Genomic DNA, 72,089 nt, shown 5'->3' with positions numbered 1-72,089 from the left:
TGAAACACTTCAATCAGCTAAATTAATTAATATTTAACCCTCAGTAATACAGTAATACGGTACAGTTTGCAGGCACATGCTACATAAAAACAGAATTTGATTGATATTTTCCCAGGACAATTGGCAGCTTTAACTTAAATAACAATACATAAGAAGCTTGTGTACTTACTGTTCATAAGCCACTTCTCTCACGTGAATTTTTCTGTGGTAGAAAGGTATAATCTTATGCAGCTGTATTTTCTTTATGATGCAATAGCAATATTACGATCTTGGCAAAACCGAACATGCAACGCAATTGTTTTGTTTAGCATTGGGACAAATACGCAGCTTCAATTAAAATTTATTTTCTATTCACGTCACAGAATTTATAAATGACAGCACAGAAACTACCATGCAAATGAAACCACTCCATTAATGAGGTGTGGAATAAATAAATTAAATTTTTTTCAAATTAGTGTTCAAACTATTTCCTTGTAGGGATCAGCTGTTTTCACAAAATCTCACCCGAAGTTTATGCTGCGTAGTCCGACCTACAGTTTATGCACATGTGTGATTGTTTTAAATGTGGCGTTCTAGGTGTACTTTTAAAGTTTGCCATCCGACATCACAGTTTATCAAGCTTGGTTAAGCCCGGTGCCTGAGTCCCCATATCTGTATGGTTGTCTCTTGAAGCGCCTTAGCAAATATATAGCGCCTATATATATATATATATATATATATATATATATATATATATATATATATATATATATATATATATATATATATATATATATATATGCGCTATATACAGACAATGCGTGTGAGTTTCACATACAATGTGGGAGACTTGATAAACATATAGATGAACTTACTTTCTACCTTCACTACTACTGTCCTATCTTTTTCTCTTCTTTCTACTAACTTTCTGTTTCATGAAACAAAAGGACTACCCTCAAACAATGATCAGTTATAAATGTGTAGCTCTTTACTGGCTATGGATCAGCCTACTGCTGGTTCTCCTCGAGATCGGCACTCACATTAGATGTTAAATCATCTAATTCTGCAAATTGCTGCTCAACAACAGGAATAGCCTCACAGGATGAGGAATAGCATTTACTAACATTTCATTTGCACCACGATCACAATTTCCAAGTTGAAGTTGATGGTCGGGACGACTAAACAAATCAGTTATTTTAACACATTTTTGTACTTCAGCTTCTACAATCTTCTGCTTTTTTTCCTCTATTTTTCTCAGCTCCGACTTTTCGTTTATTTGATTTATCCATCTTTCCAGCAGGGAGTGCAGACCTACTAATTTTGTCGTCTCTGCTTTTTCTTTTTTTTTTTTTTTAATGTTAACCCATGATGACCTAACATTCTGCACTGATTGGTTCAGGATTAGGGAGAAGCCACACATGAGTGTGTGTGTATCGCAGTGTTTTTTACATAAAGTTGCTGAGAGGGAAGTTCCCTGAATTTGTACTTAATTACATTATTTTAGGTGAGTTCTTAATGTAGATTAAAAGTAATTTAAAGTCTTTTCTATTTGATTAATCTACATGTACGTGTCAAGAGCAGCAAAAAAGTGGAATTAAATGGTGAGGCAATGGTTTAAAGTCCTGCGCAGGTCCGATTTTTACGACCCTCTGATATCTCTACCATTATCCACGGACTGGTAGCTTTCTGTAGTGGTCTGCATATATTTTAACATTGTAACATGTCAACTATCGCTACTTACTTTACTATAAAATACCTGTCTATTCCTTTCATGCCACCACCTGTGCTTTCGCAGAGATGGTGTACCAGTTTTGTGGCTGTCGTACACAAAAACATAATGATAGGTTTTACAAGCAACGAATCCAGTCATATGTTCATTATTTTCATTATTTATGATTCCAAAATAATTCCACACTTCTGATTTACCTCTCGAACTACATGATATAAACCCTGCGCTACCTTTTGTTTCACCTCGTTCACAAACATTTTTAATATCACCAAGCAGATGTCATAAAAAGATCTTGCGACATATCAAACAGCGAAAAAGTTCACATTCCGACCCTAACCCGACCCGCTTTTGCGGGGTACCAGCGGACCCGACCCGATGCCGGACTCTAGCTTAAAATATAACGTGAACCTTGCTGCTATGAGTCAGGGGTCTTACCATTCAACTAACGATCCAGCTCGGCAGTATTTGTCTTTTATTGATCACATACTTCAGTTGCTAAGTGGGAAGTAATCAAAAACTGATGTTATTGTATTAAATTGTGACTTAGCTTGGTGGTTTTTAGTTCATTAAAAAAAGGCGAATAAAAAAAGCAAAAACAAATCTACACAAATATAAAAAATAAGGACTACAGTAAAACTTATTTGTTCATTGGTGTACTGACAATGATCTCAACAAGCAGCAACCATGCTGTATACTTCCAGTTTGAGATGGAGGGGTCAGTAAGGTGCCATTATCTCCAATGTATTTGCTGTTAACAAAAACAAAAAAATAGTTTGAGTCTTTAATATGCTGTATGGGTTCCCTTTCAATTCGAAGACGACCACCAACATACTTATGGGATATGCCTACCTTAGGTAGGTATTCACTGGAGCTCTTTATATCAGAGCTGCCGATAGGCCCCTTCCTGTGGTGACATCCTCGGTCCCGCCTACCGAGGGGTTTAAACAGTCAACCCACGGAAGCCATTTTCTCTTTTGCCTCTCACTGACGGTAAGGTAAGACCTCTGTTACTAAACTGAGCGTGTTTTGAAAGAGCTTCTCCGAGTCGACTGCAGTTTCCCTGCATTTGTGCTGAAAGCTGGCTTGCCGATTTTGTGGAATCAGTGGCTCTAAAATTTAGCTTTCTGCTCCTTTCTTCAACAGCCTGCCTCGCTTGTGTTGCAGGCTGTCTGTATTACTGTTTGTCGTATGTGTGCGACTGCCTGTGCAGTATTGATTTAAAGGAGTGTGTGTGTGTCTTTTCAAGCCTACACTCTTGGGAGAACACAGTTCCTCCGCCGAGGCTAGACTTTGCTGTACCCCCACCTTTGAGTGATTATACCGGCTGCCTTGCGTGCAGTTGGACGAAATATAAATAAATAAATATTTTGTGTACTGTTGTTGTTGCGTGTCCACCTGTGTGTCGACCATGTCGCACAACCCTGCTTTGCCTGTGTTGTGCTGTGTATTTCGGTACGTGTATCGCCTCAGTGCACATGGTGCTCGGTGCACTCGCCGCTCGGTGCACGCGGAACTCAGTGTACTCGGTGCACATGGTACTCGGTGCACTCAGTGAACTCTGTGCGCATATTGCCCACAGTGCTCGGTGCATGTGGTACTTAGTGCCTCTGTGCACACATAGCCTGGTGCACGCGTTGCCCTCGGTGCTGCGGTACCTAGGTGCACGTGGTGCTTAAGCACTCCCGTGCCTTGCACTCCGTGCAGGCGTGTTGTGCAGCGACTGAGGTGTATATACCAGGCGGTATTAGAGGAGTGATGGTAAGCATGTCTTGCTTCGCAATAGGCTGGCTAGGGCCACGGGGGCAGAAGCTCTGTCCCCTGCGGTCGAGCTGTCAGTGGCCTTTGGGGCCCCAGTCCCCCTGCTCCTCCAATTGTCCCAGAGCCCCTCGCAGGATATTCCTTGCGTACAGCCTCAGGTGTCAACCCCTCATAGCCACTCCCCATCTCCGCAAGTGAGGCTGGTTAAGCACTCAAGACAGGCGAGGGACATAATGGACCTCAAGGCACAGATGGCCCAGGTCCTAGAGCTCTTGACGAGGCAGCAAGCACCTGGGCCACAGTCCCAGCTCCGCCATCGCCTGCCCCAGTACCAGCCCCTGTCCCCCCCAGGGGAGCTCAGGGTGAGCGGGACGCGCCATCACTGATGGCAGAGGAGGACGTGCTATCGATAGCGGCTTCCTGGGGTGAGGGCTGAGATGGAGGAAGGAGAGGAGCCTGCGCTGTCTGCCGAGGTTGCCTCAGAAGCTAGTGTGCCCCCGCTTCCATGCTCTATGTCGGCACTGATGGGACATGCTGCAACCTTTTTGCAGGTCCCCTGGATTATTATTTATTTCTTAGCAGATGCCCTTATCCAGGGCGACTTACAATTGTTACAAGATATCACATTATTTTTTACATACAATTACATTAGTTTTTTATACACATTATTTTTACATACAATTACCCATTTATACAGTTGGGTTTTTACTTTAGCAATCTAGGTAAAGTACCTTGCTCAAGGGTACAGCAGCAGTGTCCCTAACCCACCACTACTCCACACTGCTGCCCTGGATGACAGCGGCTGAGCCACGCCGGTCCATGTTCCGGACGCAGGCCGTGGCTCCCTGCCCACAGCCCTTCCCAGCATTCCATGATTTCATGGAGTAGGTGCGCTCCTCTTGGGATCGGCTGGCCTCAGCGCCAAGCGTGCTGAAGGAAGCCATGCAGCTTGCTTCTTTGGAAGGGGTGGAGAAGCTGGGCCTGGCATGGTTTCCCCCAGTTGACTCCACTATTGCAGCCTTAGTCAAGGCTCCGCTGGTGGGGGGATTGCCCAAAGACCATGTGTGCCTGGAACCGCAATGCAGGATCACGGAGACACACCTAAAGAGGGCGTATGCAGTGGAGGCACAGGTGACCTGCCTTGCAAACACAACGGGTATACTGACTGCTCCCCGATATTAAACTAAGGCTGAGTGAGGGATCCTCGAAATATATGTTAAGTAACATCTTGGACAATTTTTTTTTTTTGGTCTTCTTTGAAATGATACAAAGTTCTGTCATTTATTTAAAGTCCAGTGGTCCTCCATGGAATATCTCATTAGATACAGATGTTCAATCATAAACTGTGAATGGTTATAGGCTATATTAATATGTTTTATGAAGACAGTTTAGAATATCTTTGGGTGATGCTAATGTAAAGGAGCAAAGGCTGGGAATGAGAGTCAGCATTCAAACTCATAGAGCTTTCAACCTCATCTCACTCGCCGACGGGACAGAATTGACAATGGTAGTTCATCACACAACACCGTCCGTTACAGCACTATCGTTGGCAATTATTTCCAATTGCAAAATCTCTAAGACAAACCTTTTCCCCCAGTATTATTACAAAAAGAGTATCATGGGATACTGTAGCTATCCATCTATACTACACATGTTTTCATGGGAGATAAATGGTACTTAAATGTGCAACACCTCAGACAGCAAGTAGCTGCAATTGCTTGCCGTCATAACTCATAACTCATGACCAGCGGGCGAGGGAGTCATGTTTAATAAAAGCTGTGTGGTTTCTTCCATGTGTGTGATTAGTTTTGCGGTGTGCTGTAATTTTTTTCAGGTCAGGCTACCCCACAGAAGATTCCCAATTTTTATTTTCACACTGGCATATCGACCAGGTGGGTCAATAGCCTGAACTAATGTTTTCAAATAGACCCAGGAGGGAGGGCTAAGAACATCCATCTTACAGTATTATCTCGCTAGTGCAATTTAAGAACATCCCGCTTCTTAATATCATGTAGCCTGACCATATATAAAGTGAGAAATAGCTTAAGTCTTATTTAGTTTTTGAGTTCTAATGTTCCACACTACCAAGTAAAGCTGAACCGGTTTCATTGAGTTATTGGGCTCACAAAGTTACTTATCAAAATAAAGTAGATGAATCTCTGAGTTAAAAGAAAATAAAAAAAAATCATCAAACTAAAAAAGGCTGATAAAAAAAACACTGATCCTTTTTTTTAACAAGTAATCTGTTTCATGTGATCATGCATACTCATAATTCTGTAGGAAATGAAAGCCTTGCAACAAAGTTTAAAACATTTTTTTTTTACACTAACAACATTTTGCAGCAGTACAGTTTACCCAACATAGTTATTTTTTTTAAGAGTTGTCCTATGCTACTTGTTTCTGTTTATTCATGTTTCGTAATCTTGTTTTTTTCTTTTCTTACTTACAGGGATTTCCAAGCACAAATGCAGTTTTCTAAGTCCATTTGCCTGACGGGCTCATTCCCCCTCATAAAATGTCAATAGGCACATAAAACCCAGCTCTCAATATCCTGTCAGCACGCAAGCTGCTGAGATTTGAGCTCACATCTGGAACTGTTTGGCAACTTCATATCAAAACTAACTACTGACTGATCTACTTCACAGTTAAATCAGGTGAACTTTCCCCAAAAAGGGTAAAAGCCCTTTATGGCTGAAACACAAATAACTTAATGCCATTTGAATAAATAGGTACATACTGCAGAAATAAAATATAAATAAAAGCAACAACACATTTGATTGTTGCTTATAGTAATACATTATAAATCTGTTTATTTTACAGAATGTTCACATTGCACACTGTGTCACCACTTGTAAATGCACTGTAATTAAAATGAAAACTCCAGTCCAATTCTTGTTCTAGAGCAGCAAGTGTGTTTTCACATAGAAAAAGTATTATTCCTAACAGCAGGTTCCCAGAAATAAATGTGACTTACATGTTTTCCTTTCAAGATCTTAGGTTTTCAACATGTCAATTTCAGTACATTTTGGTGTGTACTCTGATCACTGCGGGAAGAGCGATTAGAAAAGATAAATAAATAAATAAACAAGTGCTGAAAAGACCTTTGAAACATACTTTAAACTTGTAAGTGTAAAAATGTGTCAGGATGTTAACAATGAAAATAAAAATTACTAAATAACAAAAAGTAATTTAGACTGCTGTAGCAACACATGGGGACGTATAACGCTATATTTTTCAGGACCCCGCTACTTACTCTTTAAACTAATACAAAAACCTTATCCTTAAGTGTGATGCATACAAATATTAACCAACGTACAGTACTGCTGGTTCAAAGTCACTCTACACAGTACTTCAGGTTTGGCTGAAACCCCTCTTGGCTTTGGTGTATTAAAGTGAAAGCAAATCTAATCGGAGAAAATTAAAATGGTATTAAAAACATACACATCCACAAAGACAGACACACAGACCAAAATGAAACCATATTTGGAGTTTTATTATAATAAATGTGCTTAAAAGCAGCATTACCACATATACAGACAACGGACAGTGATTTCTCATAAAAATACAAGATCTATATTTATTAAAATCAGGTAAATGAAAAATAAAATTCACAGAAGTGAAAGAAAGAATAAGCAAAACATTTTTTTAACGACACATTTCTACAAACAGCGTATTTTTATCCTTTACAAATTCAATATTTGGCAACACTGCGACAGTACTTAAAACACAGCCTGGTGGCTCATGTGTCTAAAAGGCCATTAAACTTCAAAAGGAATGGCCTATAAAATAAATTACACTTATTATTACAAATGGAATGACTCAAGGACTGCAGTTCACAAGCAGCGTTGAATATTAGCAAAGCCATCTGACTTGAATATCGTGAACTAGGGGGAGTAAGAAGGGATACACTATTATGTAATCAACACAAGAATAAAACAACCAATAGTCCAAGATGGAGACCAAACCCATGCATGTCCAGCACTACATTCCCCGTCAGTACTCTTAAGATAAACCCGGCATCCAATGTAAATGAAAAATTGGAGATGAATGGGGGAAAAAAGAAATATAGTACTGTGGCTAAAATCTCTTTACCCTTAAAGTAATTGCAGCTAACAAAATAGTTCCATAAAATGTCTCTGCCATGCACATCCATTTGCTACACTGGTCTCAATTGTGCTGTTTTGAAATAAATCTGTTTACAACCTATGCTTGCACTTCATTGTTATTTCACCTGGAGAGTGAAACTGTCCCCACAGCTTCACTGGCTTCTTTCCTGTCAATAACCAATCAGCAGCTGCCACCTCCATTGACTGACCTGCTTCAGCCAGTAACATGCTTTGACCCAGAAGACACTGCTGAGGTGAAATGACCCACGAAGTGCAAGTGCAAAATGATAACCCCAGAATAAGGCATACAAACAGAGAGCTTTCTTTGATGTAAAGTAGTACCAGAGATCATATTTGAAATTAAAACACACATGTGCTTTTAAAATGTGTCTTTCAAAACTGCACATCTGAGACCAGTGTAGCAAATGGAAGTGCACTTTTTTTTTTTTGGGGGGGGGGGGGGGGGGGGGATACTGGGATTTTGTCTGGTTGTCAGATTTTGATATTTTTGTTTTAGATGTTCCTTGTAAAAGGGAAAGGGGAAATCTGTATTTTCTGCACATCTCTACTTTTAAGAATTAAGAAAAAATGCCATTTAACTGGATCTTAACCACAAGATTATAACATACGGCTTGCTCTGAAAGAATAGAACTACAGCACAGAAACACCAGTACCAACCTGATTTGGGCCCTTAAATGAAACTGATTATTTACTTTTCTTCCAGTCCCTAAACATTTTGTTCTGCAATATAAAATTACATTGTACGCCTTATTCCAGTCCTCTAGCTGCTGCTGCAGTACCATGAAAAGATGAGAGGTGGTCATTTTCTAAAGAAAATTAGACTGGAGTGGCCTGTTTTTGTTGTTTTCATGTTTTTTCATTCTGGTCCTGCGAGAGGCAGCCTATATATATATATATATATATATATATATATATATATATATATATATATATATATATATATATACAAACTCCAAAATAAAAAGCATGTTCGGGTTCGTCTTGCTTCAACAGTACCTTCAACAGAAATGGCATGCTGCACTGTCAAGGGAGACCTCATCTGATATCACACCTGGCACTTTTCTCAACACCTGTGCAAGGCAGATGTACCCAGTATAACATCAAAATCCGTTACCAGAAGCTAATTTTCCTTAAATTGGTCACTTATTTTATGAAAAATGTAATATTACCTGCATCCCATGATGAAAGCCTATATATTTCTATTATTTCTGACTTTATATTATTACATCTAGGATCACTCGATTACAATACAAAATAAAAGCTGCACTGCAACTAAATGCATGGTTTACTTAAAACTGACAATGTCCTGTGATTTCATAAAAGGGTAGTTGGTACAGTAGTTGCCTGCTTCGCAAAGGTAAGAGACGCTACCATATAGACAAGATCAACAACCAATGTAATGCCTGATACTCAGGACATTATTTATGCGATAGTGCCTGTCGATGAAGGCTCTACCATGTGGTAGTTAACCCTGACTGGAGTCATGCGTCCCAAGTCGAAGGCTTATAGTTTATCTGGACTGTGGCAGATATCTGAATGGAGCAATATTTCTGAATTGTTTCTGTCTATGTTTGTTGTTGTTGAAAGAGGCGGAGCTCCAGTTGCGCTGACAGGCTGTGATTGGCTGATTCGGCAGGACTGGTTGCTTTCATCAGTCCAAAGTATTGAGTGGCAGGTTTTAATGGACAATGACATTCATTTGTTAAAAGTTTACGGTAGTAAAAATGAGTAAGCGTTGTTTGGGAGCGTATCACTTCCAGGACACGTGTGCAAAAGAAAAGGCTTTTTTTCCCACAGTAAACTAATTTTGATATTGCATTGTTAAATTATTTTTTTATACCACGAAACATAACATACTTTGTCTTTGCACTTTATATGGACAAGTCTGTTTATTTTCAATATATATGGTATCACAATATTTGATGTCGGGGGGGGGGGGGGGGGGGGGGGGCAGTTTTAAAAACACATGCCCTGATTTATTAAAAACAAAATACATCTTATTGCCATATGGTAAACATTTACAGTACTGTGCAAAAGTTTTAGGCAGGTGTGAAAAAATGCTGTAAAGTAAGAATGCTTTCAAAAATAGACATGTTAATAGTTTATATTTATCAATTAACAAAATGCAAAGTGAGTGAACAGAAGAAAAATCTACATCAAATCAATATTTGGTGTGACCACCCTTTGCCTTCAAAACAGCATCAATTCTTCTAGGTACACTTGCACACAGTTTTTGAAGGAACTAGGCAGGTAGGTTGGCCCAAACATCTTGGAGAACTAACCACAGTTCTTCTGTGGATTTAGGCAGCCTCAGTTGCTTCTCTCACTTCATGTAATCCCAGACAGACTCGATGATGTTGAGATCAGGGCTCTGTGGGGGCCATACCATCACTTCCAGGACTCCTTGTTCTTCTTTACGCTGAAGATAGTACTTAATGACTTTCGCTGTATGTTTGGGGTCGTTGTCATGCTGCAGAATAAATTTGGGGCCAATCAGATGCCTCCCTGATGGTATTGCATGATGGATAAGTATCTGCCTGTACTTCTCAGCATTGAGGAGACCATTAATTCTGACCAAATCCCCAACTCCATTTGCAGAAATGCAGCCCCAAACTTGCAAGGAATCTCCACCATGCTTCCCTGTTGCCTGCAGACACTCATTCGTGTTCCGCTCTCCAGCCCTTCGGCGAACAAACTGCCTTCTGCTACAGCCAAATATTTCAAATTTTGACTCATCAGTCCAGAGCACGTGCTGCCGTTTTTCTGCACCCTAGTTCCTGTGTTTTCGTGCATAGTTGAGTCGCTTGGCCTTGTTTCCACGTCGGAGGTATGGCTTTTTGGCTGCAAGTCTTCCATGAAGGCCACTTCTGACCAGACTTCTCCGGACAGTAGATGGGTGTACCAGGGTCCCACTGTTTTCTGCCAATTCTGAGCTGATGGCACTGCTGGACATCTTCCGATTGCGAAGGGAAGTAAGCATTATGTGTCTTTCATCTGCTGCAGTAAGTTTCCATGGCCGACCACTGCGTCTACGGTCCTCAACGTTGCCCGTTTCTTTGTGCTTCTTCAAAAGAGCTTGGACAGCACATCTGGAAACCCCTGTCTGCCTTGAAATTTCTGCCTGGGAGAGACCTTGCTGATGCAGTATAACTACCTTGTGTCTTGTTGCTGTGCTCAGTCTTGCCATGGTGTATGACTTTTGACAGTAAACTGTCTTCATCAACCTCACCTTGTTAGCTGAGTTTGGCTGTTCCTCACCCAGTTTTATTCCTCCTACACAGCTGTTTCTGTTTCAGTTAATGATTGTGTTTCAACCTACATATTGAATTGATGATCATTAGAACCTGTTTGGTATAATTGTTTAATCATACACCTGACTATATGCCTACAAAATCCCTGACTTTGTGCAAGTGTACCTAGAAGAATTGATGCTGTTTTGAAGGCAAAGGGTGGTCACACCAAATATGGATTTGATGTAGATTTTTCTTCTGTTCACTCACTTTGCATTTTGTTAATTGATAAATATAAACTATTAACATGTCTATTTTTGAAAGCATTCTTACTTTACAGCATTTTTTCACACCTGCTTAAAACTTTTGCACAGTACTGTACCTTAACAGTTGAGATCCAAAAACCCTTAATAACAACTAGGTTGGCTTACTGCATGACTTTTCAGACTTGCATTTGGTTTTTCATGTAAGGTACACACGTTTTAAATGTGGTTTAAAGCTGCAGTGTCCCAAAATCATGAATTACAGTTCCTTGGTGATTGTTTACAAGTGTACATTGTTGCATAAATGTGGCCTCTCTGGAACCTGTTTATTTTAAAAGCAGACAGCACAATGTGTTTACATTCCTCAAAGGAGGTTTCAGTATCACAAAAGCGTCCTACTACCAGCAAACTAATTTAAAGATTGAAAGTGAATTTTTCAAGTATTACTAACCACTAGGTAACCTTGCTAAAATACTTTTATGGAATTAAGTCATACAAAAATGATATAAGTACATACAACAAACTAGGATGGGTTAACTGGTCTGCTGTACCGAGTAAAGTTATTAGCAGTCTGTCCTCTTGAGTTAGATTTCCACCATCTTTGGGGGAGTTAAGAGAAAGAGTTAAACACCATTTTTTAAATATGAATATTTTTGCAATATATCCTTCACTGTATGGTGTAATTAAATACTGTTGGCCACAGCATCAGTAAATCAAACCACTTTTAGAAACATCAGTGTACACTGATATTTCAAACAGCCCTTACAAAGCAGCTATAAAAAAATATTTATGAAATAAAATAAACTTGGATTCCAGAAAAAAATCGCCTTGGGTTATACAAAGAAACTAACACACGTGTGAGTAACGTTTCCACATTCTTAAGCATCCCAATCCCAATGCAGTGCACAATGTTTGAGAAAGAAACCCTGTCACCCCAAAAACATTCTCTTCACTTTCTTATCTACGGCAAGTACCAACACATTGTACACATCATCATAACAAAGTCTGCATCTATCTATTTGTCCTCAGATTTAACCCAGCATACAACCACATTTTGTGCCATTTTTGATTCAATGATTTGTATGCCAATGAAAGGAGACACTTTGCAAAATGTTAATCTTTTTATTTAGATATTGATGGTTGAGCCAGAGAGGTATCAACTCATTGCAGGTTTGTGTTGCAGAGTGCCCCCATGTGCCTGCTGGCACACTGACCCCCCCCCCCCCCCGTACGTATAGTGACCAAAATGCTCATATCACTTTAAGGCATTGAGCAGTTTATGATTTACTGCCATTTCACACAAGACCAGTTAAGTCAAATGTCTACAAGGCTGGCAGAGCCTGGATTCATTTGAGAATAAGATAAGCTTCCAGAAGTTTATATTTTAGTCAGCACGTACATTACTGCAAACCAATTTGACTTCTAAGAATCGAGTATTAGTGCAGGGAGAAATATTTGACTCCGCTTTAAAAATATTAACACATATTTGAGTAACATTTTGAATTGGCAGGAAAACAGTATAATTGGTATAATTCATACCACATTACATTGAAAGAAAAAACTAATTCAAGGGGTAAAATAACTAAAAACCAAGAGTTGCATCAAATTGTCTATTAAATGAAAAAATATCCTTTTTGAAGATCATTTGGGTAGACCATATTTTTGGATCAAAATGTCACATAATTATCATTACTGACCCAAATCTGAAAAAAAAAACATGAATCTTGACTACTGGAACAAGATGTTAACCTGCATGGCATTGAAAGGGGAAATGGTGAATCTGGAGGGCAGTTTAATAATGCATTTTACAGTACCAACCAAACAAAAAATTGCATTATTTTCTGAAACAAAAGACTTCACATATGAGTTTCATTTGAAATAAAAGAATTACATACATTGCTCTGTTTGTAGCTGGTCACTTTCGAATTCATATTCCACTTAAAGCAACATATTGAACTGGGCTGCCGTCAACGGTGACTGTATTCCAGAGCTACATTGTTCCACTACCAACCAGCCTTGGCATAATCATCATGGATCATCAATAATCATGAATCATTTTCAAACCAGGCAGCGAAGTACTGGTATTGCTTCGAATCACTATAAACAAGCAATCAAATCTGTGCAAATGGCTTTGCTACCAGTGGATCAGGGGATTAATTTAAAAACTTCCCAGCATTTTATAAATTACGTCAGGAATCTACTTAATTTCTATAAACCCACATACTCCTATCACACAACAGCATTTCTTGTAAAATGACAATACTACTACTCTCTAACCACTGAGATACATAGTTATAGATGAATATCACTTGTTAAGACCTACCCTTACCGTTTTCAAAACACAAATTACTTCTATCATGCACTGTACCCCTGGGAGCTTTGTCCGAGGAAGCTCATTGTTATTTGATAAATATCTCAGGAGATTGAAATTAATAATACATACAATCTTCTGTTTTGATTACAAGTTAAATAAACCCTTTTTGTTGTTTTTTCATAGATTCCATTGCTTTTACACCGTATAAGGTCAAACTAATTCAAGTAGACCAATGTTTGGCAAGTGACTTCAAGTGATTAAAACTGCATGCGTTATTTTTATATATTAATTAGGAAGGGGTTGGCCACACCTTCCTAACTGATATAATGAAAAGACCACATATAAGAAAATCAGTATATTGATTCAATTTTTTTAAGATTTACCTTATAATTTGATTGAGAATTTTGAAGTTATGCAGGAATTATATTGTATAACTGCTCGAGAAATTTGGCACAACACAAATGACAAAACACATAAAACAGCTGGCAGTTGAGGTTGAAACACTACTACACCAGTCTTACTGTGACTTGTATGTTCTTTATCTTTCCCACAGCTAAAATGTACAAGTAATAAAAGACAGTTCCTCGTCCTAAATAAAGCCACCCAAATCCGAAACTGCTCAACATAAAGAGGAAATGGGTTCAACAATGTTGTTTCCTGAATCAAAAGCGGTCATGCCTTGACTTCCTGAAGATGCTAATAACGACAGTGCATTAATGCACAGATGATCTGCATGCAGTCAGGCAGGATCACAGCATTAAAGCAAAGCATCTTTCTTTGCACTCGCTTTTTATTCTATGAACACACGTTTCTCTAGAATCCAATCTGACAGACATAGAGAGAAAACAATGCCAAGTAAAAATCTTATTGCACCAAAAACGGAACATTGGTTACAAGGTTGCATTGTTTTTAAGTAAAGATCTGTGCTTGCACCTAAAATGCTGGTATTGATATACTATTGTGTTCCCTTGTTTATAAATGACATTCTACCAATGTATACTGTAATGCAGTACATGTAACAATGTAAGCTTTAGCAACATCAATACTAACTTTTTTTTTGTCAAGGAATGGGAAGAAAATTCACATTAATCAGCATTTAGTTATCCCTAAAGCACAACACCTTAATTGAAACTGATTCTAAATATTTAGATACTGCAGCACCAATTACAAGGGAAACTGCATCTAGATATTGTATACTGCATCTCCAACTAAGCACAGGACATTTTTTTTTTTTTATTTCCGACATTTAGAGTGTGATGATGTTTTGCACTACTGTTCATTGTAGGCATTGCAGTTTTGCAATGATGCATGCAATGTTCTCCACCACTGCAAGACCTGAATGGAATGAAAGTTAAATCCTGATGCCTTCTTAAGCACATTCTGTTTTACTTTCTTAGGGTGGGTTCCTGTGCTAATATCTGCAGCCCAGTGCTTGTGAATGCTTAGCATTGGGCTGCGTAAACTACTGTTTTCAGTGAAGTCCCAACAGTCACTTCAGCCCCCACCCAGGTTATCGTGTGCACACATCGAGCCTTTCTTTCAAGCTGAGCCTCAGCCACAGGAGATAACAGTAAACCGCTTTGAGATGCAGGACATGTTATGCAAGACGATGCCAAGCAGAAACAGAAGAACACAGGCTACCAGTATCACAGTGCAGACCCCGGACCAAGTGGAACTTTTCACACCTCTCTGTCTCTCTGCCTCCTCTTCTTCACTGTCAGGGCCTGGCCCGTCCTGCAAGGGCTGCTGCTGGGGAACTGTCACCACAGTGACTCCCTTTTGCTGGCTGCCTGGCAACAAGTGGCAACCCAAGTCTCCAGGCAATAGAGCTCTTTCCGTGGCTATGGGGAGGGGCAGCATGTAGCAACCGTTGCTAGGCAGCCTGATGAAGACCGGGGTGTGTTCTGAGGCATGTGGGATGGCAATGACAGCGATAATATCTGGGTCATCTGGGAGCTGAGAGATAGAGAATCCTGCTGGCAGCTTGGTGACCCCTCGGCACCATGGGCATCTAATCTGCTTTTGACTGGTCCTCATCTGAGTGAGACACACAGAGCAGCATGTGTGCTGGCAGTCTAGGAGTTTTGGTCTGCGCCGATGGCTGAAATAGTTGAAGCAAATCTGACATTCCAAAATAGAGTCTTGGGAAAGGGTCTCCATTTTGTATTAAAAACAGGACAAACCAACCCGTACAAAATTCAACAGTGCTGTCAGCAGGTATGGTACTGCTTTCTCATGAATATCAGCTTTTCAGATGAAGCTTCCTTTCACAGAGGATTTTTTCAACAGCACATTAGAGAAACATCCATGTTACTTCTTTCTAAATCTGTAAAAGAATGAAAATCACAAATTAATCCCATATAAAAAAAAAAGCCCTTGGTTATTCATCATCAAAGAGATTCAAATCACAAGCACTTCATGGTTCAGGTATTAATGCATGCTTAATCTTTGATTTGTTTGTACAGTCATTCAAATTAAGGTCAGCTTATAAAACGCTGCTTTTAAGGTATCCTTGTAAGACACGGCTTACTGGCTTCTGTTAAAAACTGGTCTAAATGGTCATTTTTACACATTCATGAATGGCAGGATGTTTTTATTTTATTTATTTATTTATTTTAATTACCAATTTATACAGTATTCTTATTTTCATATCTCATTAATTTGAGAGTTATGACCTTGGCATCTCAGCAAGTCATTGGAACTAATAAAATAAATAAATCTAAAGCTGACATTTGGATCTGAACATTTAACTAAAGCGGTGGCTCAGGTGCTCCATTTAATTAATTGATGTGTCAGGAATGTGGAACAAAACTATTTATACAGTTCCATTTGGATTGGTAGAACTAGGTCTATGTTGTAAAATCCAAATGTAAAGGAAACTTTACTTTCTCCATTTTAAGTACTCTTATCCTCTACTGCCATTTTGTATGAAGACTATAAATGGCTACAGAATTCTGTATTCTGTCTCTCCAATTGACAGGCTTTCATTTCACAATGGAGTTCACTGGATGTTAGTTAAGCACACATAATGGGATTCTAATAAGGGCAAGCACCTAGTCTATTAAAAAACAACAAAAATAAGAATATAAAAGTGAAGTGCACTGAAGGAGCTACCAACAGAAAATACTGCATTTGCTGTGAAACAAAAAAAATCCACCACAATCTTAAAAGCATTAAGTAATTAATGTAAATCACAATCTTACTCTGTTGAATTTTGCTGTTGACACAGATTGAGCATTAATTCATTGTATCAGCCAGTTCACACATCCACACACTTTTTATAGTGACCTAGATTCTTAGCATTAGGACAGCCGAAGGTCAGCCTTTGTTAAAAAATAAATAAATAAAAAAGGAAAAAAAAAAAAGCACACACAACAAGGGCATCTCAGAATCCTTCTGAATACAGAGATTTTCTTTGATCGGACTACAGTATAATACTTCTTGGTTACATTTTCTCATACTCTCCCTCTCTCTCTCTGGGGGGGGGTCAACATTTTCACACAGGAGAGAGAAGACACATATAAGGCATGTCACATTATTTGAATGCACTGCTTATAACTAGGGGTCTACTTAAATTGCGGTAAATTTACATATTTTTCGTGGGTAGGTTATGGAATAAAATTAGGATTTTGCCTAAAAATAGTGGTACTTGCTTCTTTACTAAAACAGAGTGCTGTCATTTGTTAAAGGCAAGCATGCAACATCCCCCAGCAGTTGCTGCCTACATTCTCTGTCTGGTGTGGATTTGCCTATACACTGAGACTGCACCTCTGCATCCACTGAATTGGTTGGAAGTGTAAGGCAAAGCTTTGCCAAGTTGTACAGATGTGGAAATCGATTACAAACAGTCCCAAAACTCGGTTACCCAAGGGCATCTGGCATATTTTAAAAAAGGCAATGTATGCAGCACGTTCGTTGTCATGTTATTTGTCCCATCCAATAATTTATTTTATTAGTACCGAATCAAAACAAAGAAAACATGCCTATTCGGGTCTAAAATTCTAACTGCATTTCAAAAGTAAGCAGCAGGTTGCTGGAAGCGAGGTGGCTGTGCTAGATCGTACCTGCTGTAGTACTGATTACACTTGGCTACAAACGACAGGAATACTTTTTGTCTGCGCCGACTTTCCAGTTTTTTTTTTCTCCTGAAAGCTGTTTATTCTATGTTCTGTTCAGCATTCTCTGTAGTAGCCTTTCGTTTAATGCATGATTCTGAAGCTAAATAGCGATCAATCGTATTTTCGCCAAAGACACATTACAAGATGTGCAAAACAATTACCTCTATCTGCATGTACAGTTTCTTTGGGGAGTGTCTTGATACGATCATGAGCCGAAATATACTTTGCTTTTATTGCTTTGTCGTCCATTTCTGGTATCTAACCCCCAATGCTGAAAACTAGATTTCCTGATTTCCGCGAAGTCGCCATTCAGGTAGACCCCTAATTATAACTATGACAAGCAGTAGTGGTGAAAATGGCATCCCTTTCCCATCCTCCTCGGCTGCCCCACAGTCTTTTTTTTTTCCTAATGCTGGAATTCCACATTGTGTGAAAATTCCGTGAACATCTTTGGACTGCATTTTGAAGGATTATGTAATAAAAGCCCTTCAGTTAGGAATCATTTCAATAGAATTACCATGCATATACTGTATAGCTATTTCTAGTTCAGAAGCCAGTATTAACATTAAATAATTATGCTAAACCTTAAAGGCATTAGAAACCTCAGAATGTTCATCCACCAATCACTGTATAGCAAATGAATGATTGTAGACAATCTTTATGACACAAGTTCTACTTAGCACTAGAAAGTGCAGTTAAAGCATCCAACATCCAACATGCCTGAAACAGGGTTATTTGATTCCAGATCTCTCTCTTGGGGCTTATGCAGACCACAATCTTTGTTGGTTTATAGTACCTGATGCAGAAATGACCACTGATCAAAGCTCTGAAGATTACTGCATGAAATATTTGGTAACACAGAAAATGGATGAAAGTAAGATTTGAAATCATCAGTATTGCTGTAAATTGACTGAAGATTGTTTTCCCTATAATTTAATGACTGGCTATTAATATGTATGGACATTGTGAAAATATTTGTGTAGGCCAAAAAAGCAAGCCTTTACATTACAAAACGTGGTCTATTTTTCCTTTAAGAGTCATGGTGACTAACTGTATAATCCTACAGAAAATCCAGCCTGTGGTTGAGGCCACAGATGAAATTAGAGATAACTCCCTGTGAAGATAACACGTTCCAGCAATTTCTAGCTTCAAAAACTTGATAAAGTCCCTGCATAGACACAAAGAACCTGGTTCGACCCAGAATATTTTCAGCAGGCTGCGGACAGGAGTGTAAACAAACCTATTTTAACCATCCAATACCCCTGGCTTAAAATGTATACTTCAGCATGACTAACAATTTACTGTTATCAGTAGGTATCTGTGCACAGAAAGCACTTCCACTCCTAAAATCTTACTCTGACAATTTACAGTATGTGGCATTTTTAGCAAGGTCCTACAGTAATTCCTAAAATAGCACAGACCCCAATTCATGCTGTTTTGAGTTTCACTCATAACTATTAAACACTCAATAGTGCTGAATTTAGAAATACTAAAAGAAAAACTTAAAAAAGGTCTCATGTTTCTCTTACCTGAATTCGTTTCTCCTGATTTAAACTAATCTACAGCCCCTAGTGAGTCTCTGCTCACTGCCATGTGGAGAGCCCTGCACTTCTCTTTCCCATAATCCTACTGGAGAATTGTGTTGCAGTGTGCTTGAGATGTCATATATTACAATCCATACCCCAAACAGGGAACGACCACTGGCCGAATTCAAGAGAGGGATATTAAACTAGTCCAAACAAACCGTCTCCGTTTCCCAGGCAGTTGTAAGATGTAAAAACAGCAGCTCAGCCCATAGGATAAAACATTTAAAAAATAATATTTGTGACTTGACATGGTTGATTTCAGAAGCAGGGGTTTCGGTTAGTTGAAACAATCTGTTTTGATCACAGTTCAAGTGTCTATACAGGTTTTAGGAAAAAAAAGAAAACATTTGCTCCGGAGTTTTCAATTGAGCCTTCGTAGTTCCTATCACACTGCAACATCATTCTGTGTGCAACATGAGAGCCTAGCAGCCCAACATACAGGGGACAAGCAGCACAGCTGTGAAGACATGTGGATAGCTATCACAAGTAAAGGCAAACACGCATTTCAGATATTTTATTGACTTTTTTGGGATTGAACGTGCAAAGGTTGTAGATTTAGAATGAATTTTACAAAACCCCAGTGAAAGTTCCCCTTTAATAAATTCAGTGGCACATATTTTGGCTAGAAGTCTTTTTCAATATCTTCAAACTTGAAGACAGTTCAAGTGTTCAGAGTTTGAAGAACTCCACAAACCATGTGTATACTGAGTTCCAGTTGTAGCAATTCCTCATTTCACATTTGAATTAGCAGTGAAACCTTAAGCCAATCCTCTCTAACTCCATAGTTATTTTACAGCATAAAAACATTTAAAATATTTTCATCATGATCTTGTTTTTACAGGATCTACTCCTTTCGAAGCCCCCGTTCATTTTATAACCGTCCAACGCATTTTGACCCAATATCATCTCAGAATTATTACTTATATTTGTTATCAATCACTCATTTTCACAACCCAGCCAATTTTAAAAGCTGCCGTGCATGGGATTTTTTAGTGTGGTACTTGATCCAATATGGCAATGACTGATGATATAAACTCTTTCCCTATTTGTTTCCCCCCCAGCCTCCTCGGTACACTATTGTGCTGCAGGGCAGGCGCGACCCATTTATCAGTATAAAGACCATGTACATGGGACAGGACAATTGCACTCCTAAGCACCTTAACCACTGAACCAGAATTTCATTCATTACATGTGCTGAGCTTTTACTGGACAATAGAAGCAATCTTTGAATTCGCTTCATTCTGCTAGGCAGACGACTGGGTGTCGTGGATGCTAATATTGTTTTCAATAAATGAAAACATCTTGCATCACTATAACCCATAGGCATATTAAAATGAGCTGCTTTGGGAGCAAAGCATTTAATTCGCTCAGTATCTACAGGCAAAGTGCATCTCTGTAGATGCTCTTGGGAAACAGAAGCAGTGCAGTCTGTAGGAATTATTCTCAGCAGTTCAAATAACTAATTAGAAGAAACTGCTTATCAGCATCCTGAGACCCCAAAAGTACACTACGCTCAATGCATAAAAACTGAGCAGTTCCGTGAAGTTAGGTCCAACACCAGACCAACACCAGAGGTTAAGGGCAAAATCTTAAAATCAATTCTAAAGCCAACAGGCAACTAGTGAAAATATTTTAAAGACTGGCATTATATGCTGAGTATCCTATTTATTTTCATTCAAGAATGATGATGTCTTACAGTATCCATATATTCTTGTTTTTCAGTGTAAGTTCTAGAATCTGCTCTTATACAGAAACATGCAGGATGTTTTGAGATTAATATATTCCCAACATTTACAAAATGACATACTTGTGTACCCAACAGTAATAAAAGGCATAACAGATTATTGGGACTTGAAATGGGAATCTTCTGATGGCAAGTTACCAAACTCAGTTTTTCTTGTATTTTTTCCTTCCGTAGCCTGCTTAACAAATACTTCTGACACTTGCCTGTGGTCTGCCTGTAGAAACTGACTGAAATGTGATGCACTGCTGCAGTTAGTTATTTTTATTCTTCTAGCTGTGAACATTAGCACTTTTGTTCTACAAAATCTGCACATCAAGAAGTCAGTTCATCTCGTTTGCATTAAAAAAGTACTGTTGAAAGCAAATTGGCCTGACTAATAAATGGCTCCCCTTAACATTTTTAGTGGAGTACTTGGAGATGTCACTTTACACAAAGCAGTGGCCCGTGGGTACCACCATATATAGATTCTGTGCACTTAGCCATGCTGCAGGCTGAAGTAGCTAGCTTGCCCCCATTATAAATCACACTTGCAAGCTATCTTGTGAATGGGCATTCAGAGACAGACACCACAGTTGGAATGGGTTTCAATCATTTTCTATGGGGATAACTGACAATGAGCTGTCCACTGTGAGAAGCATTTCAAGGCTTGAAAGGATTGCTACGCAGGCTCTAATAAAAATAAAAAAACTAGGTCAATGTCCAACATAAATGATCATACAGCAGTAAGAAAAAGAAGGGGAAAAAATCAACAATGGACTGATCTACTAGACACTCCAGCACAGTTCAATGGCCTTGGTTTCTCCTTTCTGTCTGGGCTAACTGTTCAGTTTCAACTAAAAATGACCAGGCCGCTGCTGCCATTTGGGTTGCCACGATATCAAAATTACAGTTTTCGATTATTCAACCATTTTAATTGTACGGTTATTGAAACTATCTACAACACAATATTTAAATCAGTTTACATTTTTAGCAAGATAACTTACTATTTAACTTACTTACTGGTTTTAGATAACTTACTATAAATTAAAAGTTACCAGGTCGAAGAACTCATTCTGCTTTAAAGTGTTTTAAACAATCTTATGTATTTAGAAACTTATTTACCTACTATTTAATATTTCCTGAAATGATTGAGTGAATGATTGATGGTCGTTTTTCACATGCCATACAAATAGGGGTACCATCTTTAAATGGTTTGCCTTTTTCATTATTTTCTTTTCAACTAAAATAATCCCAAACTTGGAATTACCGTCTTTTTAATTTAGGTGCAAGTCCAGTTTCTTTGTCCTGTGTAAACTGTGTCAGTGGAAGTGCGGTCTCAGGAACACAGTCACTTTCCACCGGAGGTTTTATCATCATAATAAATAAATAAATAAATAAAAGCGTCCCACTGCCACTTAATGTGCTGGGTATTTCAAAGCCTAAAACCCTTTCCTTTGGTCACACTGTAATCAAGCTACAAAATGGTGAATTAAATGACGTTAAACCCCACAATTCAAATCTCACGAGATCTTAAGTTAAACAGGGTCCTATTGATGACAATGTGACAAGATAATTTCCCATTATCGCAATTATGAAATGGTTACCTTTTTATTGTATTCTACAGTATTTAAAAATCAATACAATAAGTAGTATCACAGCAATACAATATTGTAAATACCGTAGTAAAACAATCGCAGCAACCTTTGCTTAATTCCGACATTTGCGGTGCAGCATAACAGGAATGGTATGAATACCGTAATGTACCTGAACCAGAGTAAACCGCAAAACTGAAACACCAACTCGCCCCTAGTATGCCTACAGTAAATGAAAATGTTCTGAAGTGTAATTAAAATAAATTGCCTTGCTCTGTTCCCTTTACAACCCTACAGGGAATCTAGTGAAGAGTGTGTCGAAGGTCGAACACGCACTGCTTCAATTACAAGAGTGGACCATAGGATGGTACTACTTGTTCATCAGATGCCCTGCAATGGGAACAAAAGAACACACCTGCAACTCTCCCCCCCTACAAAAGAACAAACAGTTGCCCTCTGACGCTGTAGCTCTGAGGTGGCTGCATGGTGGGTCTGCAGTGTGAAAAGAAGTGGTCAGCTGACGGCACACGCTTCGGAGGACAGCGTGTGTTTGTCTTCGCCCTCCCGAGTCACTGCGGGGGTGGTAGCAGTGAGCTGAGCCTAAAAATAATTGGCTATTCTAAATTGGGAGAAAATGATAAAAAACAACTGGCAACTACTAAAAAAAAAAGAAAAAAAAGAAATTGGTGGTGTTGGATTGCAAAGGAAGTACGGCTCAAATGTTAACAGTTACCTGTATTAAAGATATACTTGCAAGTCTTTTAAACATCTCTCTCATTAGCTTCCTGGCCAATCCACAGTAACAATAATTACATTGAGAAAGAAAAATCAAATAGTTGCTGATAAAGGTTATGACTTAGATTTCAGTTTTCTTAATAAACCAAAATATGTCTCGTCACTATCTAAATTAAAGTCTTCTGTGCACATATCGGTGCTGTGTAAGAAACATTCATTTAAGCCAACCTCGACATTTAGTGACTTATCTTCTTAATTTAGCATAATTTGTGATATGTAATTACTATGCACTTCATGTAGTAGGTCTCAGCTAAAGGTACGTCATTTTGCATAATCTCTCTGAACCGAACTGCTTAAAAGATATGGTTAAAGTTGTTGCTGTAAAGGACATAACATAACAGATAACAAGTGGCATGCTCAGTCTCAAATTGCAGATCAATCATTTATAGTTTAACAGGTTTAACTGACAATAGGATAGTTAATAGTGCTTGTTCACAAGAATTCTGGGAATGTACACATTTCCTTGGGAATATAAGAATTTATGTACAAGATAACAGATATATAAACAGCTGTTCTCTTGCACGTAACTTCTTATATTTGTTAAACAGATGTTTAAGGAACATTTCTCACACAAAGTGTGTTTAGAGTTAAAGACACAGGAGGAGGAACATAGTAATACGATTTCAGATTCCATTGGGTTCAGGCAGAAAATATGAACACTGTCTCATTGACCCCCCCACCCCCCCACCCCACACACACACACACACACACACACACACACACACACACACACATTTAGCATGCAGGGGTTATAAAATCTGTATCATTGATATGTCCAAGGTTAAAACCAATGTGACAGTGAAAAAGTTAACTTGATGCCACCTGAACTTTGAGACAATTGTATAATACGGCAATGAAACAGTTTATTTTTCATGGTCAACATTGGTAATGGAACTTAAGTAAGAAAATCAAAGAATTCAGCTGTGTACCAAACGATGAGACAGTAACTCAAAGTGTACTGTCACAGGTCAAAGTGAACGGTGCCGTTAGATTTTGAGGAGTATCCATAACTGACATTTTGCAATTTTATACAAGCTCCCCTTATTGGGATGTTTAATAACTGCCAAATATATATATATATATATATATATATATATATATATATATATATATATATATATATATATATATATATATACAGGTTACAGCATACAGTTGTGAATCGAGTATGAAGCCATCCGATAATCTAAAAAGTCACATGACCCCAATATGGCAGCTATCTTAAAACACAGGTCAAACTGAAGGATGCCTTTAGATTCCCCCCCCCCCCCCCCCCCAAAAACACTGAAAATATGGATTTGCAAGCTGAAATGGTTTATGAGATATTACCAGTTGTAGCGCTTGTGGTGGCGATGGATTTGCAACATGATAAGCTCATCTCACAGGGACACTTAACTATTATGAAGTACTACTACTGGATTGTACAGCACTGCACATTTTTGGTTCCAAACTACTGGCTTTTATTGCAATAGCAACACTGTACACACTGCAGTATATTTCTGTAAAGGCACAAAATCATACCATTGTATATAAAAAAGAACAACCTATAGAATTAGCCTGTTTTGTTATTATTTTTACACCAAGGTGCAAAATTGACACGTCACAGTATGGCAGCACAAAAGGGGGCGAGACAGGGGCGGAAGCGATGGCCTGTACAAAAAAAAAAAAGAAAATGCTCCAGTAAATCAAATCTTAAAAATGATCAAATTTAAGCACATAAAAAAATTAAAAATACCGACTGTTACTTCTGGTTTACTAAGTGAACACTTATCCTTAAAGTACATGGTGCTAACAGAAAAATTCCAGTAAATTTTACCTAAAATATATTTCTATAATTTTGTTGGTCTCAGATTTTCCCACATGAAAAACACACTCATTGTGGTAAAGGTCAATTAGATTTTAATAGTACAATTTTAACAGTAGAAGAATAAGGTTGAAATCATGTCAGTCACAGGCAGTGATTAGTACTCAAATGTGAGAAAATGTGTCTAGTTTCTACAAGTTTAACCTATTTTAAAGAAAAGAAATCGCAAATATTTAGAATGTTTTAAGTTATTTCTGGAGAAATATAGATTTTAAAAAATGCGCTCTGGAAGAGTCATTGTCTAAAAAAGGATACGGTCAAAATAGTTTTTCTTATAATGACTCAAACTCCTAGAAGCAACGCGTGTGTGCCGGATGCGTTCCTTCAGTAGGAAGTACAGCATGGAAAACAGTGCAAGGTACGTCTGCCAATTGTATTGTTTATGAATGCTATGGAAAAAATACCATCATTATACAGGGTGATTAGAATGTACGAAAATGTGATATCTATGAAGTGATGGTAATACAGATTTACTTGAATTATTTTGTTAGCTTTATGTACTTTACAAAATCACAAATCTCACATGGAGAAATATTTTGTGATTAATATATGTCAACAATGTTCAAGATTAATGCAGGTTTATACTTTTTCGATGGCAGGTTTATACTTTTTGGATGGAAGACATTAAGCTTGAGGGCTGGTTACAATAGAGCCTAAAACATCTACAGATATCACATCAGGAAGTTGTACAAGTCATTCAAATACACACATTGGTATTTGCACTGTGTATACCAGCTTTTGTGCAATCAATACATTGTTAACCTCTGTTCTTAGTAGTCTCTTATACAAGAGCTCCTGTTGAAAACAGGAGATGGCAATACTTCATCACTGCCATCTTCCTTAAAACCTCTGCCTTTCAATCCAATTACAGATTAAGTAATCTCTTCCAGCTGGATGTTTTGACTACACCAACCAATTACAGTGATCCAGCAAGCAATGGCAGAAAAGTCAACAGGGTCAGGTTAGAAATACTTTCTTTGGGGAATGGTTGCTAATAAGGCAATTTTCTCCTCAAACCAATAAAATAACCTGGGTTAAGAGTTTCTTACATTGAGAGATGGAATTTGAATTAAATCTCAAGACTACATTTTAAAGTAAAATGAGGAGTCTGAGGCAGGCAGACTGCCAGTCACTAGGATACGTACCTGACTACAAAACAAACCTCTAGGAAAAGAGACCAACTACAGCTCCCTCACTGAAAAGGGAAACAAGGATTTCTCCTATTAAATGTAGTCATATTATAATAAAGGCATCAGTCTTTATGTCAACTATAAAAAAGAACCAGCCTTAGAAACCATGATAATATAAAAGTGATTATTCAACCCCCCCCTACCTTAACCCTTGCCCTAAAAATGGGGACACCCCATGTCAAATGATATGATATCAAAATAAAATAAGGTACCAACACATGGAAGATAAAAACACATCTAGATATTTAAATGGAAATGTAAAACCTTATGCATGTAGCTTATTTTCACTGAAAAATTGTAGACCACTTATCCATTGAGCTACAGTGCAAGCTGTAGTGGATAAAAGCTGGAAGGTTTGCTTCTGGTTATAGAGATCCCGACCTTAAACACAGGACTAACTGCACAGATTTTAATCTACTTTGAGTTAACCTTCAAGATGAACCCTCCTGTTTCTGGATCAAAGTTGTAATGCTTCCAGTTTGATCTTGATTATAACCTCTGATGCTTGTAGTGCTTTACACCAATTTTGATCTCATTATCTTATGATTACTGTATTTTATGGTTTTAAATATTGTTTAAAATTTTTGCATACTGAAGTCACTGTACACAACATAATGCACCTCAAGGATATTCCAGCCAAAGAAATGCATTTTAAATAGATAGGTCATTCCGTGTCAACTCAACCAGAGCTTCCCACCTCAAGATTTAGATTTTGCTTCTATTTTGTGTAGTGGAAGATACAGGTCAGGTATGAAACCAGGCCAAAATTTAAGCTCAGTGATGATGATTTGCTGGAGGGCTTAGGTCGGCCAGGGTGTCCTTGGCTCACCGCGCATCAGTGACCCCTGCAGGCTTGCCTGTAAGCTGCCCAGAGCTGCGTTCTCCTCCGACGTTGTAGCTCTGAGGTGGTTGCACCGTGAGTCTGCAGTGTGAAAAAAAGCAGTCGGCTGACGGCACACGCTTCAGAGGACAACGTGTGTTCGTATTTGCCACTCCCGAGTCAGCGTGGGGGTGGTAGCAGTGAGCTAAAAAAATTATTAGATATGCCAAATTGGGAGAAAATAATACAATAATTGGCGATTACTAAATTAAAAAAAAAAAAAAAAAAAAGGACAAGTCACAAAGAATTTATGGGCAATCCAATATGCCATTTGCACCATTTTTAAAAAATAATTCAGTCCCAATTTGTAGAGCAGATTTAGAATCTAGAAATGTACTCGCCGATCACAGGGTTACTGATAGCAGCCATGACCCCTGACAGTTTGGAATATGGATGCCATAATACTACAATGTAATCAATGTATCAATTAATGTTAGCAATAATCATATTGTGAATATGTTGTACGTAAATCTGCTGTTAGACAGAGAACTGTAAAGCAATTGTTTTCTAACTAACTAATGTTTTAGCTGTGTATTACATTTATCTTTCTGTTTTAGTCTATATTAAAAGGAACCAAAAATCATGAGATAAGAAAAAAAGTATATGGGATCAGTTTTAGCTTTAGAGCGAGTTACAGAGTTAACTGCAAGGTTCAAGGTTACCACAAATGTCATAATGATGTCACAGGGGTGTGCAATTCATATTGCCCGACGCCCAAGAAAGCAAGATTTGTGTGAGGGACAAGTACTTTTTTTTTCTTCTTTTGTCACAACATTCTGTTACTAGAAAAACTCCCACAGATTTCTAGGAAGTCACGCAAGGTCCTAAAAACTCTAAACTGCAGAAGTCTTGCACATACAAATGAAAAAATAAAATATAAAAATGCATAACTCTGAACCTCAAAGCAAAAATATATACACAAATACACATATCCTTTTAATTCACAAATCCTCAGTCACACAAAGTAACAAATATATTTAAAATGACCACCAGCTCTAAAAAGAATATTTAACATAATAAAAATTACAAAAACCTATAAACTATTTTATATGTAATGGTTTAGTAATTTATAAAAAGCTACTTAAATCGGATGGTTGGCAGCAGGTTTGTAAAGCAATAGATTGACTTAATTATTTTTAATACAACTTTGTGTTGTGACCGACAGCAGAATGCCCACAAAACAAAATAATTTCACTTCATCCAATGGCCACATAGGAAACCAAAACAAGCGTCAGCCATTCTTCTGGGTAATGTAGTTTAGAAACCAATCCTTTAACACTTCTGCTCAGCATTCCACCTGTTTGAGTCTGACTGACACAACGTGACTTTCAGCTTGTGTATCAGGACAAATATCCACCGAAAGTATACCGTATTATACCTTTCTAAACAGCTGAGAATCTGAAGATTATTAAGAGAATAACATATTCACTCTATGATAAAATATTCCCTACGATTACCTAGCTTAAATGTAAAAAAAAAAGTTTTAAAATGTACTCGGAAAGTCATTTCTTTGGAAATGTCTCTATAAGTGTCATTTAGTGATCGTCTACCTAAAAACTGTAAAAGTATCAGTGGTAGCCACAACTCTCAGGAAGTATGATCAGAAATAATTTGATAAGTACTGTGTCTGGTTTTCATTTTACACCAATAATGTTTGATGGGTGTGTAATGTGAAGAAGTCTGCCATCAGATAGATCTGTCAACTCATCAACATCTTCTTTAAAAATGTATTTATTTTTTTTCTTTCGGGTCGGTAAGCATTCTTGGTTATGTAGAGCAATTTAGTATGCTCTCCGGTAATGCTGCACTATAAAATCATGGTATATACGGTAATCTAAACCGAAACCTAAGATACTGAAATGCTGCACCTCCTATTAAAAGGCATCTCTAGGCTCCTGAGTGGCGCATCCAGTAAAGGCGCTCCACGTGGAGTGCAGAATGCGCTCTATAGTCTGGATGTCGCAAGTTCGAGTCAAGGCTATTCCTTTGCCGACCGAGGACTGGAGCTTCCAGGGGCCGAGCGCTGCCCGGGGGAGGGAGGGTTAGGTCAGCCAGGGTGTCCTCGGCTCACCGCGCACCAGCGTCCCCTGTGGTCTGGCCGGGCGCCTGCGGCCTTGCCTGTAAGCTGCCCGAGAGCTGCATTGTCCTCCGACGCTGTAGCTCTTGGGTGGCTGGATGGTGAGTCCGCATTATGAAAAAAAGCGGTCGGCTGACGGCACACGCTTCGGAGGACAGCGTGTGTTCGTCTTCGCCCTCCCTAGTCAGCGCAGGGGTGGTAGCGGTGAGCTGAGCATAATAAAATAATTGGCGATTCCAAAAAGAAAAAAAAAGATATCTCTAGTGGCCTGGTGTGTGAAGTCTGACGCCATGTATAATGCACAAAAATTAGATGGGCTCAGTTATGGCAAGTATGTTCTGAATTAGGTTTTCTTTATTTGATTTCATGAAGCAAAAATTATTATGAATCACTAATTGATTGTTTATTGCTTAATAAAAGCAAAATTGTAAAAGTTATATTCTGTTGGTGTGTGTGTTTTGTGGGGCCATGAGGGGGCAAGTAGATTTTTAAGAAGGACCAGTAGATTTTTCTAGCATTTTGTCCCATGGACAAGAAGTTTTTTGCACACCTTTGATGTCAGAAAACATATGTTCTCAACTCTTTCAAATGCTTCATTAGAGCAGTTTGTGGCTGTTAAGGTCAAGACAAATGGTCGCCATTCTGAGCAGGTAACCCATGAGACTAATACAAAGATGTTGATTAGCAGCATAAAAGCTGTTAATCTTTGATTACACTATGTAACACAATTTTTGTTCCTGGGTAGTAAGTGTTATTTCCTAATTGCTTATGCCTCAAAAGTATAGAAAATGGCTATTATTCCCCACAAACTTTGCTTTTGTGACCACGACAATGATATTTTGAAATTTACCTATTTCCAATGAGAAAACGGGCGAATTTGTGTCTTTTCGTTCACATGAAGTCAGAAAAAAACAACATATGAATCCAAATTAACATGTATTTATACTAAAGTAATACAAAAATGACTACAAAAGATTTAGAAGTGAGTAGTTTTTCGAGATTTACGATTATACTGTAAATCAATTTCACGAATCAGCCCCCAAATGTAGTCTCCCATCATGTTCTCGTTATACTGTCCTTGGTAGCGGCATTCAAAGTCCAGTATATCCTGGTGGAAGCGCTCACCTTGCTCCTCCGAGTACGCTCCCATGTTCTCCTTGAATTTATCAAGATGAGGATCAAGGATATGGACTTTGAGGGACATCCTACAGCCCATTGTGCCGTAGTTCTTCACCAGAGTCTCAACCAGCTCCACATAGTTTTCGGCCTTGTGATTGCCCAGAAAGCCCCGAACCACTGCGACAAAGCTGTTCCAAGCCGCTTTCTCCTTACTAGTGAGCTTCTTGGGGAATTCATTGCACTCCAGGATCTTCTTTATCTGTGGTCCGACGAAGACACCGGCTTTGACCTTTGCCTCAGACAGCTTAGGGAAGAAGTCTTGAAGGTACTTGAAGGCTGCCGACTCCTTATCTAGAGCTCTGACAAATTGTTTCATAAGGCCCAATTTGATGTGCAGTGGTGGCATCAGCACCTTCTGGGGGTCCACCAGTGGCTCCCACTTGACGTTGTTCCTCCCCACAGAGAACTCGGTCCGCTGTGGCCAGTCCCGCCTGTGGTAGTGCGCCTTGGTGTCCCTGCTGTCCCAAAGGCAAAGATAGCAGGGAAACTTGGTAAAACCGCCTTGGAGACCCATCAGGAATGCCACCATTTTGAAGTCTCCTATGACCTTGATGCCATCTCAGAAAAATGCAGATATGTATCCACTTAGGCAGCTGGAACTAAACTGAACTGGTGGGCTTAAGGCCCCTGTATTTATACTACTATTTATATTACTGGAAAGTTCTAGAAAGTTCTAGAAGTTACTCCAAGTTTACTCAGCACTGAATCTATCTGGAATGTTCTGGAAAATAGGTACATTTCAAAATATCACTGTCCTGGTCATAAAAGCAAAGTTTGTGGGGAATAATTGCCATTTTCTATACTTTTGAGGCATAAGCAATTAGGAAATAACACTTACTACCCAGGAACCAAAAAAAAAAAAAAATTGTTACACAGTGTTATCTTTGGTTAACCTTCCTCAAGACATACAATGCAACCCACGAAAAATGTTTATTGTAAAATACCTCTATTACTTTCTTAGATATTCCTCCATCTACCACTGCAATAATACTTTCTTCCACAAAGGCTGCCAGAAAAGCATAACAAAATGACAAGAAGAATGAAACTCTTTGTTAATACAGAAGCATTTACCAACAGAAAATAATCTAAGTACCAGACTTACTTGGGTTCCATGGTTACAAATGACAGTAACAAAAACAACTTTCTACATACTCAGAAAAATCAATGGCACTCAAAATAAGCAATACCTGTTAGTATTTTACAACTGGTTTTAAAAGTTACTTTATAAATTAAAACCATCAGTGTAAATCACACACTTATAAAATGTAAGACATTTGACATACTGAAATTGCAATAGGTATTAAAAAGTTCTTGCTCTGACATGGTATCATGAAACCTGCTTGGTTTGACACATAAAACCTCTGTGCTATGCCCATATTTTGGCATGTATAATAAAGTTACCAGAATATATTACCTTTGGTACAGTATCAGAGAATGCCCAAGCAAGGTTTTTGTAATGAGGTAACTTTAAAAATGACCACTAGGTGTGCACAGGTAATTTCTTCCCCACCGGAAACAGTGAGTTTGTAACGATTTGAAATAGAATGGGGGACTTTTGAGTACATGTACTTGTACTGATGGCTTAAACATTCAAAGCATGTAACAACGTACTGGCTGCTTTACATTGAACTGCCTTGCTCCTGTTACCTCAAGGAACTCATCGTTCCCAACACATCCTCTCATACTCTGGAATTCTCAACCAGCTGATATTAGGGAGTTCAGTTCGGGGGATTGTCTTAAAATCCAAACTGTTAGTTTGATGATCTGTAATTGGCTATGAATTAAAAAAAAAAAAAAACCTCCTGGTTAAATAAACACATAAATAAAAATAAATACATAATAAATACAAAAATAAATACTGTGCATAAAAATGGGGATGAATCTTAATTAAACCCTGCAAGATGATTCCATTAAAATTACTTACCTGCTGTAGTCCCCACCCATGCATTCCATGAGCAGTAGTTTTAATCCGTCGCCTTATTCAGCATACCACCACAGTTTTAAATATGCCATCATTTAAATATGAGGAGATCCGATAGGAAAGCTAAAAGCTCACTGGTAAGCTATAGAAGTTTGATTTTTATGTGATGGTGGCAATTTACATTTTAGAAACACCACAGAGGTTTGGCAGCAATACGTTTATTATGGTGCTATTGATAGTAGACTAGGCTATTATTAGGAACTCTGGAATCCACCTGGTTGAAGTAACCTTGTACCCCTCAAGGCTTTATACCCACGCTGCAGCGATTGTTGTACAAACCTACAGTACACATGCATGCAGTGCAATTTAGTGGCCTGCTGGAGCACAGATTTTTTTGGGGGGGGAATATGAAACCCAAATGTATTTTATTCCATTTAACATGGCTGGAATTCACCTTATAAAACACTGGCTGGGCTCAGCAGGTCATTCAGTTTTTTGCTAAATCTAAATGCCATAAGTGCATTAAAGCCCATGATCTAATTTCATATTTACATTATCTCACCACTTAGCCAATAAAGGAGGTCCCTTCCTTGCACAATTAAAAGGAATACCACCATTTGCAGTTAGCAATTAACTATACCAGTGTTACACAAACCTTTTAAATGCTGCCCCCCTTTTTTAGCATACATTTTCATCCCCCCCCCCCCCCCCCCCCCATATTAATACGACACGAAAACAGCACAAGTACAAAAAAATGACGTAGCTAGTCATGAAAAGAAAAGACTGTCTCCTTTTGCTCCTGTTGTGGAGACAAAATAAAATAAATAAAACACGAAAGAGCATGGGTACACCACACAGTGTAAACAGTTGGGGGAATACCACCGGCTTGTTAACGAGCTAATGTGATTATTATTATTGGTCAACAATATTAAAACAAAGAAGCGTCATTTTACAGAAATACAAAACCAGTGTGCGGTGCTCCTCGTCACTTTTACTAAAATGAAGGTGAAATAAAGAGAGATAGACATACCACCGATTTCCAATTGTTCTGCTATTTCTTGACATATGGCGTTCTTTTTATTGTCTTTATAACACTGGCATCATAAAGAACATATTTTTCAACTTTAATAATTACATTCTCATTAATGTAGATTTTTTTTTTATTTCTGTGGTAATCTCTGCGTGAGCGAGACACTGACAGTCTGACAGCCACTACCTTTGACCTTATTTCTGATTGGTCCATTGCAATGCGAACAGCGCATAGCAAAATACAAATAAAACAAATCTATTTCTATATTTGCTCGCTTCATTCGCGCTACTCGCTTCGCTTGCGTTGTGCATTACTCCATTTAAATCAATAGTTTTAATTATTTTTGATTCACAAGATCAATTTACATTAAATACCAGAAAAATGCCTGTTAAAACATTAGTGCTTTTTTTTTTTACACTTGTCACCCTTGTTCACTGCAATTTCACTGACACACTCGCCACTTCAAACATAATTTCTCTGGTTCTACAAGTCCTAAAGTGATCGTCAACAACTCATTTGAAAGGTAAGAACTTGGCCTAATTAGCTGTTATTTATGTACTTTTTAAAAATGTTATATCCTTTAATATATATATATATATATATATATATATATATTTTACAGAACGTTAGGTTACTTACATAACCCTGGTTCCCTGAAAGAGAAGACAACCACCAATGACATTACGTATGGGATATGCCTGCCCATTGGGTAGGTATCGCTGAGCTCTCTATACCAGAGCTGCCGATAGACCCCTTCCTGGGATGATGCACTCGGTTCCGCCCACCGTAGTACAAATATCAGACATTGAAGCCCCTCTGAAGAGGGCCCAAGATGTAGCCAATCCTCTAGTGGAGTGTGCGACTACCCTACCAGGTGGGGGCAAGCCAGCACCATCATACGCAGTCTAGACTGTGTCCACAATCCAATGTGACTGATGCTGCTTAGAGAGGGGCTGTCCTAGGGTCCGTGTCCTGTGACAGACGAAGAGCTGGTCAGATTGACGCAGAGCTCTTGTCCTATGCACGCAGCATCTCAATGCCCGCACTGGGCAGAGGAAATTCAATCTCTCATCCTCCGTTGAAGCAAACAGAGGTGGATGGAAGGATTCCAGTTCCACAGACTGATTAATGTGGAAGGCTGTGATCACCTTGGGGAGGAAAGCAGGGTTGGTGCGCAGAGACACCCTGCTGAAATCCTCCCAAATATGCATGCAGGAGCTGTGCACAGACAGCGTCTGCAACTCACTGACCCGCTTAGCAGAGGTGATAGCCAAGAGGCAGGCTGTCTTCATAGACAGATACTTCAACTATATGGAGTGTATGGGCTCAAACAGGGTCTTCGTGAGAGCCTCCAGCACAATATTAAAGCTCCATTTGGAGAGAACAGTCCTCCTCGGAGGACGTAATCGCTGAGTGCCTTTAAGAAATCGGGTAGTCAAAAAATGCGCACCCGGAGACACTAAATCTATGGGGGCATGGCAAGGAGAGATAGCCACTAAATACACCTTCAAAGTGGAAGGTGGCCTACCAGCATCAAGCAGTTCCTGCAGAAACTATGGAGTCATGGCCTCTAGCCAGAAACCAAGCTTGGAAATACCTCCACTTATAGGTGTACTAGGACCTAGTGGAGTCTGCCCTAGCGCTCTGCAACGTACCCACTACCGCATCTGATAGCCCTCGGAACATCGCCCGCTTCCAGGTGCTAAAGAGAACCTTTCGCCTGACTGAGAAGAGCCATGCGCAGTGGGATCTCCCAGGGCTGGCCGTGCAACAGCTAGCACAGGGTCGAAAACCAGATTCTCCTGGGCCACTTGGGGGCCACTAGGAGAACTGACGCTTCCTCTAACCGGACCTTTTAATTGGCTCTGGCATCGTTGAGGGTGAGACCCAGCCTCAACAGTTGCTTCATCACAAATCGCTGTGTGGACCACTGCTCCTTCCTGCGACTGGGACAGATCAACCAGTTGTCCAGGTAGTTCATCACCCTGATCACTTGCAGCCACAAGAGAGCTAGGATGGCATCCATGCACTTTGAAAATGTGCGGGAGGCTAAGGAGAGGCCGAATCACAGCACGGAAAACTCAAAGACGCTCCCCTGCAAGGTGAAGCGGAGATACTTCCTGTGCGCTGGACGAACAGGAACATGGAATCCGCGTTCTTTTGTTCCAGTGTGATAAACCATTCACCCAGCCGGACACCTTGGCGAGTACGGTGGACACCAGCGTCTCGTTCTCTACCTGCCGAGACGCCTTGCGTTCTCAGTGAGTGCGCTGCAGCAATTACTGAACCGCTGGTCCAAACGGATGGTCAGGGGAGGTAGGGGCTGCTTCTGAAGGAAGGAGCCACCTTCCCATGAGGCTGTGATAGAAATTCCATCATGGTCCTCCTCAGCAATGCTGACATCCGGTTCTGTAACATCCAGGGCAACCACCGGTGCAGGTAGGGGCAGAAGCACCAAGGACACTGAGTATGGTAGAATACAGTACCGAAGGATCAGGGCACCGAGTGCAGGTGTTACTGACATGCTGTGGCGCTAAGCACTGAGGCATGGAGCATCTAAACAATGAGGGTGCTGAAGCACTGAGAGGCGTCTAGCCTTAACCGTGTGAAGTCAACACAACCCGGGGTAGTGCATAGCATACACTGGGGTGGATACACAGGCTTGAGTGGCTGCGGTAGGCAATCAGGAGAGCAGTACAGGGGAGCACACGGTGCTGCACCATGGTGCAGAGCGGCAATAACCTGGTTCTGGACCGCGTGCAGTCACACAACGTCTCAGCGCATAGCGTATGCCAGAGTGGAGCACAGGTTCAAGGAGCTGTGGCGTGTTAGGCAGGAATAAAAGTGTACTGCTTCTTTTTTTTTTCTCTAACTGCAAAGGCAGTAATAGAAAAACATAGAGGCTTACACACAGCAATTCAGCTATGGGAGAAACACATTCACCATGCCAGGCGGGTGACCAAGCGCGCCAAGTAGGCGGGCTGAAACAAGCCGGCTGATTCAACTCAACAGCGGGACACAGCAGAGCTGGGTCCCGGTGGAAGAATCATGTTTATAATTTATTTATTTCTAACTGCAAGGCAGTAAAGAAACGAATACACACACACACCACAGCAAGCTGTGTAGGTAAAAATAAGAGTCACCACGGCAACGCGGGTACCTGATTTTGTTTTGTTTTTACCAGCCCACCGAGTAGGCGGGCTGAAACAAGCCGGCGTATGCAACCCAACAGCGGGGCGCAGCAGAGCTGGGTCCCGGTGGAGGAATCGTGCTTGTATGTATATTTTTTTAATTTATTTTTTTTCAACTGCAATGAAATAAAACCACACATACAAGCACTCAACAGCAAAGCTGTGAGGGTAATACAACAGACACCACGGCAACGCAGGGAACTGGAATTTTTAAGAGCACTGAGAGGGCGGGCCGAGACAATCCAGCAGAGTCAACTCCACAGCGTGGCGCGGCAGAGTCGGGGTCCGGTGGAGGAACATGTGTCTCTTTTTCTTTTTTTTTTTTTTTTTAAACTGCAATAGCAGAGGAAAACACAAAACAGCTGGCGCTGTAAGTTTAGAAAGCAGACTGCAATCGCAAAGCGATGTAGGCTGTTAAACAGAAAAAGAGTAAACACAGCGCAGTTGTGGAGCATTTATAGCTGAAATCACAGAAGCGGGGTTTCTGATTCCATGGAAGTGGCAAGCCGGCTTCCATCAATGAAATTGCAGGGAACCCCAGAAAACTCGAGAGAGACAGAGAGCTATTTCACACAGTCTCGTTCACAGCAACTGGACAGGGGTGTCTAGCCTGGACTACGTGCAGTCACAAGACCGGGGCAGCACGTAGCCTACAGCGGAGTGGAGCACCGTCTACAGGCAGAGAGTAACAAGGCACCTCGTGCACCGAGCACCCGAGGGCACTATGTGCACCAAGGTACTAGACACCTGCCTACCGAGCACCGTGCGCACAGAGTACCATAAGCACTACTTGCACCGTGTACCGCACAGCACCGTGCGCTCTTGCACTAGCTCTGTTGCAGTGGGCACCACCGTGTGCACTGTGCGTACAGAGTACCGTGCACTGCGTGCACCGTGTGCCATGCAGCATCGTGAGCTCTTGCGCTAGTTCTGTGGCAGTGGCCAAGCACCGTGTGCATCGTGCGTACTGAGTGCCGTGCGCACCAAGTACCATGCACTGTGTCACCAGGCGTACCAAGCATCGCGTGCACCGAGTACCGAGAGCACTATGTGCACCGTGTACCATGCAGCGCTGTGACTGTGCACTGACGCTGTGGCGCTGTGCACCGTGTGCCGTATGTACTGAGCACTTGTGCACCGAGATACCTAAGTACCAAGGGCTATGCATGAGCCGCGGTACCAAAGCACCGGGCAGGGGGGGGCAGCTACACAATTGTGCCTACCCTAACCGCGCGGTCACACACACCTGGTCAGCACGTAGCGTGCCCAGGGCGACACAAGGGCCAAAGCCGCGGTGGGCGAGTTGAAGCAGGCAGCAAAACCACGGTAGAAGTATAGGGGAGAGCACACTGTTTGTTTACAAGGCCTGACTCACCGAGGTGGACGGGCCTACGCAGCCAGCGAGGTCTACTCGACAGCGGGGATGCAGCAAGGTCTAGCCCCGTGGAGGAGAGCACGGCTGGAAGAGTCAGTCAACAGCGGGGATACGGCAAGGCCTAGCCCCATGGAGGAAATGTGTACTCTCAAAAAGAAATAGACAACCACTTGCGGGTGACTGCACAGGCAGTCGCTCACACACAACAGACAGATAACAAAGAGCGGCCTACCACGCAAGCGAGGAGGCCGCTGAAAGACAGAAAGGCGAAAGGCTTGGTCTTTTCAAAGTTGTTGATTCCGGGAAAGCTTTGAGCCAGCTTTCAGCACGAATGCAAGGGAAATACAATCGACTCGATTCGACTAGAGAAGCTCTTTTCTATCAACACGCTCAGCTAGACATAGAGGTCTTACCTTACCCTCTTGAGAAGGAAAAAGAGATATGGCTTCCTTGGGATGACAGTTTTATCCCCTCGGTGGGCGGGACCGAGTGCATCATCCCAGGAAGGAGCCTGTCGGCAGTTCAAGTATAGAGAGCTCAGCGATACCTACCAAATGGGCAGGCATATCCCATACGTAATGTCATTGGTTGTCGCCTTCGAATTGAAAGGGAACTGCCCCTTTAGTCATAGTCGCGCCCCCGAGTTTGCACACCACTGAACTATACTACAAATAATTTCTAGTCTGGATCATGTTAAGCAATCCTAATAATGTGTTGATCCCAACAGTGTGTCAGTGTACTATTTAAAATTGAAAAATGTCTTAAAAGCTTTTAATGCAGTACTTGCATCACATGTCTATATAAAGTTATATTAAATGTAGGCAAGTAGCCTCAGTACCAGGAAAAGGCCATCATAACAAACATTTATGTATGTGAAATAACTTACAGTAACAATGTCAATGCAATTAAACCAACATCTAAAAGTAGTCTCTATGATTCAGAAACCAAAAAAGTCTTGGATCAATGAGTTTTGAAAGCCTGTATCTAAAATGTTTCCTCCTTACAGGGATGCTAAATAATCCAACACACAAAGCCATCATTTTGGTTCATTAGTGGTCCTTAAATGAAATCCTTTTATGATTGACATCTAACAAAATCTACCAAAGGCTGCTTTACTCATGAGATTTTACTTAAAGAAAATGTCTGTTAATATTTTGCTAGATCTATTGTACTGAAGAGGTCCAAGGAAATCAAATAGTGCTTTTGTTCTTATTCATCATAAAGTGTTATTTTATTTTCAAAGCAACCTACAGTAATCCTGTCATTCAATTTAATCTCAAGGTTCAAATAGAAGGACTCTGGTTAAAGAAAATGTATTCCTTAACACAGATGTTTGCCATTAAAAAAAAGCTATACAATTGCTTGAAAGTGGTTAATGCATACTGTTGTTAAATCAACATTAACTGGGTATAGCTTGTAGCAATGTAGACAGGCAGTGCTGAGAGACAAGACCCACATTTAAACAAGTATATATATTTTATAAATGCAGCTCTGTAAATCTGTGCTATAATTTAAAAGGTCTCTATCTCTGATTTTACAGGATAGTAATACTTATTTCATGAAACACACATCATCCGTACAGCCATCTGTGAAATAAATTGCATACCAATAGATGCACAGCAGACACAACAAACTGTGTGCAATGCAGTATATTACGTAAATATCAATTACTACAATACTTGTTTGTGTGATAGAATATCAGTTACCTGATACGTCAGCGTGTGGCCTCTTTCTCTGCATAATGTAGACAGCGCAAATGTTCGGTTTCTTCTGCAGACAGGAGGGGACAAAGCGTCGCGGTGACAGAGCTTTGTTCTGGGTGAAGTGAATCCGATGCAGCAAGGTTACAGGCTGTCAAGACACAATACAAAGCAGCCTTCTTGATCTGGCTTTCTTCAACGGGAACCCAACACATTTATGTAATTAGCTTGTTTGCACCGAGTACGTCGGCTAAAAATAATACAGTATTTACCTTAAAAAGCAAAAAAAAAAAAAAAAAAAACGTTTCAAACAGCATTCATTACGTTATGTTTTGATAATTACCTTTTACTACTATTTCCTATACTTAGTAACCATTTCACAATATTCGAGTTACATACTTACAAGTGACCTATATTTAAAAATTACCACATTTTAGAACATATACATTTACTACAATGTATTTATTTATTTATTTATTTTACAGCGTGAGAAACTGGAGAAACTGTCGCACTGTTTGTTAGCTTCAAAAATCAAAATGTCATCATAGCAATTTTGATTTGCACAGCCTCATTCATGAACAATAATTAATCACATTACTTACACTATGTCAACTTAGATAAGCTAGTCTATAGTAAGTAATAGTAAACATTTCATTTTAAACCGAAAGCCAGCACTAAGTTTCGAACATATAGCATTAAAATGAGTTTACCTTTACAATGGAGTCACTGAAACAGATTGACTTCTTGTTTGTTTTGACACGCAATGCTGTGCCCTACCTTGGTTTTGTTTCACTGACATCCCACAGCCTTCTGAAATACCGTACTGCTTTCCTGTATTCTTTTTATTCGTTATTTTTTACCCTAGAACTGTAACAAAGTGCCTCCCCACCACACTGTTTCTACCTCTGCAGGTCAGCTGTTTTCAAAACTCCTCCCATATATATATATATATCTATAAAGCCACTGCCTTCTTACTAGACCAGCGCTCCACTTCAGTAGACAAAACGGTGCATGAATTAACACTTCTCACAATATCACTTCTCACAATAAATGCATGCCTTACATGTGATCAACATAATTTGTTGCAAAGAAACATGGAATGAATACGGGTAATTAAACAGCTCTGAATTCAAAATTAATTATTTCAGAACTCAGAGGAAGCGCATAAGATATTCAGGTGTCATTGTTGTATTCCGCCATTATTTTAAAGTGTTACCCATAAAACAATGGATCATAATTTGTGCCAAAATGTAAAAATAAGTAAATAAATAAATAAATACACCTATACTGGCGGGACTGTGTACCTGTGGCTGGACTGTTGTGCAGGGCTGTTTATGCGTGTGGAACCATGGTCTGCAAGCCGGAGCTCAGAGCAGAGACTTGACGCTAAAAGAATAATGCATGACAAGGCATGTGTTGTGCTGGGATAACATCACACCTCGGGTACCCGAGGCCGAGTGCATCCAACACCCGAGAAATATCCCAGCACAACACACAACCTGCATTATTCCTATTATACAATGGCTCACACTGTAAAAAATAGCCATTTACATGTCATATGTTTAAAAGTGATTTTAAATTAGACAAATGTGTAAATAACATTCTGCTTCATAAAATAGTTCCTGTTTTCCATTTACAACTGTAGTAAAGCATTAACTATGACATTCTAATAGATATACTAAAGTGTTATTTTTGTTTAAAGTGAGTTAATATAGGGTTACCATATGGCTCCAGATTAACCGGACGCTTTGAGACTGACCGGGATTTCAAAATTCCCCCTAAACTGAAAGTAATTCACGTATAAATGAGCTCCACCTTTGCTGAGATTAATCCTGCTGTGGTAGAATTGCTTGGGGACAGCAAACAAGTTACATTGATCAGATGCTTCTGATCAGATCTTAATGAACGAATAGCTAATCTATCGATAGAGCAACGAGATGATGATGCTTTGATTGTATTTGCAGAATAATATGGGCGATTGAATTTTAACAAACAGAAAAAAATAGCAACTGTCTGCAATTCATTCTTAGTATAATACAATTATTTGACGCGCATGCGGGTATTTAAGCACCATTATTAATTGTAGCTAAGGATGGCTCATTTACATATTCATTTATTTCAATTTAGGGGCAAGTTTGAAATCCTGTTCTGTCTCTCAGCGTCCGGTTAATCTGGAGCCACATGGTAACCCTATTAATAGCTATGTTTTGTCAGAGCCCTGTCTTCTCAAGTTTTTTTTAATTTATTTTTTTATGTATGCCGTGAACACATTGTTGGCAGAGTTGAACTCTGTATTTGACAGTATATTAATGTTATGGATCAGGGGCGGTTCATTTAAGTGTCTGTTTAAGCCTGCTCTGAGCCCCATGTAACTGCTTATGCCATATGAATCTCTTGAGCTATTTCTCTCCAAACCCCCGGCCATCCACCTCAGTGCCCAATGCCCATCAGCAACATCAATTGCCGCTTCCCCAGAGTGCCCAGAAACCATATGGAAACAACCCCGGGCCTGCATGAAGGGAAACCCCCATGCCCCTTGATGACTCACCGGCCGCCTCGTGCAACAACCGGCGGTCGCACCGCAGTAGGGCCCAACACCACAGACGGGGGGGTAGAGGCCCGCCCCCCAGAAGCAGCTGGCAACGCTCCTGTAACCCGCTACAGTCCTACACTGCGATGGACTTTCTGCACATTCCATTCCGCATCAAGGGGGTTCCCTGTGCAGCTCTGGTAGACACAGGCTCCAACATGACCCTGGTGAGGCCGGACGTCCTCCAGAGGGCCAGAAGAGATCTGCAAGCCTGCCTGGAAGACCCCCTGTATCCTGGGTCTAGACTTCCTGCAGAGGGCCAGCGGCAGCCTGGATCGTCAGAGGGGGATCCTCAGCTTTCCAAGGGGACCGACCCTCACGCCGGGCCCCCTAGGGGAACCAGCTAACCCCCCAGGGCGGCCTTGCAGAGGTCGGAGGCCCTATTCCAGATGAAGCCAGTGCCTAGTCACCGGAGGGACTTGACGCTCGCGTCCATTATTATTTTTATTTATTTATTTATTTATTTATTTATTTATTTATTTATTTATTAGCAGATGCCCTTATTCAGGGCGACTTACAGTCGTAAACAAAAATACATTTCAAGAATCACAGTACAAGTAATAATACAATTAAGAGCAAGATAAATGCAATGACTTTGGTTCTAGCAAGTACAAAGTATATGACAAAATACGATTCAATAACGGAGCAGATAACAGTGTCAGTGATAGTTACATCAGGATATAATTAAATACAAAATACTACAGATTAAATAACACTTGACAGATTACAGTAGTCTAAGGTACAGGATTAAATGCAGTAAAATAGGAAGAGTGATAAGTGTCCAGAGGGAAAAAAGAGGAGTTCTACAGGTGCTGTCTGAAGAGGTGAGTCTTGAGGAGGCGCCGGAAGGTGGTCATATAACAAAAAATGACTGTGATTTTGGATTGAAATAAAAGATGGTATATTTTGTATTGCATTGCTGCTTTCCAAATCAGCTCGAATGACATATACCTACACCTTATGTGATGCTAGTGAAAAGTATCAAAAGAAGAATTCCAATTAACAATACTGTTCTGAAATTAGTAAGCATTCTTCAACCAAGTACAAAGTAGCCAAAGCACAGTGAGCGTGGGAGACATCATCCAGCTTGCAATGTTTTTCCCACAGATTGTTCTTGGAAGTATGCTGGATAGTCTAGAAACTGAATATATGCAGTACCATATGACTGACTTGGCGGATTCTAGACAGGATCTGGTGGCTGATGAATACTGCCACACTACTGCAGGATTAGAACAAGTTCTTTCTCAGATGAACTTTGTAAAAACAAATGTAAGAAACTGTCTACAGACATTCTGGATCGAATTCTGACTATCAAGGCTGTTGTTAAAAACAGCACCAGCTTTTAGACCAACGAAGCAAATGATTCAGTCTGGAAATGTGTGCATGTATGACCATAAGAAGTAAATAAGACCTAAAGAAATGTAAATATATAAAAATAGCCTATTTTATCATGTGTTTTATTGTTTCAGTAGGCCCAGCTGTTGTTGCTGGAGTTTAAAAATATCTTTGCAACCAAGCCAGAAGCTGGCCGCACCCACCTGTGAAAAGGGGGTTCCATCTGAACCGTGGCCTGCCAGAACACCTTTACTACCCTGCAGGAGGCGCTAACGCAGGCACCAGTGCTGATGCTGCCCACCCCTGGTTTGCTGTTCATCCTTGACACAAAGGGATCAGGGCAGTCGCCTACTACAACCGGTCCTTGAACAAGACAGAGTGGTGCTACTGTGTGACCAGGTGAGAGCTACTTGCAGTGGAAGTGTCAGTGCCAGTGCGCCATTTCCACCCCTACCTCTGCAGACTGCACTTCATCCTCCACTCTGACCACACAGCACTCCAGTGGCTGCTGAACTTCTGAGAACCAGAGGTGTGGTGGATCGAGCATGTCCAGTCCTATGACTTTCACATCCAGCACTGCAGAGGGGGTCCCATGGCCTGTAACACAGCGGTATATGAATTCACCCCAACACTCCTGACGCTCAGTTGGGAACTCTGGAACCCAGCCGGGCTGCTGTTCGGCCAACCCCCGGATGCTACATTGGACGTCCCCAGACCACACACCTGGTGCCTCCAGTACCGACTGGACTCCACACACCGGTTCAACAGAGACCAACTCTGGGCAGCAGGAGCTCACTAGAAGTACTATGGATTTTCAGACTACGGGCCCAAACAGAGAAAGGGGCACTGCCCAAAGTTGGACAGTGTTTGGGTGGGGCCCTGCCTGGGTCCTGGAGAGGCCCGGGGAGATGGTTCACTGATTCTGGCTGCCACCTCCGGACCACCGAGTGGTGCTTCACTGCGACTGCCTTGCCGCCTACTGGAGAAGGGGTAATGCGGACCCCTTTGCACATGCTGGATAAGAATATCCACCATCTCAGTTGTAAAACACCTTCGCACCTGATGCCTATTAAAATAACACATTATATAGGGTCAGTTTTCCCAAGCTGTGTCATAAATGTAAGCTGGAGTGCTCCTAACTATATGTTGGATGCCTACAAACGTCAACTGTGTGGTCAGAGCATGGCCATCGTGGGATCCAACAGTTCAAATAATGTTTTGATTTACTTTCTGCACCCATTATAAATGATAGAGGTGGGTGTAAAGTAAGAACACATACATATACAATAATGAATTATTCAAATGTGTTTCAACCCCTAAACTATACATCGTCTACCAGTTCCACCTGCTTTACTTGAAATTCTTAAATACAGGTGCCACTGTAATATAAATCTTTACTTATCTAATTGATACAGAACATTCAATTGCTGTGCAATATACTCTTTAGTAATGTACAGTACCCGATTATAAAACAGATCCCTTGTGTCTCTGTGGATCTTGTAGTCAGACTTAGTCAAGTAAGTCTCTGTGTTTACTAATCAACACCAGACAGAAGGATATCTACATCATCATATGGAAGGAAGCGCAAATGGATGGAGACACATATGGATCACATTACTTTACTGTAAAGCTACATCTTAGTTGGTGCTTATCTTGGCGAGAGCCGAGTTCAAATCAGCATGAAGTTTTAACACCTATTCTCGTTTAATGGAAATCAATCTTACTCTATAAGCTGTCTATAAGGAACTGTTGGAAGATCGAATATATAAAAGGTACAATATTGTTAGAAAAATGCTAGATTTCAACCATTTTAACAGGTTTAATCCTTATTTCTTGCAACAAAAACACACATTTAAAGGAAGGGGTAAGGAAGCTTTAAGTGGTTCCCTCCCTGTGTATATCAGCAAGAATACTTTCCTATGCATACGTCTTTAAAATATGACATTCAATCAATTCCCTTAGGGATCGCTAACACTGTATAATCTACAAAACATATTCTGTTTTTCCTATTTCCTAGCAGATCACCCCAAAGATAGCATGCATTGTTCAGATGCATTTAAGATAAGGACAATGTTAAAACACAGCCTGCAGTCTCCTAGATGAATTAAAATACAGCTTTTAATGAAATACTGATTTAATTTCTGCTTCAGAATAGTTATTCAATCACTTCCAATGACAAAACATCAACAGCTTGGCACATTGCCTGTCCAGACACATAAATTGACCTGCCTCTTGCCAAACAGACATTGATCCAGGCATCGTTCTATCCTGATTACAATACAATTTACACATACAGTACATAGCAATGCATAGTGTGCTGAAATTCTATTAACAAGCAGCATTACAAGTGAAACACTGTTTGTGGACAGACAACAAATCGGTGCTCTGGGATCTGAAAGCCTGACTTGGAAATAACAGTGCATAAATAGAAGGGCTGAGGGCCACAAGCACCTTATAGGTGATGGACATACCTATTCCAAACTTAACTGACAACTAATGTAAAGTAACAATGCCTAGGATGGTGCACAAAATGTGTTATATATATATATATTAATGACAATTCCTTTTGGTTCATTGTCCCACAGTATTATTATTCATTATTATTTATTTTTTAGCTGACGCCCTTATCCAGGGCAACTTACAATTGTTACAAAATATCACATTATACAGTATTTCACATTATACAGATACCACATTATTATTATTTTTATAAATAATAATAATAATAATTATAATTTTTTTTTTTACATACAATTACCCATTTATACAGTTGGGTTATTACTGGAGCAATCTAGGTAAAGTACCTTGCTCAAGGGTACAGCAGCAGTGTCCCCAACCTGGAATTGAACCCACAACCCTCTGGCCAAGTGTCCAGAGCCCTAACCACTACTCCACACTGCTGCCCCAGTATGGTCCATAAAGAACACTGCACTAGATCTCACAAACGTAAACTTCAATTCTTCAGCCACAAGTTAAAAGTGCTCTGAAATCAGTGCGACAGTATTTCATGTTAGATTTTGAAATGTCAAATGTTTCATCTTTTGTCAGTTTTTGCATTATTTGTATGGAAAACTACAAAGCGGTATGTAATTCAATATGTTAATGTAACATTATTCAGCAGGTTTCATTCGACTTCATGCAAAATGAGTTAATTCTATAGGGTGATGCAAAACTTTTCGCCGTAGCTATAGATATAACCTGACTGAGGAAATTAGGTATAACAGGAGGAATCTTACAATGGCTTGATACAAATAGGGTTCTGCTGCACACTTTCACTGTAATCTGTAAGCCAATAGAACATTGCAACTGTATATTAAACCAGCGAATAAAGAAAATGTGACCAAATCCTAAGGAGATGTCTCTGTCAAAACTTTAAAATGTCTCATAAATCTCCAAGGAACATAGTGACATTTCTATGTATTCACTGGAGTGGTCTGTGAAAGTAAATCGAAGGAAGAGATAACATTTATGGTGAGAATGACATAGTAGTGTGTTTAGAATTTTTAAGAAAAGCTTTGAAGTAAAATGTTTTGCTGAGACTTCGTGTCACTTTTTCCAGCTCTGATTTTGCCATTCTACAAAAAGAACAAAGAGGGCCCAGTATACCAAGAAAAGCTGAAATCAGCAAGATAAAAGAATCACTCAAGTAAATCTTACCTTCAGAAGTACAGATGGCATTTAAAATTGACAGCATCCAATTTAATGGCGTTTTGCAAATGATAGCTTTTCTTACAAATGTTTTTTTTTTTTACATATAAATGTTGTCTTACAAATAAAAAAAACCTAACATACTCTTTGAAGGCTTCTTTACAGTATAATTATGTTTGATTGCAAACACTCTTCTGACTGGTTTCCATTTAACTTGCAGTACAATTTCCTAATGTTAACTTAGGTAGGGTAGGGTAGCCCAAAATGACCACTTGCAGGGTCCCAAAAATATGGCTTCATACTTCATTAAAACTAAAAAGCAAAGAGTACATAAAGTACACATTTCCAGTCCAAAATATGCTTTGTACCAGTCGCAGGAAGAACCCTGTATGTAAAGCAAACCAGAATGACCATGTGACAATCCGACCGACCTGTTGGGCAATGTTGATTCACTGATGCTACAGATTCTGACCACTGCAGGTTTGTTATAGTTGAGACACTCTCTTTTAGACTGCATGGTTGCAAGTTTGCACCGAGTCTAATGGATTACTACTTAATTTGGCGTTATCCAAATTGTTTGTCTACTTGACTAACAGTCAACAGTCTGCTAAAACACAAAGTTGTATTATAGGTCTGTATGCTAATTTAGAATATACAACGTGCAATGGAACAAAATAACATTTCAAGAAAATGATTACATTTGAATTACCAGGGATTTGTACTTGTATGTTATCTTTAATAGAGCTTGTCTAAATGAAACCCAGCTCTCAGAGCAGTGCGCATACAATTTTAATTTCCTTTTAACACCATCTGCCTTATAGAGAACCAACACAGTCAAATTATTTTTGGCAGATTTTAAATTATGGCATGTAGAATATGATTTGGGTTTTAAATTGGTTGTTGAGAAGGTTGAAAAGTACAGAATGCTATTGTAGTGTATGACATGTAGTAATACTACTCTCCATTCAATATTTCCTTTTGTTAATAGGCAAACTGTGTGCAAGTCATCTCACGATTGCAGAGGTGTCCCAACATATTATCCATTTCCAAGGAACTGATAACAATTGGAGTAGGGCTGTACAATGTATTGCCCATATCTAATCAGTCTTGGCAGTCATCATTGCAGACACTGTATTCTAATCTGTTAAGGAGAGTTGACTAATATTATTATTATTATTATTATTATTATTATTATTATTATTTATTTCTTAGCAGACTCCCTTATCCAGGGCGACTTACAGTCGTAAACAAAAATACATTTCAAGAATCACAATTAATTAAGAGCAAGATAGATACAATGACTAGCTATAACCCGATATTCTTTGGAGCGCCATCCTAAAGAATACCAGGTATCTGCCAAATACTAGTATCATTTAACAACTCATAAGTCAGTTGATGTATATTTTTATTCTTTTCTATTAAGTATTAACTAATCATGCCATTATACAGTAGTGTGTACATTTATTAGCACACCCCATTGTTTCTGTAGTTTTGATTTGTTGTGCATATGAAATCAAACCACTGTAATTGAAAATCTTGGACAGTTCGAGATTGATGATTTTTATAGGCCACACATGCAATTCGTTTAAAATGGTAAGAAAAAAGGAACGCATTGCCACAAATGGTAAAATTAATGAGACTTTTTAGAAAGCTAATTAAAAGCACAAGGTGGTCTAACATTTTAACACATAAGTGCCTATTGTTTCTATATCACGATCATTGTCTGAAAATTTAAATTCTCGCACCCAGAGGTTTGTATGCAGTTAGGCATATAAAGGATAGAAATGACAAATTTTGAAGTGTTCTAATACATTTCCACATGACTGAAAAAGGCATTGGGTCCAAGGTATTTATCTATTGACTTTCGTAAGTCTGTATCTCGCAATAAGCAGCAGTGTGGAGTAGTGGTTAGGGCTCTGGACTCTTGACCAGAGGGTTGTGGGTTCAATCCCAGGTGGGGGATATTGCTGTTGTACTCTTGAGCAAGGTACTTTACCTAGATTGCTCCAGTAAAAACCCAACTGTATAAATGGGTAATTGTATGTAAAAATAATGTGATATCTTGTAACAATTGTAAGTCACCCTAGATAAGGGCTTCTGCTAAGAAATAAATAATAATAATAATAAGCATGTTACAGCAGAATGTCACAGACTCTAGGCATTTAAAAGCCATAACTATATGAGGCAACCAATATACATGGAGAGAAGAGTATCCCTAACGATTCTAACACTTGGATTTTGCTAGATGTCTCATACTGGATGTTTTCACTACAGGATGCTGAACTCAAGCTTGTGCTAGTTGTGTGAAGATGACTTCCCTGCCTTAAAAAGTATGAATATGAAAACTTGAAGCAGATGGGGCTTACAGAGTAAAGTAAAAAGCATGTTATATTGGTAAAGCTCAATGAGATCTGCAAGTAAGTGGAAATCAACAAGAAATTATTTTTATGTTATGTGGTGAAAAGCAGACCCACTGAAAGTCTGTATTTAATTATAAAACCATTCTCAAAAGAGGAAATTACCAGTAACATCAGTGGTTCAGATTTGTATGATGCTTGACCCCCCAACCCCAACTATATTATTAATCCTACAGGTCTTGGGAAGGTGGAAGGATTCCAAACAACTCTGAGTAACGAGATACAGCTTACAGACATTAATATACAGGGCAGGTTACATCCCACAGGTAGTGGCAATCTTCTACTTTTCACCAATGAAAAGTAAAAGACGGCGCCCTGTGACGACTCCTTTAGCTGAAGTTTTGTGGATTAGATTTTGGTCGCACTTCTGATTAAAATCAGCATTTTAAGTAGAAACAACTCATGCATAAACAAGGGTCATCCGCCCGGGATCACAACTGTTCTTTGATATGCAGGCAACGTATGGCTGCGTGCAAAGCTACAGAGACAGAGCCTCAATGATTTCTCACGTCTGTGCCATTTAAAGGGGTACATAAAATTATTACAATTTATATAAAACCTTACATTAACTTTCTAAAATCTATTCAGTTGGCTGCACCACAAAGCAAGTATAAGCCATGACAGACTTCTAAGGATCTATAAATATAGCCTGTTAAAGCAGTTGACTACAGCACTTTGGCTAGAGTAATGCAGAACTGACCAGCTTGTAATTGTTTGTGCAAATATGGAGGCCGAGTGAATTATATAGTTCCTTTTTTAAAAAAAAGGGTTAAAAGACAAAGTCAAACTGAAATGACCTATGAACTCATTTGTGAGTAATGAATAAGCTACCCTCCCCAGCTTTCAAATTGTGCTATTTTCAGGCAAGGACAAAACAATGAGAGAATGCCTAGTATGACATTTGCATTCACTTGCATGTCATCAAATGTGCTGATGTATTACCATAAAGGAGAAAATCTTGTATTTGTGTAACACAGTCAAAACTTCCCCTACTTGTTGGTTCTGACATACTAATAATGGATACCTAAAATAATTTTATGACAACCACTCCGGATCAGTGGTATGTATTGTACATTCATTGGACACAAATATGTAGCACAGACGTTTGTGTATATCCCTTGTATAACACAACTATATGTGACTTGTATTTTGTTATATATAACAGAAGTCAGTTTCAGTTACGATGGACAAGACAGAAGATCTAGTTCTTCTATATACAATACAATAGGTTTTTATAGTGCCTTTCACAACAGAGTTATCACAAAGCACTGTACAATCAATAATAAGGAGTGAGTTCCAGAGTCAGGGTGCATAATTTAAAAAAGCTCTTGCACCCATAGAGACAAGGCAGAAGGATGTAACAGAAAGCAGACCAGAGTTGAAGGAACGCAGAGAGCGACTCGAAGTGTACGACGTCACCAGCTCACGAATGTAAGTTCCCTACAAGCCTTATATGTCAGAAGAAGGACCTTAAAATAAATGATCTGCTTTACAGGCAGCCAATGTAAGGAAGCCAAGACAGGTCTAATGTGTTGTCTTAGTTTGGTATGAGTTAGGAGGCACGCAGCAGAGTTTTGGAGTAGCTGAAGTCGTGACAAGGTAGAGTCGAGAAGGCCTATAAAAGAGAGAATATATGCAAAACTGTACAAAAAACTAATGTTTTGCAAAAACTTTTAAATCAAGTAAATATTTGGTGTAATTAGACAAATGTAAGGCCTCCTATTAAGCTTTCTCTTGTCTTGACCACACATTTCTACAGGTCACAGTGCTTTTAGCTGTTAAGAACTGCTGTAACTTACTAACATGATTAATGTTCATTAATGGTTGGTTAATGTTAGTTATCAACTATTACATAGTACTGTTACCTTTAGAATACTTTTAAACAAACTGAAACCCATTTCACCGATATGATCGACAGGGTTAAAGATATGATAAGGGGCCTGTGCTTCACCAGAAAATGATAAGTCACTACAGGTTATAACCCTTAACTAACCACTTGCAAACATTAGAAACCTCAGAACTTTCAACCCCCAATCATGACGCTGCATTACAGGGCACTACTATGCAGTAATTGACCACAAAAATATGGAACAGAATATCTAGCTTTATAAAAAGAGACATTTAAAATCTTTAAAATGTTTACAATAACAATAGGGCCACTGTTTGACAGTTTCCATTTACAATAAAACCTGCATCTCACATTACCTTCTCAACATGGTCAAATACCAGATAGTAAAGCCCTCTAATCAGGGTACTACAAAATAAACACAAGTGTTACATGTTAGGATGCTAATTATAAAAAAAAAAAATCATTAAAAGTTAACTAAAAAAGGTACAAAAAATGTAAACAAATGTTTGCGTTAAAACAGTTTTAGAGAGCTGGAGCTTAATAGCTATAAAGCCCTCGTGTTTTAGAAACCTATCGCTTTTGATTCAGTTCTACAGCTAAGAAAGTACTATGTTGACATTTGTCTTTCAAAGAGGTTTCCATTATTTATCTTATTCCTTTACCATCTTGTCCCATTTCTTTTTTATTCTGGATGATCGACTACAGCCTTACTACAGAATCACTTCACATTCAGTGGTAGACCCAAGACCAGATGGTAGTATGAAGCTGAGAGTAAAGTGTTCTGCCAGTGCCAGTACCTGTAAAAGCAGGTGGGTATTTATGACTTCCAGTGCTAGTATTGCAGCTGTCAGTTTTTCTATAGCCATCATGCATGCAATTATAGCAGAAAAGGGTGCTTTTTAGGACTCCCAACTTGAACCTTCTGACATGAAGCTGTGCTCTGAACTGACCCTGGAAATCCTCCAAACAAATTAGCATCTGTCCTGGCTACAGCTGCAGAACTGTATTAAGTAAATATTATAAGGTGTGTATGTTAATTGCCAACACACAATAAGTGGGTTCCAAAGATCCTAGCACCTTTTGTGAGCCATTTAATTAATTATGTATGTCATGTGTGTTTATTCAGCAGTAGCAAAAAAAAAACATAATAATTGCAGCTCTTACCCACTCTAAAAAAAAAATGCAGGAGTTCCTGCTCTCCTGTGTTTGTCAATAATAGCCCACACAGTGCTTTTTGGTAAACATTCTTCCTGCTATTTTTCTGGTAGTTTCTCTTTTTTCCTTTAGTGTATCACTGCCATTTTGAGATTGTTGCTGTACTCTTTAGTTTTAACCATTTTTGTTACTTTTTTAATCACAGATGTCCAATTTATTTTTCAGCACGTGATGATTATGTACTGTATGTACAGTATTTATTCTCATTTTTTGGAACTGCCCAAATAAGAACATAAGAACAAGTTTACAAACGAGAGGAGGCCATTCGGCCCATCTTGCTCGTTTGGCTGTTAGTAGCTTATTGATCCCAGAATCTCATCCAGCATCTTCTTGAAGGATCCCAGGGTGTCGGCTTCAACAACATTACTGGGGAGTTGGTTCCAAACTGCCACAATTCCCAGTGTAAAAAAGTGCCTCCTATTTTCTGTTCTGAATGCTCCTTTATCTAATCTCAATTTGTGACCCCTGGTCCTTGTTTCTTTTTTCAGGTCAAAAAAGTCCCTTGGGTCAACATTGTCAATACCTTTTAGAATTTTGTTTTTCTAATTTAGTCGTTGCCAGTTATTTTTATTATTTTCTCCCAATTTGGAATCGCCAATTATTTTATTATGCTCAGCTAACTGCTACCACCCCTGTGCTGACTCGGGAGGGCGAAGACGAACACACGCTGTCCTCTGAAGCGTGTGCTGTCAGCCGACCGCTTTTTTTCACACTGCGGACTCACCATGCAGCCACCCAAGAGCTACAGCGTCGAAGGACAATGCAGCTCTCGGGCAGCTTACAGGCAAGCCCGCAGGCGCCCGGCCAGACTACAGGGTGGTGCGTGGTGAGCCGAGGACACCCTGGCCGACCTAACCCTCCCTCCCCCCAGGGCGGCGCTCGGCCAATTGAGCGCCGCCCCCTGGAAGCTCCCATCCTCGGTCGACAAAGGAATAGCGTGGACTCGAACTCGACCTTTTAGAATTTTGACTGCTTGAATCAGATCACTGCGTAGTCTTCTTTGTTCAAAACTGAAAATACTTTTGTCTGCGCCTGTAGCTTCTGTAAGAAATAGCTTCAAATAACACACAAAAACAGATGTTTTGGAGCCTGGTCAACAGTCAACCACCAAATAGAATAGTTCCCCACCTTTATTACCTTTAATGTACATCCCTGCCATGGGATATACTGTAGTGGAGGTAGGCCAGCGGTGGTATTGCAAGATACAAAGCACTATATAGAATTTTTTTTATATATTTCTAGAGAACCACTTACACATATTGTGATAAAAATATTGTTGAGTGCGTGTGAACGGGAGAGAAGGAATCTGAGATGCAAACCTACCTCCTGACCAGTAAGGGCTCTAAGGTTGGTGGTACGCCTTCACAGGGATGTGCCGACTCAATGGTTATACAGAACCGGAAGTTGGCCATATTGGGAAAAGGCCGTAGCTGTAAAGCCTGGGACACACATGAGCGGTGCGGCACCGCTAGCGGGGAGCGGTGAGGGATGATACTGCAAAATTGGAGGACACAGCGTATGCGGTGGCGGTTTCCAAAGTAAGTCATGCCCCTAACAATACAGCCAAACTGGCCACAAACTATGGACTGGAGTTCCAGTGATGATGAAACAGAAGTGGAATAATTTCAAACTAAATTATATGCCGTTTAGCAGTATAAGTCCAGTATATGCAGTTAATTTATTAAAGAAAATATTATTCGTGGACCAGGAAAGAAACAGGAGAATCATTGTTCTGTACAAGAATATGTTTCCCATCATTATATTATTTATTTCTTAGCAGATGCCCTTATTCAGGACGACTTACAATTGTTACAAGATATCACATTATTTTTTACATACAATTACATTATTTTTTACATACAAGTACCCATTTATACAGTTGGGTTTTTACTGAAGCAATCTAGGTAAAGTACCTTGCTCAAGAGTACAGCAACAGTGTCCCCCACCTGGGATTTTTCAAGAGTCCAGAGCCCTAACCACTACTCCACACAATAGTGCGCTTATTTAAAGGTTACAACATTGAAATATACATATATTGCTTCACTCTGTTCATTACATTTTAAATAAAATGACAATGAAAGAGGTGTTAATTTAGTAGTGCATCCCTTCGTTATGCTTTTGATAAAATTGTCTTATGTTTCTGAAAGCTTCATTTTTCCCCCTTAACTTTCTGTTCTTACAGAATTAAATATCAAGAACTGTATTAAACCTACAGGCACCAAATAAAACCAGGCCAAAATGTTTTGAATGTAATTTGGGATTAATTGTCTTCTTGTTACTTATGTGTGTGATGGAGTATATTAAATGTATCATGCAATCCCAAACCACCCATCTGATTGGCACTGCGGGAAAATATCTCAGCTGAGATAGCGATATTTTGCCATTCTAAAATTCTGCCGCTGCTTTACTTTCCGCTACACTATTTTTCTGGCATGTCAGTTCAGCCTCATAAAAATAAATGGTGAGCGATATGCGCAGCAAAATGCTACTTTTTCCAAGACACTCATGTTTATCCCACACTGAAGCCCGAGACAGATAGGCGCGGGGCGGCACCGCTCGGCATTTTCACAGTGCGGTTCCGCTAGTCTGCACCCGGACACACAGGAGCGGTATGCACTGTGCGGTACAGTAGTTGTCAGTACCACAACGTAGGCTATGTACTTTAATATAATTTACATATATGGCCAAAAGTTTTGCATCACCTAGTAAAATATTAGGATGCAGATGTCACGGGTGGGGTGACCTGAGATAACCTTGACGATAATACTTATGTAGCTGACAACTACGCCACCTTGTTTTTAATAAGGCAAGGACCTTAGTAACCGAATGATAATTAACTCTCCCGTTAGTAACCGAATGATAATTAACTCTCCCGTTCAAGAAATAGTCCAGGGGAAAATCCCACGCTCCCGGGGTCTCCCCCTCCAACTCGCTTGGTCCGTAATCTGACTCCTCGTCGCTGGTAGGACAGCCGATCTCTGCTGGACCTCTACCAGCCGATCGACCACCACCCTGAAGAACCTGCGATCAGGAAGCGGGGTAAAGAAAAGGGGCCGTCAGGAACTGTACCACAGGTATGTAAATCACTACTTCCACCCAGAAGCTCTGGTCACTTCCCTTCAGCCAGTCTTTCACTTTGCGTTTCCTCTCTCCCACGTTCCTACCACGCCCTTGGACCTCACCCGATCCTCTGTGTACTGCCACCACGCCCGACCTGGAAGCTGGACTGGAAAACCTGGAGGTAAGGTAAGTAACACACCGTAGGCCTCAAATACACCCAGAAGGGTGGTACGGGGCCAACCAGCGTAGGCAAGTAGTTTACTTTTTTTTTTGCAATAAAAAAATAGACTAGGAATTTGTCCGTTTGTGTAAACAATAACACAAGTAATCCTTTCTTCTTATTTCTTTCAGTGCGGGTAGAATTCAAAATATAACCCCTCTCCCAGATCCATTTGGAGAAAAAGCACAGGTGTCCAAAAGCTGGGACACCAACCAATAACCCGTATCTTGTTCCAGAAACAGTGCAATAACAAAAGCGAGTGAACAAAAGAAAACAGAAAAAATTAAAGTGTCCAAATTAAATCAACAATAAAGTAACAAAAAAAAAAAAAAAAAAAACAACATGATTGTGAATCCCTTTGTTTTTCCAAACCCGTTGGATCCAATGATTGAAACACTGGCCAGTTCCCTCAGCAGCGTTCCAGCCAGAAGAAAAATAATCCAGCAAACAGTCGATTTCCCAAGATGATTCCTCCAAGGCTACGCGCTTCCGCCCGCCCGCACGCACGCACGCACGCACGCACGCACGCACTTCTGTTTCCTGCCTCCACGTCTCAACTCCCTGCCTTATATAGTCCCACCTGGCGTGCCATTGGCCGTGGCACTAACCAGGCGGGGCTTCCTGTTGCTAGGCGGATCAGCACAGCAAAAAAAAAACAGCAGGGGTTTAAGAGGAGCAGATTCCACACAATTTAAAATATACAATATAAACACACAGAAACTCATTAAAATTCGTCACTTGTGACACAGACATAATTTTAAAAATATATTTTATATATATTTATATTGTAGCGACCCGGGCACTGTTCTGTGTCTGTTTGTCTTGTCTGTCTTGTTCTGTGTACGTGTCACATGTATTGTGAGGGTGCAAACATGGCACCTGGAATGGGGAAAGGAGCAGGGATAGACCTGGTTGGTCAGTCTGAGTGAAAGGGGCGGGAGCAGTGGAAGGGGTAGAAGTACAACGTGCGTGGGAATGTCAGAGAAAGAGTCGCAAGTTCAAGTGGTGAACAGATGAATGCACAGAGCTGGGTTAATTAGAGAGAAAGAGGCCCTGCGAGTGAGTGCGACTGAAGCCTGGGAGTGGCTTAGAGCGGGAGCCTGAGTGAGAGACAGAGAGAGAGAGCCAGAGAAAGGGAAAGTGTAGGGTAGTGATTGGGTCCTGCTTATTTATTTATTGATTTGACTTGAACCGTGGTCCAAACAGGGATTCACTGTTATTTTATTTTATTTAGTGCAGTAATTAAAAGCAGAAAATTTGGAATCCCATCTGGTCTCCCTGAGTCTTGTTTCTCTTCCAACACAGCGGTTCATTTTTTTTAATATATATATTATATATATATATACATATATACACAGACATGCTCAAATTTGTTGGTACCCTTACAGCTCATTGAAATAATGCTTCATTCCTCCTGAAAAGTGATGAAATTAAAAGCTATTTTATCATGTATACTTGCATGCCTTTGGTATGTCATAGAATAAAGCAAAGAAGCTGTGAAAAGAGATGAATTATTGCTTATTCTACAAAGATATACTAAAATGGCCTGGACACATTTGTTGGTACCCCTTAGAAAAGATAATAAATAATTGGATTATAGAGATATTTCAAACTAATTAGTTTCTTTAATTAGTATCACACATGTCTTCAGTCTTGTGATCAGTCATTCAGCCTATTTAAATGGAGAAAAGTAGTCACTGTGCTGTTTGGTACCATTGTGTGCACCACACTGAACATGGACCAGAGAAAGCAAAGGAGAGAGTTGTCTGAGGAGATCAGAAAGAAAATAATAGACAAGCATGGTAAAGGTAAAGGCTACAAGACCATCTCCAAGCAGCTTGATGTTCCTGTGACAACAGTTGCAAATATTATTAAGAAGTTTAAGGTCCATGGAACTGTAGCCAACCTCCCTGGGCGCGGCTGCAAGAGGAAAATCGACCCCAGAGTGAACAGAAGGATAGTGCGAATGGTAGAAAAAGAACCAAGGATAACTGCCAAAGAGATAGAAGCTGAACTCCAAGGTGAAGGTACGTCAGTTTCTGATCGCACCATCCGTCGCTTTTTGTGCGAAAGTGGGCTCCATGGAAGAAGACCCAGGAGGACTCCACTTTTGAAAGAAAAACATAGAAAAGCCAGACTGGAATTTGCTAAAATGCATATTGACAAGCCACAATCCTTCTGGGAGAATGTCCTTTGGACAGATGAGTCAAAACTGGAGCTTTTTGGCAAGTCACATCAGCTCTATGTTCACAGACGAAAAAATGAAGCTTTCAAAGAAAAGAACACCATACCTACAGTGAAACATGGAGGAGGCTCGGTTATGTTTTGGGGCTGCTTTGCTGCGCCTGGCACAGGGTGCCTTGAATCTGTGCAGGGCACAATGAAATCTCAAGACTATCAAGGCATTCTGGAGCGAAACGTACTGCCCAGTGTCAGAAAGCTCTGTCTCAGTCGCAGGTCATGGGTCCTCCAACAGGATAATGACCCAAAACACACAGCTAAAAGTACCCAAGAATGGATAAGAACAAAACATTGGACTATTCTGAAGTGGCCTTCTATGAGTCCTGATCTGAATCCTATCGAACATCTATGGAAAGAGCTGAAACTTGCAGTCTGGAGAAGGCACCCATCAAACCTGAGACAGCTGGAGCAGTTTGCTCAGGAAGAGTGGGCCAAACTACCTGTTAACAGGTGCAGAAGTCTCATTGAGAGCTACAGAAAACGTTTGATTGCCTCTAAAGGTTGTGCAACAAAATATTAAGTTAGCGGTCCCATCATTTTTGTCCATGCCATTTTCATTTGTTTTCTTATTTACAATATTATGTTGAATAAAAAATCAAAAACAAAGTCTGATTTCTATTAAATATGGAATAAACAATGGCGGATGCCAATTACTTTTGTCAGTTTCAAGTTATTTCAGAGAAAATTGTGCATTCTTCGTTTTTTGTGGAGGGGTACCAACAAATTTGAGCACGTCTGTGTGTATATATATATATATATATATATATATATATATATATACACACACACACACAGACGTGCTCAAATTTCAATATATATATACACACACACACAAAGTGTACAAAACATTAGGAACACCTGCTCTTTCCATGAAATAGACTGACGAGGTGAATCCAGGTGAAAGCTGTTGTCCCTTATTGATGTAACCTGTTAAATCGACTTCAATCAGTGTAGATGAAGGGGAGACAGGTTAAAGAAGGATTTTTAAGCCTTGACACAATTAAGACCCATAAAAGAATGCACAACTCGTCGTACCTTGACACGAATGGGGTATGGCAGCTGACGACTTAACAGAGTTCCACTTCTTTCAGCAGAACACAAGAAACTGCGGTTGCAGTGGGCTAAGGAACGAAAACACTCGACACTGGAGGATTGGAAAAACATTGGCTGGTCTGATGAATCCCGGTTCCTGCTGTTTCACGCTGATGGGAGGACTAGGGTATGGAGAAAACCACATAAGTACATGCATCCATCATACCGCGTGTCAACATTGCAGGCTGGTGGTGGTGGTGTGATGGTGTGTTTTCATGGCACACATTGGGCCCCTTGATAAAAGTGGAGCAACGTTTGAATACCACAGGATATCTGAACATCATTGCCAATCAGCTGCATCCCTTCATGGCAGCAGTGTATCCATCTGCTAATGGATTTTTTCAGCAGGCTAGGATTGTCCAGGAATGGTTCCACGAACATGACAGTGAATTCAGCTTACTGCAGTGGCCTGCCCAGTCAACAAATCTCAATCCAATTGAGCATCTGTGGGATGAGATGGAACAAGCTATTCGGAGTAGAGATCCACTATCAGCCAACTTGACAACTGTGGGAAGCATTGGAGTCAACATGGGCCAGCATCCCTGTGGAACGCTTTCGACACCTTGTAGAGTCCATTCCCCGACGAATTGAGGCTGTTCTGAGGGCAAAACGGGGTTAAACTCAATATTAGGAAGGTGTTCCTAATGTTTTGTACACTTAGTGTATATATATATATATATATACACATAATATATATATATATATATATATATATACACACACACACACACACACACACACAATTAAAAAAAAAAAAAAAAGTGATAAGGGAGGGTGGCAAAAATTCTTGTGCCAGTGTTACTTGTATGAAATATGGGAGTGATCAAACACTTCAGGGTGCTTGGACACCTCCGTAGACAACAGTTTCATTTATGATTTTTCTGGCAAGCACGTGTTGTCAGCACTTGGCTATGATTGGTTAATCCACAGACTGTACCATGTGCCAGTCAGAAAAAATCTCTCTCGTTTCGATTTGAGTGGCACCGCGGGATTAGCGGTATCATCCAGCGCTGATCTGTCCAACACCATGTGAAAGCCATGCCAGCGACACAGGCGGCAAAATGCCTCGCATGCCTCACACGGTTTATCCCGGGCTTTAGACTGCTGAACACCTATTGTGATCAGCTGTGTTGTGTGTGGAGACTAGATAGAGTGTGGCGCTGCACTGATCACAAGGAGGAGTTTAGCAGTACAAAAGGGAAGCAGCTACACAAGTATGGCCTCTTATGCCGATACACTAACGCGCTAGAGCACTGTGCTTTTGTTTTATTGTGGTGCAGACACGTAGCAAATCGAGAGTTGTTGCTTGGAGGCCAGCATCACTTGCACTGTCACAGCACCAGAAGCAACCTTCAGCACCCCAAGCGCTTGAACTGTAAATTTATATTTTTGTATAACTGTTTATTTTGGGACTGCAACCCACCATTTAAACCCCTCCTACCATTTTTGGTAGAAGGGTTTGTTTTGATATATATAAAATGTCATTTATATAGCACTTTTTATCCAAAAAAAAATAAAATAAATAAATAGTAAGCACAAAGCACTGTACAGTACACAGCAGAATAAACTGGACTGTTTTTGAACTGTACCTACTAGTTGGACATTCACTCTTTCCCTACACCACTCGCATCCTGACATTGTGTCATAATCTGGGGGTAAATGGTGGCTATCAGTCTGCATTAATATAAATCAAATCAAAGTACCAAGAGGACCGGGGGCTCTCAAATCTAAAAAATCCCAGGGTGCAGAGGGTATATACTCGAGTTCTTAAGAAAAAAAAAAAAAAAAAAAACCACCAACTGCTGGCAAAGATGTTTGACAAATCAATCAAGACAGATTATGCCCCAACCAACTGGCGCAATGCAAATGTAGTACCAATGTTTGAAAAGGGAGATCAAGCGGAGAAAGAAACTACAGACCCATCAGCCCCTTTTAAATCAATCATAATAGGGAACCTACCTGTGTATCAATATAGCAACGGCTTCATAGGAGACAGCCCACACAGATTCAGAAAAGGGCACTTCTGTCCGACAAACCACCTAGACTTCTTTGCACAAGTCACTTCAAGAACAAAGACAAAGCACCTACGCCATCAGGTACTTGGACTTTCAAAAAACCTTTGACAAAGAGCTGCAATCCGGTGGAATACATGGAAGCACATGCAAGTGGATACTAAGTGGTTAAAACACAGGAAGCAGAGTGTATTTGTAAGTGGGGAAACCTATCTGAGGCCATGCACTCAATGGGGTGCCGCAGAGCTTCGCGCTTGGAACCCTGTTGTTTCTTATCTACATAAATGACTTGGATCAGGTGATAATTAGCAAACTTGTCAAATTTGCAGATGACGCAAAGCTCAACAGACAGTAAATTAAAAAAGATTTAGACCACATACACGTGTATATCAGTGTTATAAGCCGGTCACACAAATGTAGGATCCAAATACTAAATTAAATCACGGTCAGCAGCCAGACAGTGCAGGGAAGCAATTAAAAAGGCAAACAAAACAGTGGGGTATATAGCCAAAAAATGGAGAGTACAAATCCAAGGAATTATAATGAGGTTGTATACCGAGCATCAAAAGAAACTTATCACTTATATATTTGGATAAAATTCACTAGATGTGATCGAAAATTGACACTGTTTTAGAGCAGTTGCAGTGACTTTTTATTGTGCTGATTAACAATTGACATCACGAAGATGCTGCAAAATGATCTGTAGATCTTGGGCAGGTGTTGTGACTCTTGGTCTCCCAGTTCGTGGCCTGTCATTGACAGACTGTGTCTGGTTATAACGTCTTGCCAGGTTTGAAATTGCTGGCTGTGAGCACCCAAGACAGTGAGCCACAGTACGCTGCCCTAGTCCAGCCTCCAACATGGCGATTGCATCAAGGCGCTGCTCTCTTGACAGAAGTGGCATATTGGTGATTTTCTTTATTACTTTTATTCAAGCTTGCAATTCAACAGCTGAATTGCTGTACTTTTAAATTCGGTGCAATGGATACAATGCCATCTTGTGGAGAACACCTGTAGTACCAACATTTTCTTGTGGATCTCTGGTACCAAAAAAGAGTGACCAAACATCTTACAACTAGTACCCTAGAGCAAGAATCAAATGTTCGAATGACACTTACTGGTAAAACACATGCAATGAATATTTGTGTGTCGATACAGGTTTTAAATCTGTAAGTATTTAAGAACTATAATATTTTGTTAAGTATAGTTTGCTCTTGATTGTCGTCAGCAGCATCTTCTGTGCTTCAGAGTCAAGCCTAGAACTTCCTGAAAAGATCCGATGTTAACCTTTTCACTTACAAGACTAATAATCTGAAAAAATAAATAAATCTGGAACAGATATGTGTTCATAAATATTTTATTAAATTTAGTGATTTCTGTGTAGTTCATTATATAGTATTAAAAGTGTCATTTTTATTAACAAGTGCAACAGTGAACAACTCAGTATCTTGTGCCTCTTCTTTTGCTGTATCCTTAAAAAAAAAAAAGAAAGAAATATGATAAGCTTTATTTAGGAGGAAAACTGTAACTAACTTTTCTGGAAGGGGCAGACCACATCAGTGTGGAGATGCCAGAGAATCACTGTACAATTGAGGCACATTACTCACTTTAAGCTGCCTATAAAATTATATACCAATGGTTCTCTCCAGAATTAATTTACAGCTGGTTTCACAACTTATCTCCTTCCTCCCCCAAATAGAAATACAAACCTCTTCCTCGGTGTGGTCTTGGAAACTCCCCCTCGTAAGTTTCATCACGTTCATCTCTCCAAGGCCTCTGGTACACACCTGGCCTGCGTGGAACCTTTTTCCAGTGACACCGCTCTAAAAAGAGAGATTTATAAAGAACGAGAATTCTAAATAAATTTCTATATATCTCTTTGAGCATCCATAGTTCTATCAAAAAAAAAAAATAAAAATAAAAAAAAAAAACACACCCACTCACAGTATCTTCAATAGTTTAAAAACGACCCACACACCTTGTTCTGTATTCCGTGGCTGGGGGTACGATTTCCATGGATTATTGAAATTCCTCGGTCTGGCCCCAGAACGGTCCCAGCTTCCCTTGTCGGTTGCCACCATGTTCTCTTTCCATGGAATTTCTAGGCAAATTGCACAGCCTTCAATTAAATTGTTACAAGAGAAAGAAATTCTTCATGTGAACTCAGATGGCTCAGCCTGAGAGCATCTAGCAACATAGCGGACGCTTTGTTTTGCTTTGCATAAATAATTGATACGCAATTTCCAATTTTACTTGTAAGCCAATTGTCATGAAACTTATCATTGAAGATAAAAGTAATGAGACCATCAGATTGAGGACATACCGGTGATGGCTCTGTCTGCTCAATCATTTGCATATATGTGAGATCTGTTCGACCTTATACTTAATGAGAAAATGCCATTAAATAGGATGTACAATGATAGAGAGATCGAATATATCTCACTCCTAACATCCAAGGTAATGCAAAACTTTTGGCCATAGCTGTAGGTAGTTTTCCCACTCCAACTACTACTTTTGGTTACATTCCCAACTGCATATTCACTTCAAAATCAATTAAATACTACATGCAAGGAGACATTCCCCTGGTTCTCATTATCCGTTTCTCTGGCTATCTCGAGTGAACTTACCATCAATAGACGCCCTCTGAGAAAATGAAAACAGATAAATTTCCCCAATGCATTTATCAAATATACTAAAAGGAAAGCAAAAATAAGTAATTCTTACCTGTTTGAATTTGTTTCGCAACATTCTTTTTCTCTGGACCTTTACATGCATCTGGTTTCAACATGGTTGCACACTCTTCATAACATTCCTTAACTACATCAGGGTGGCTTTGTTCTTGGGCATCGTGATGAGACACACACTTGGTCTCATCACAGGAACCTTTCTTTGCTTTTTTCTTTGGAAACTGCCTAGCAACAGGGCAAGGCTCAGACAGTCTCATTTGATAGGTTGTCTTATTTACACAAGCAACCTTCCTAGACGTGCAGCTTTTCTTTGGTATTTCTGAAACGGCGACTTCATCCTCCGTCGTCTCCTCACCTGGATTCTCTTCATTGAGATAGTCCTTGATTTTAGATCCTGGACCTTTCTTTTTCTTCACAACTTTTATTAAAGCACATTTACAGGCTTCACAAGTTTGTTTATTGAGATCAGCTGGAGTCGGATAGGACAGTTTGCTGCTTTTTTCAGTATCCTTTGCAGCCTTAGACTTTTTATAATCATGCAAGTTTAATTTTGACAAACAGTGAGTGCAATTTTTAATTTCCGATTCCTCTTTCGTGCCTGACACATTCTTATTAAAACAAGGTTTACAAATCTTTTCATCGTCTGCATTACCCTGAACGTCTGCTTTTCTATTTTGCCTTCGTCTTTCCTTGTATGCACAACTGGACAAGAAGCCACGAGAAGCATCTTCACATTCCGATATCTGTTTTTCTCTCGAAGAAAGGTGATCTGCAGAGGCACAGGAAGCACTTTGAAGTTGCTGTGCTGCCTGTGGTAATTTGCTGCAAAAATATAAATTCCCAAAGTCAGATAGCCAGCTTGCAGCAGGGACATATGTAGGTAGTGATTCCACAGAGCATATGGATTCATCATGTTGCTGCAGATCTTTTCCTGTTGCAATTCGTTGCTCAAAGGGCAATTTCACAATTTTGAACCGCGCCTCATCACGGGACAAAGACGGTTCTTGATTTACATTATCTCCTCTATCCACTTCAGGGATTTTCTCAAGAGAGGGATTTTTAGATGCACTTTCACAGTTCACCTCAACACCTTGGTGAAGTAACGATCCGACAGGAGGGAAGTAAGGGGCCAATGTCTCAACTGACCATACAGACTCATTAACTCTTTCCAACTGTTCTACAGTATTTGGCAATTGGATTATTTCACAGCAAATATTTTTAACCGGGTTTATCAGACAGCCTCCCTTTTCTCCCACATTCCTTTCCACACTTTTCTCATCAGTAAGCTTGTTTGGGACAGTTCTGCTGTCCTGGTCAACCAGCTGACCTTGTTGTAATGCATTTTCAGGTCTGCTTACGCATTCACGAGCAACATTTCTCTTTTTCTCTGCAAGAGTAGGAACATTATCTGAGGGCGGAGCTCCAAGGAGTAATACGTCTGGAAAGACAGGCACACATTGCTCATGTTCCTCTGGACATTCAGTGTTTGGCATTGCACTGCCTTCATGAACAGAACTATAAAGGGGTAGAACACCTTCTGTGGAACTTACAGACCAAACGTCGCACTGAACCAGGTCATTTGACCTGTTTTGGGTAGATTCAGATGTCGTTTTACGAGACCTAAAAATCTTAAGTGCTGTTGGCATGTCCGTACATTCTATTCTCACTTCCTCCTTCTGGAAGACGTAGCTATTTGGAGTTGCACCCCTGGACTTTGAAGGACTTGCCTCCTTATCTTGTCCACTTTGCTTCTGACCATCAGAATGCAAACTCCCAGAATGCATTGCAGAACTTGGGGAATTAGTCTCTTTAGTTCCCAACCCAGAATCTGATCCCCGTCCCTGACCTGCATCGCATGTTTCAGTACTGCCTGAATGCTCAGAGTTGTTTAACAATCCATTGGGTTCAGTCTGCACCTCGGAGCTGGTCATCTCCCTATGCATGGTGTTCTGCTGATATCGAAATCGTCTAGCATGATAAGCCATGGTAGGAGGAAAGTGAGGAGTAAACATTCTTCTACAATCTGCTGGATGCAATTGAGCATGGGGGACAATATATCCAGGAAGCTCCCCATAAGGGTTGGGGGGTAAATGTTGATACCCATAATTGTAACCTAAAAAAAACAAACAAACAAACAAACAAACAAACAAACAAACAAACAAACACCACTTTACCCCTCCTTCCAAAAACGTAACATTTCCCAGAATACTTAGGTATTTTAATGGTTATGGACTGGCTGAGGGAGAAAGTATATCAAGAAATATGTATCTATAAGTTAACGAGGGAGGGGGAATTGTTTTGCTACTGCATAAAGCCAATGACGTCTTCATAGACGACTGATGCCTTATTATAAAGTAACTTATTCCAAAATTATGGTGCCATATTTCATAAATCTAACCTTGATTCACTGTATTTAATTGTCTGGCCAATGACTGGGCCCATGAGAAGACTTTATATGAATATTTAAATAAACATCCAATACCATGCAAGGGCAGTGTAAATCAGCTCTAATATTGGTCTCTTCATGCACTTCGTTCTCAATTGTATTACATGTTAGTTTCTCAACTTTTCATACCTGAACCAGGAAAGCCCATATATGGATTATAGGGATTTTGCATGTGCCACTGGTATGGGAAATAAGGTTGCGACGGCTGTATGTAGAAAAATGGCCTTGTGTGGTCTGCAGGATGCTGTCCATTTCCCACTGAAGGTGGAGGAGGATTCATTTCTACAAATAGCAAAACAGAAACCTTAAGCAGCACAGACGAAGATAAATGTTAAACTATAAAACGTTGAGAGGTATTAATGCTCGATACACTGCGTACACATTGCAAATGGCTTCCTTTCTATTACTTATGCCACATTTATTGTGGTGGTGAATAAATACTCTACTTTCGAAACAAATCAATTTTACTTGGTTAAGCGTGGAGTGCACATGGACAAAATGAAAATGCCGAGTTGTGCATGCCATCATGTACGGTACATATTTCAAAATGTACTGGGTTATGTTACTCCACGGCCCAACACTCATCACAAGGCCGAGAAGAGATGGATCCAGCTTATCCAGCTCAGCCTTTGGAATGTCAATTTCATCCAAAGGGCAAGGCTGGATATTAACCATGAAAGCAGATATTGGTGAAAGTTTACTTTCCCATGTCAGCATTGGACAGCTCCCTGCACAAAGCTGTCATTTATGCAAGTCTATTTATTCAGAGGAATTTTGGCCCACTCCTCCATGCAGAACTGCTTCAACTCTGTGACATTTGTGGGTTTTTGAGCATGAACTGCTCGTTTCAGGTCCTGCCACAACATCTCAATGGGGTTTAGGTCTGGACTTTGACTAGGCCATTCCAAAATTTTAAATTTCTTGTTCTTCAACCATTCTGATGTAGACTTGCTTGTGTGTTTCAGATCATTGTCTTGCTGCATGACCCAGCTGCGCGTCAGCTTCAGCTCACACACGGATGGCCTGACATTCTCCTGTAGAATTCTCTACAGGAGATACAGAGCAGAATTTATGGTTCCTTCAATGATGGCAAGGCGTCCAAGTCCTGATGCAGCAAAGCATCCCCAAACCATGACACTACCACCACCATGCTTGACCGCTGGTGTGAGGTTCTTACTGTGGAATGCAGTGTTTGGTTTTCGCCAGACATAACAGGGCCCATGTTGGCCAAAAAGTTCCACTTTTGACTCGTCTGTCCATAGAACATTGTTCTAGAACTCTTGAGGATCACCCAGGTGCATTTTGGCAAACTTGACGAGCATTCATGTTGTTCTTAGTGAGCAATGGTTTCCGCCTTGCTACTCTGACATGAATCCCATTTTTGCCCAGTGTCTTTCTGATGGTGGAGTCATGAACACTGACCTTAGCAGAGGTGAGAGGCCTGCAGATCCCTGGATGTTATTCTCGGGTTCTTTGTGACTTCCTGGACGATTTTACGCCTTGCTCTTGGAGAGATTTTGGCAGGACGGCCACTCCTGGGAAGATTCACTACTGTCCCAAACTTTCTCCATTTGGACAATATGGTTCGGTGGAGCCCCAGAGCCTTAGAAATGGCTTTGTAACCCTTTCCAGACTGACCAGCATCAACAACTTTTTTTCCCGGAGGTCTTCAGGAATTTCTTTTGTTTGTGGCATGATGCGCTTCTAGAACCTGTGTGCTGACAACTTCACTCTGACGGTAAGGGCCCAATGTAGTCAAATTTATATTGGGCAGAGCTGGCCCAAATCAGGCCTGGTTGTTAACCAAAGTACTCAAACAGCTGACCCGAATTATCCCTTTAATTGGGTTGAGTTAACTAGGGGGGCAATAACTTTTTCACACCTGAAAATTGCATGTTTGATTACCTTGCACACCAAACAAATGAAAGAAGCATTTTTTCTCTCAGACTCCCTCTATAAACTAGTACAACCCACAAAAAAATCTGACCAAATGCAATGTGAAAAATATAGAAAATCAGACGGGGTTGAGACGGAAAGATTCTGGCTGGGGACAGGTAAGTAAGCTGGGCTGAGTTGAGTGGGGGACGGAGGGGGGTGATGCTGGGACGCCAGAATCACCGTCGAGCCCTCTTGAGGTGTCGTGGGCTAGTCGACGAAACACTGAGGATGGAAGGTGCCCACTTGAAAACCCCAGAGATGTACCCTACTTGGCTCAATCCAGACGGTTGTCATGCTGATGCGCTGGGGAGGCCGCACTTTGGTTGATCCCCGGAGCCAGCATCGCAGCCGTTGTGTGTGCTGATGCGCCAGGGAGGCAAAATAAGCTGATCCCTGGAGCCAGCATTACACTTCAGCCATTAACACCAGACAGAAGGATATCTACATCATCATATGGAAGGAAACGTAAATGGATGGAGACACATATGGATCACATTAGTTTACTGTAAAGCTACGTCTTAGTTGGTGCTTATCTTGGCGAGAGCCGAGTTCAAATCAGCATGAAGTTTTAACATCTACTCTCGTGTAATGGAAATCATGAAGATCTGGATACGTCCAGTGACTGCTGTGAATAGCGCAGCTGGCAACAAGGGAAAGACCTTGTGACAGCCTGGAGAGACAGCTGACAGGAGGAAAGAGACCCCATTGGGGCTGGTAAGGGTTAGCTACCCTTGTTGGCAGTATCCAGCTCTGTGTTTACAGGATGCTGGAGACACCCGCCCAAGGCTTCTAAGAAATTAAAGAGAAAAATACCCCTAGAGTCTGCGAGAGCGGGGGCGGAAGATGACTCAACGGTGGACAACACGGTTAACGACTTAGGAACGGAAACGGATATGAGTATGGAGAGTACTTCACAAAAGACTAGTTCAAGATCTGCAGTTAACAAAGACATGGAACTCCAGGTTTGTGTCTGCGGCTGGAGCAAGGCGACAACGGTCAGGGGTTTGAAGATTCATCAAGGGAGAATGAAATGCTTGAGGGAGAAGGGACAAGGGCCTCGCATTGATCAGTACTTCTTACGAAGTCAGTCAATTCAGTCGAATGAAATCCAGCGACAGGAAGCAAACCACAGTTCGCAGGATATCAGCACCCCTGTCATAGATGTGAGGAGGACTTGCATGGACACAGTTAGTGATGAACCTAATGATCCTTGTGAACCCGGTCAGACAAACCAGCATAAGAGAGAAAAGAACCTCAACGGGCACAAGCCTGGAGTTAAATGGCCAAGAGCTTGTGAGAAAACTGCATGGGACACAGTAAACACAGATCTCTGCGTTGCATTGGAAAGATTAAGTGGAACAGTTGAAAAGAAGCTGGATAAATTTGGGGACATCATCTACGCATATGGAAGTGAGAGGTTTGGAGTTGAAAAAAGGAAGGAAAAAGTACAAACTATTCCTGGAAAGTCTAGACGGCAGCAGGAGATTGAACGCTTAGTTAGAGAAAGGAGACAGCTGAGGAACCAATGGAGAAGAGCAGAACAAAGTCAGAAGGAGGGACTCAATCTCTTACAAAAGGTCATAAAAGATAAGCTTGCAACATTGCGCAGAGCTGAGCGCCTACGGAAACGCTACAAAAAGAAGGAGCGTGCGAGAGCTAACTTTTATAAAGACCCATTCAAATTTGTAAAGAAGTTATTCACCAGTGAGAATGGTACACTAAAAGCATCTAAGGTTGAGCTGGAGAGATATTTGGAGGAAACACATACAGATTAAAAAAGGCAGGAGTCTATGTCAATTCCGTCAGACATCCCACCTATCAATCCACCAGAATACCAAATGGAGGACTGTGCACCTAAGTGGAAAGAAATAGAGCAAGCTGTGAAAAAAGCAAGGGCTTCATCATCTCCAGGGCCTAATGGAGTTCCGTACAGAGTCTACAAGAGTGCTTCAGGAGTTCTATGAATTCTGTGGAAATTGATGAAAGTGGCATGGGAAAAACAGGTTGTACCAAGAGCATGGCGCCGAGCAGGTGGAGTCTTTATACCTAAAGAAAAAGATTCTACAAGCATCAGTCAGTTTCGTCCCATTTCCCTATTAAACGTAGAAGGCAAGATTTTCTTCAGCATTATTGCTCAGAGATTGTCAGCTTACCTATTAAAGAACTGCTTCATTGACACGTCAATACAAAAAGCGGGCATTCCAGGTTTCCCAGGTTGCTTAGAACACATCAATGTGATCTGGCAACAAATTCAATCAGCTAAAAAGGAGAGGAAGGAGCTCCATGTGACATTCCTGGATTTGGCTAATGCATATGGTTCAGTGCCACATGAACTACTTTGGGCAGCATTTGATTTTTTCAGTGTACCGATGACAATAACAAATTTAGTGAAAGCCTATTTTGGAGATTTGCAATTCAGTTTTTCAACTTCAGAATTCAGCACTACATGGCAATGCCTAGAGGTTGGAATAATGGCAGGATGCACCATTTCTCCACTGACTTTTACCATGGCAATGGAAGTAATCATTAGGGCATCAAAATGGGTAGTAGGAGGAGAGCGCTTGGCTTCTGGAATGCGACTACCACCAATTCGAGCATATATGGATGACATGACAACCATGACTACAACAGTAGCCTGCACTAATCGATTATTGGGCAAATTAACCAATAACATTGAATGGGCACGAATGCAATTCAAGCCCACTAAATCAAGGAGCATCTCTATAATTAAAGGCAAAGTAGTAGATAAAACATTCTTCATTAATGGTGAGGCAATACCAACAGTGTCTGAGAAGCCAGTGAAGAGTCTTGGGAGATGGTACGACGGGGATCTAAAGGACACAGTTCGTGTGGGAGAAGTTAGACAACAAGCAGTGGAAGGGTTGAAGAGCATAGACAGCTGCGCTCTACCAGGTAAACTAAAACTCTGGTGCTTTCAGTTTGGTCTACTGCCGAGGTTGCTGTGGCCACTGACTGTGTACGAGGTTTCTTTGACAACAGTAGAGAAGCTGGAAGCTTTAATCAGTTCATACATCAGGAAATGGTTGGGAGTTCCACGCTGCCTCAGCAGAGTGGGACTTTATGGTAAAGGAATACTGCAGCTACCAGTCTCTGCTCTAACCGAGGAGTTTAAGTGCGCCAAGGTCAGACTGGAAATGACATTAGTAGAGTCACGCGATAAATGCGTAAGGGAGGCAGCACCTGTGTTGAAAACTGGAAGAAAGTGGGCGGCAAAGAAAGCTGTGGAAGATGCAAAGGCTGCCCTTCGAATTGGTGATATCATGGGGCAAGTTCAGCATGGAAGAGGGGGTCTTGGTTTCAGTTCAACTCCTCCTACATGGCACAAAGCGGCCCCAGCTCAAAGGAGGAAGCTGGTAGTCAACGAGGTGCAAAAGCAGGAGGAGAGGATGAGGTGTATAAAGGCCATTTCCCAGGCCAAACAGGGAGAATGGATGAGATGGGAGAGTGTGGAACAACGCAAGATTGGCTGGAAAGACCTATGGTCAATGGAACAGAGCAGGATCAGTTTCCTCATCAGGTCAACATATGATGTTCTCCCATCACCACAGAACCTAAACCTCTGGGTAGGAGAGGATCCCTCATGTCCTTTGTGTTCATCACCTGCAACATTAAGGCACATTTTGACAGGATGTAAGGTGGCTCTTAGCCAAGGACGGTTTACTTGGCGCCATGACCAGGTGCTGCGATGTTTGGCCTT

General features: G+C 40.3%; 2 protein-coding genes across 4 annotated transcripts in view; both read right to left on the bottom strand.

The window, feature by feature from the left end:
* Positions 1-12,305: 12,305 nt before the first annotated feature.
* LOC117394297 (E3 ubiquitin-protein ligase RNF152-like) lies at positions 12,306-40,531 on the bottom strand. 2 transcript variants are annotated; one of them, XM_033992424.3, is made up of 3 exons: positions 40,332-40,531; positions 39,628-39,772; positions 12,306-15,726 (listed from the first exon to the last, which is right to left on the bottom strand). In XM_033992424.3, exon 3 carries the CDS (start codon positions 15,558-15,560, stop codon positions 14,952-14,954), a length of 609 nt encoding a protein of 202 aa, XP_033848315.1. In that variant the 5' UTR covers positions 15,561-15,726; positions 39,628-39,772; positions 40,332-40,531; the 3' UTR covers positions 12,306-14,951. The 2 variants fall into 2 exon arrangements, with proteins under 2 accessions (XP_033848315.1, XP_033848316.1); XM_033992425.3 differs by having other exon boundaries at positions 40,399-40,531.
* Positions 40,532-62,641: 22,110 nt separating this feature from the next.
* The window catches only part of LOC131726640 (uncharacterized), a 15,428-nt gene continuing 5,980 nt past the window's right edge, over positions 62,642-72,089 (bottom strand). The window contains exons 2-6 of one of the 2 annotated variants that reach the window (XM_059018757.1): positions 66,563-66,715; positions 64,025-66,100; positions 63,279-63,419; positions 63,010-63,123; positions 62,642-62,772 (exon numbers count right to left, since the gene is read on the bottom strand). In XM_059018757.1, coding sequence (XP_058874740.1) covers positions 62,741-62,772; positions 63,010-63,123; positions 63,279-63,419; positions 64,025-66,100; positions 66,563-66,713 — 2,514 coding nt within the window. In that variant the 5' untranslated portion in view covers positions 66,714-66,715 and the 3' untranslated portion in view covers positions 62,642-62,740. The remainder of the gene's footprint in view (positions 62,773-63,009; positions 63,124-63,278; positions 63,420-64,024; positions 66,101-66,562; positions 66,716-72,089) is intronic. The other variant, XM_059018758.1, reaches the window with a different exon arrangement.

Source organism: Acipenser ruthenus, chromosome 3 (assembly GCF_902713425.1).
Source record: "Acipenser ruthenus chromosome 3, fAciRut3.2 maternal haplotype, whole genome shotgun sequence".
Taxonomy (NCBI): Eukaryota; Metazoa; Chordata; class Actinopteri; order Acipenseriformes; family Acipenseridae; genus Acipenser; species Acipenser ruthenus.
The sequence above is the reverse complement of the archived record's forward strand: the minus strand, read 5'-3'. Positions and strand labels throughout refer to the sequence as shown.

Excerpts from the sequence above, each read along its gene's own strand:
- LOC117394297 (XM_033992424.3), bottom strand. The coding sequence starts at position 15,560 with ATGGAGACCCTTTCCCAAGACTCTATTTTGGAATGTCAGATTTGCTTC.